Source organism: Stenella coeruleoalba (genome assembly GCF_951394435.1).
Source record: "Stenella coeruleoalba genome assembly, chromosome: 4".
NCBI lineage: Eukaryota > Metazoa > Chordata > Mammalia > Artiodactyla > Delphinidae > Stenella > Stenella coeruleoalba.
The window spans coordinates 112,004,164-112,066,997 of NC_137149.1; the positions used below are offsets into that span (position 1 = coordinate 112,004,164).

At 40.4% G+C, this 62,834-nt stretch overlaps 1 protein-coding gene and 1 pseudogene across 2 annotated transcripts; one reads left to right on the top strand and one right to left on the bottom strand.

Annotated features, from left to right (window-relative positions):
* The first annotated feature begins 1,069 nt into the window (after nt 1-1,069).
* On the top strand, nt 1,070-5,971 carry LOC307185523 (uncharacterized protein C2orf78-like; annotated as a pseudogene). The gene is made up of 3 exons: nt 1,070-1,169; nt 4,150-4,211; nt 4,301-5,971. The product of its transcript is annotated as an uncharacterized protein C2orf78-like (transcript).
* Nucleotides 5,972-6,705: 734 nt separating this feature from the next.
* LOC307185524 (RNA/RNP complex-1-interacting phosphatase-like) lies at nt 6,706-11,455 on the bottom strand (the record flags this gene model as incomplete). Its single annotated transcript, XM_079919830.1, has 3 exons — nt 6,706-9,100; nt 9,726-9,801; nt 11,214-11,455. The coding sequence occupies 3 exons, from the start codon at nt 11,453-11,455 to the stop codon at nt 9,044-9,046; spliced, it is 375 nt and encodes a 124-aa protein (XP_079775956.1). The 3' UTR covers nt 6,706-9,043.
* Nucleotides 11,456-62,834: the final 51,379 nt, after the last annotated feature.

A 62,834-nucleotide genomic window follows, 5' to 3' on the forward strand; every position in this document is an offset into this window, starting at 1 on the left:
GAATCCTAGAGGTCCAAGATTCTAGAGTGGCTGTTTGCAAGGGGCAGGAGATTAAAGTTAACTGCTACACTGTATATACTTCTGTGCAAAGAAAAAGGGACAGTATTCAGAATGTCTCTCACGTATAAAAGAGCTGGATGGCAGGATACCTGTGTGGCCCAAGGAACCAGAGGTAGCAAATTATGGGGAAAACGATTGCAACCAAAGGCTGGAAGAGGAAAGGTTTGCAACCAGCTCTGTCTCCTAGCTCTCTGGTATCTGCGTCCAACGGGCAGAGTCTATTTCGTGAAGCATCAAGCACTGAAAAGAAGACTCCTGCTGCTGCAAGTTGACAGGAAGTAACATCCATGAGGGTAAAAATGGCAAGATCAAGGCTTGTCCTAGAAACAATGCCCATAATGGAAAAAAAAAAAAAGTAAGCAGAAGAGAAATGTAAGTCGCAAGTCCAACCCCTGGCCCAGCCTGGCCCAGCCCAAGGAAGGTAGGAGTCAAGGAGACGAAACTAAGAGAAGAGCCTTGGACCACAACACTCTCCACAAGGTACACTCAACAAACTTCACCCTACGCTTTAACCAAGTTACAAAAAGAGCTTCTTAATTCCTCCTTTGGCTCCTTAAAAGCTGCTATAAGTTCACTAATTAGACAGATACGATTTCAGAACAACTGTAATAGTTCAAACTAGATGGCTCTTGCCTTCCTAAGGATATTAATTACATAAGATATATATAGCTCTAAGTATACGATACATAAAATATAATACTGTGTAGGATACAGGTAACTGTTAGTAAATTATATTAATGAACGTCTGTAAGAAATGTTGCAATGATTTCCCTAATGTAAGAGCCTGGGGGAGGTAAATCTGTCTTCTAGGATTTCCTCCCCAGAGCTCAGAAATTTAGGTGTTGTTTTAGCTCTCCTACACTCTCTCCACCCAACCCCGCCCTCCTGTTGGGGATCGGACCTCCCTATTGGCTATCTCATACCTTGAAATTGCCTGCTTTGTGACATCATTCTCCTATATCATATAAGTGATCAGTGAGCGGGAACCAGTGACCTTTGTACTGGACACATGTGCCGTTCAGCTGCAGCCACTCAGACATCCTCTGCTGTTGCCTCCTCATCCCTGGTATCTGCAGTTGATGTTTTCTCTTCTTCTCTGACCATGTCAGGTAAGAAAAGAACTTTTTAAAGTTTTTCGTTAGATTTATTTTGCCCCTAAATTTACTAGTAGATTCAAAATAGCATGGAATAATGAGGGAACGTATTGAACTAGAAGTCTGGAGACCTAATTTCAGTTTTGACTTTGGCATTTACTATCTGTGTGACTCTGGACAAATCATTGACTGTCTCACAAATCCTGATTTTTCCTTACCTGCTACGTTAGGATACTACATTGGTTGATCACTCTGATCCCTGTCTTTTCTAATATTGAGCCTTAAAGGGTACCCATGTAGAAAATGAAATCGGAGACTTCTCAAGAGTGTTTCAACAGAAACACAGAAAAGCCAGGTGACATAGAAAACTAGCAATATATAGCAAGATGTTTCATCTCTAATGGTCTCCCTCCGCTAGTATTTCGACTAGTTGAAAAGAGAAAATAGGGAGAGAGGATGGAGAGTACTGGGCTATATAGGGAGGCACAGAGTAAAACGTAAGGAAGTTTAGGATTGTTTTCATCAGCACAGGCCAACAGGAACCAAGACATAGGAAAAAATATAAGAACGAAGAGGGGAAGCATAGAGGAGCTCTCAAGAAAAACGTAGTTTGCAATGGAATGTTGATGGGAACCAAAGATTTTAAATTAAAGCACAAACAGCATAGAGTGAATTCTGCTCAGAGCAGGGCAAAACAAAGTTCATTGTAGCAAATCCTTATTTTAACAGACTAAGAGGAAAGTAAGGACAGAAGAGGGTATCACCAGGAAAGGCAGCTTACCAGAAAAGTCATACTCAGTGTTTTTTTTTGCTTTTATTGCCTCTGAATACAGTTGGCACTTGACAGTCTTGAATGTAAACATTTTAGAAGTATGTCCTAGAAATCATGCTTCCTATATACAAGAAACCAAAGTGCTTATCTAGGGGTCTGCTTTTCAATGTTTTATTCTTCCTAATTTTTAAACTATGTAGACGTTTTACCAATTAAACACTTTAAATGATATCTTCGAGATTGAATCAGAAGGACTATTTCCTTTGTGTGATATGTAGCTTCTAAGGCAAGGTTGCTTTTCATCTTTACAGTTCTTTCCTTCCTAAAGAAGGAAATGTGCTCTCTTCCTAGAGAGCACATTGATCAACAGCCATCGTTCGTTTTTAGATCCTAGCTACCTAAGAAGAAAAAGAAACAGTCAAGCCCCACATCTCTAATTCCACATTGAGGGAATTCGCTGGCGGTCCAGTGGTTAGGACTCGGTGCTTTCACTGCCAGGGCCACGCGGCGCGACAAAAAAAAAAAAAAAAAATCCACATTTATCTAGAACAATATTGCGGAGTCCTTTCGATATTCTTACATTTGAAAATCTTTTTTAACTGGATTCTAGTGATGATGGTTTTTTTAGGTTTGGGGATGTCATCTTCTTGGATGTTGAAGATGATTATAATCTAAGTTCTAGGATAAATACAAAAACCTTCTTGATACTTTTTAAGCTTCCTTTCTGCTTATTATATATTTCTATTCTTTGAAACATATATTTCTACCAGGCTGAATAGAAACATATATTTCTACCAGGCTGAATATTTCTACCAGGCTGAATATATATTTCTATTCTTTGAAACATATATTTCTACCAGGCTGAATACCTGTTACTTGCTGGGTAAAAATATGAATGAGCACAATAATGAAATTCTTTTACACTTATTATTTTGCTGTCTGCTTTGTACCAGTTTTCATTGAAATACTTGTCTGCATATATTGTGGCTACCTATACATTCACATTGATTGAATTTTGTTGCTCTTTAGGCATTTTTACTGATATATCTTCTCTGTGTGTATGTATTGGCTAGGAATTCATTCAAAATCACCTTCTATCGTGTTTTTGGGTTAACAGTATTCACTAAAATACAGTGGGCAAAATTCACTTTCGTAACATTGCATGTATGGTACAGAATGTCATTTGTTAGTAAACTCATTATGCTCTGATACTTGCCACATACCCCAGTTTTCATAACTATGTATTTCTTTTTCGTTATGTAATATGTTTTTCATGAATTTTCTTTGTCTTTCTAGAACTCATTGTATCTTCCTCCATATAAATCATATACAATATACCAGTTTATTCATGGATTAATTATTACTGCTATTATTATTGGTGGTGGTGTTATCACCACTTTACAGATGAGTAATCTGAAGTAATCAGATAACATTTTTCTTTCCAAAAGCACTTAAGAAATTCACTTTCGGGTAATCATTTTGAGGTAGGATGAGAAACCAGGCTTGAAGAGGGTAAAAATGACTCTTTAAATTTACCAGTTGGACTGAGCTATATGTGAACTCTAGGTAATAGCGTGGGAACTGCACAAGCAAAGTGAGACACTGAAGATCACGATGGTAATAGCCGTACTGTTTTCTAACGTACAAAAAAAAACTGCCTATAGTGTAAGTTCTATTTCTCCTGCTTTCTGGCAGTATCGTGCTCAGAGTAGCGTCCTGGCAAGGAAGTCAGGATACTTAGGTTCTGAAACCTGGTAAGGATACTAACATAATGAGAGAACTTGAACAAGTCAACCCGACCTCTCTGAGCCTCAGTTTCCTTCCTCATGAAATGAGACTGTGAAAATAGAAGTTCTCTAAGGACCTCCTAGTTCTAAAATGCTTCCAGTCTAGGAAACAGCATAGAAGTCAATACTAGTGCAGGCTGAAGGGAAAGATAGGGCAGGGAGAAGGTTGCTTCCAGCCTAGAGAACAATGTCTGAGCCATACCACTTGGGTCTTCTGCCCATCTGTGCCCAACATGGCAGCACAGGCAGTTAATACAGAAGAGTGTAAAACTGCTCAGTCCTTACAACCATCATAACGGTCTGATTTTTGGTTTCTCAGTAAGTATTGACATTAGAGGTGTCCTGATAGCAAGAACCTTAAGATAATGCTGTTCCTCAAACATAGTGAGAATTTATCAATCTCCCTGATGTTTTCATTACCCTCTTGTTCTTACAGAAAATTTCCAAAATCCATTTCTACTTGGAACTCTAAATTCTCTGCAGCACTCTCTTCCTGTGGTGAGCAATGCAACCTCCCTGACAGGAAGTGCCTGCAACTTCTCCAGAGTCTCTGCTCCTGCCGTCAGTTCGGCATCAGCTACCGGTAGGTACCTCCTTCCAGACACAGACACACGTGTAGTGCCTACCTTCACCAACAGTCTAGCATAACTACGTTATCTGGAGTTACTGACCAGAGCCAGATCTCCACTTCAGCTGCTTCCTATCCAGGTGTTCTTGACTGGGACATCACAGGAAGCACTGAAAAGAATTCTTCTTCACTTGGAGACTTTACTCTGGCCATCACTGACCAGCACACAGCTGCTTCCTCCATGTTTATGGCAGCCCAGTATGATAAAACTGCAGACCCCAATAACATGGTCCCTCTATATCCAAAGGTCCCAACGTGATCAAAGCCAAAGACAACAGAGCCATTAAGGTGAATCAGGTGCGGGAAAAGCCAAGTGTCATAAAGGCTCCCTCTGATCAACCCAGAAAGAACAAACATAAAGCTTCTGAGCCTATCAATGCTGCTCCCAAGGCCAAAATCCAGCCAAAGAATCCAGAGTGCCTGATAGCGGGAGAAGTGGCTCTATGCAATGCTGCAGTCAGTGACAGGGCTCCTGTGAACACGGCCAAGGGTTCTAGAGGCAAACCTCAGAAAGCTGCATCCAGGAAGATCAGCAAAACGAAGAGCCACGGGCAGGAAAAGACCAAAAGGACCAGAGGAAGAAAGAAGGCTGAAGAGAATAAGCAGTCAGGGAGCAAAGTCAAGGCAGGAGAGAAGCCAACAATTCCCCAGACGAAGCGAAAGGAACACCAAACTGAGCCTATCCAAGAGAGCTTTAAAAAGCCTCGAACCGCCCTACGCGTGCGCATGCTGGAGGCTGTGCGGGTTTTTCATGCACTGGGGGAGAAGAATGATAAGAGAACTGGGCTCTCCTCCTGTCGGGTCTTGGGAAATTCAAGCAACCCTAAAGACCCCCAGCCACCCCCAGCTATCCAGCCATGGCGGAATACCCCACGTGAGGGTAAGGGCCCTGAGAAAACTCAAGGCGAAGCCCAGAAACCAGACAGCAGTGCTGAAAAAGAGTGTCCCTCTCCATCCCAGTATGAGCTGCTGCCTCCTGGGAAGGTCAAGTTGATACCTCTGCCTTTTTCTGCCTGGGACAAGCCTCAAGCTCGACCTGCTCCTCGGAGGCCACAGTCTCCGGCCTCACATCGGCCTGCTGTTGCTGACTGTGCCCACGCTGCTTCTACTAACTCAGCTCAACCTGCTGCAGTCAGTTCTTCCCAGCCAGCTCCTGCCTCTTTGCCAGGTCCTGCCAAACCAGCTCAGCCAACTGTGACCAACCCAACCCAACCAGGTTGGACCGACCATACCCAGCCTAGTGTCCCTCCACCTGCTGCTCCTAGGCCTGCACCCTACAAAACTTCATCATGCACTTCTCTCCAGCGGGAGCCTGTTCCCCCTGCTGTGACTAAGCACCAGTCCCCAGCCAAGCTCCAAACCCCATTTCTACTCCAAGACTTCAGCAAGAAACCAGTTCCATGGAGGGAACCCAATGTTCCTGAGCCAGTAATGTCAAAGCCCATCGAACTACAGCAGAGGCCCGAGCGGGAGGCCATGAAGAGGCGGGCCCAACAACAACGTGAGAATGCTGCCAAATACACCTCTTTGGGGAAAGTGCAATTTTTCATTGAGAGGCAAAAAGAAATGGAAATTGCTGACTACTACGGATATGTAAAGTAACAGCTGCTAGGATTGTTGGTGCCACCTTGGGGACCAGCTCTTCTTCCATATGTAGATAAGACAGGCATAAATTTATTTATATTGGTATATTTTAAAACAATAAAACTGAATAAAAAAATGTAATAGAATTAATAGATGAGTAATAAACCTTTTGAATTCTGAGATGCTGCTAACTGCGGCGTGTTTTTTTGTTTTGTTTTGTTTTGTTTTTGATGGGGTTGGAATCAAAGCCTGCATGAGAAAGGAAGGACTGAAAGTTGGATGGGAGAATGAAGGAAAGGGGTAAAAACTGAGGAAAGAGGAAGGAACTTGGCCCAGGGCTAGGAAGGCCAAAAGAGATTTATGGATTTATGAAAGGAAGCAGGAGTGAGGATGAAATGGCAGAAGTAAAAAGCAGGGTCAGAGGTCAGGGTTGAAAGAACCAAATTTGAGTAGAGTTGAAGATGACAGAAGGTGACTCTAGGTTTACTAGGAGAAATAGAAAAAGTCTCTTGGGGAGGTTGGCCTTAAGTCTCACGACCACCAGATAGGTATTTAAGAAAACAAGAGGTTCAGGACACATCTCTGAAAGGTTTGAGTTGCCTTATCCAGGCGTGATTATAGTGGGGGGATAGGGAAATCTACCAGAGAGGTGGCTAGGGCTCAGAGTTATCCTAGGGGCAGCTGACGACAGGGGCAGAGCCAAGGGAGCTGCTGCATCAGGAGGCCCACGAATAGGGCCTGGTATGTAAATCACCGTGTACTCAACACCTGAGCACCAGGGCAGCTAAGGCACTATTCAGTTAATCCTGGCAATGACAGGCAAGGCCAGTATTCCTGTGCCACTTCACTTAGAGAGGTGAATATAATCATCAAAATCTAGACGGGACAAATTACCTGGTTTCTTTAAAAATAAAATTCAAGGAGGATAAAAAAAAGTGAGAGAGACATGGAGGGAGAACCTAGAGATTAAATAAGACTTCAGAGACCTAACCATCAACGGCAAAGTGTGGACCTTATTTGGATCTAACTCAAAATTCTTAAAAACAATTTTTTATGACATTTAGGAGATAACTGCAAATTTGAGCACTCACTGGGTATTTACTATTAAAAAATGATATTAAGGAATAAAAGTCCTATATTTTAAAGATACGTACCAAAAATATATAGCTGGGGCTTCCCTGGTGGCGCAGTGGTTGAGAATCTGCCTGCCAATGCAGGGGACACGGGTTGGAGATCTGGTCTGGGAAGGTCCCACATGCCGCGGAGCAACTAGGCCCGCGAGCCACAACTAGTGAGCCTGCGCGTCTAGAGCCTGTGCTCCACAACAAGAGAGGCCGCGATAGTGAGAGGCCCGCGCACCGCGATGAAGAGTGGCCCCAGCTTGCCGCCACTAGAGAAAGCCCTCGTACATAGACGATGATCCAACACAGAAAAAAAATTAATTAATTAAAAAAATATATATAGGTGTAATTACATGTTCTCTTGGAGCTGCTTCAAGATAATGTGGAATGGGGTGAAACAGGTGGGGGTATAGATAAAACATGACAGCCATCAGTTGGTAAATATTAAAGCTGGATGAGTTCATGGGTATACAAGGAACACTCACAGTATTTTTATACTTTTGTACATGTTTAAAATTTGTGATAATCGTTTAAAGACAAGACGACACTGCAGAAAACAGTTTGGCAGTTTCTCAAAGATTAAACGTAGAGCTACCGTATGATCCAACAACTCTGCTACTACCTACACTGCACATCTAAAAGAACTGAAAGCAGGGATTTGAGCAAATATTTGTACACCAACGATCACAGCAGCATGATTCACAATAGCTACAAGGTGGAAACAACCCAAGTGTCAATCACCCGATGAATAACAAAATATGGTATATACACACAGTGGGATTCATTAAGCCAAAAAAGGAATGGCATTTCATTACATGCTATAACACGGATGAACCTTGAAAACACTACGTTTAGTGAAATAAGCCAGCCATAGAAGGATAAATATAGTAGATTCCACTTACACGTGGTACCTAGGATAGGCAAATTCATAGAGACAGAAAATAGAATAGAGGTTTCTAAGGGCCGGTGGGAGGGATAATGGGGTTGTTACTCTTTGATGGTTACAGAGTTTTTGTTGAGGATGATGAAAAGGTTTTGGTTATAGACAGTGGTGATAGTTACACAACACTGTGACTGTAGTTAGTGCCACTGAACTGCATATTTATAAACGGTTAAAATAAATATGATTTATGTATATTTTACCACAATGAAAAAAAGAGGAACAACTGAGTTGAAATTTCAATTCTTCCTTGTCCGAGAGTCAGTTTCATCGTCCGTAAAATTAGTAATTGTAGTTGTCTACCCTCTGAGCTTAGTGCAGAGTAAGCACTCAGTAGGAGGTATCAGTACTACTTCCACTTCAACAGCAAAGGATTGTTGTGAAGATTCACAAAGTCAATGGATATGAAAGAACTTTCTAAAGGGCAAACCGCTGTACAAATATTAACAAACATTAGGTGTTACTGTCTCCCAAGGCCATGGAACAGGTCAGAAGAAGGGTAATTCTTTTGCACTGGTATGTCCTACATGGGCCAAGAGAATATATGGATTTCTGTACTATATCAGAAGGTATTAGGAAAAGAAAGCATAAAACCTAGAGAACAACTGTCTTTTACCCCGATGCTTAAACATGCTCAGGCAACTGCTTAACATAAATGCCAAAGACATAACGGACATACCTTGCTTTCCTTTTAGGCTACTACTATTCTTACTAAAAATTTACTGCATTTTCAACATACAGAACATGGAAGCTTATAGCACTTCTTAAGCATATCTAGAGCCTACTGCCAAATATTACAGTTCAATTCATATCTTTAATCTCATTTTGAAACAGCAATTACAAATGTGTATTTAAGGAAACCACTAGCTTCCCTTTTGGAACCCATGAAAGAAGGCCAGGATTCACCTTAGCATAAGATGATAACTACTGAACTACTATGAATTATCAGAGTATCAGAAAGAAGGTCATTTTCAATTACGGGTTCCATTTACCTCTGGCTTATAATAGCGGCGAGTCAATAATCAGCCCAAGTTCTTCGTTGTGTTCTTGGAGTTTGTTAAAAAAGATCCAAGGGGGAGAAACATTCTTCTGGAGCAAGATTCTTGTCAAATCTCTGTCAGAAAGAATAAAATAGAAAGAACATGCGTTTAAAATCCTTTATTATATTATCCATTTATTCAAACCCTGTGATGCTAACATATGAGACTCAAAGTAAAGTCTCTTTCTCTGGAGTTTACAAGCGGTATTACGATCCTTTCTTCCGGAGAGACAGATGGCAGAAAATAAGCTCACTTCTATATAGTTATTTCTATCTTTGTTTATTTCACGTTGGTCTCCTAACCTGACTGTAAACTCCCAGAAGGCAGGGACCACATCAATTTTGCCTACCGCTGTATTGCCAGCTCCAAGCAGTTTTTTGCATTCATGGTACAAGTAACTGACTATTTCTTTATTTCTAGTATAGTCATCCCCAAACATTTACATACTGAGATACATATTACTTTCTTATAAATTACGTTATTCTTTATTTAGAGTTAGGGCATTCCATTGGTTTTTTTTAATTAATTAAGTAGAAAAGTAGGTTGTATTTATCTATGAATTCCATTTCTGGATAGCAAAAGAGGTAGTAGAAATTATTTGCTATAAAAAGGGAAAATGGAGTACGACGGGGTTGAGAGCCAGGGCTCTATATGGTGAACTCAGATTTCTTGAAGAATATGGTATTAACTTTTGCTTACCTTTTTTAAAGGAACTTTGACAGCAATGAAACGCGTCCCAGGCATCCGCTGTTCAACTGGGAGACAGTCTTCCCACCTGTTAATATATTTTTTGTTAGGCAAATTTTATGTTAGGCTGTCTCCCTGCATAGGATGAATGCGCCTTGAAAATGGAAATCATATCCCTCTATGGTAGGTCCCTCTTCTTTCTGCTTTGCATTTTGCTGCTCCACTTATTCAACCCCACCTAGTAATAACCTATACTTCCCTTGTTCCTGTTCTCCCATCTTGAAAACAGATAAAAGGCAACAAAACAATGCAACGGTCTCAACAAATCAGGGATATCTAAAACCAGAGATGGCCAGAACTTCTGTATCCCTGATAGAACCTAGCCCACTGTTGACTACTAAGGTATCATATCATTAATACATGCGTGTTGACTGAAATAGTTTACACTCAATTCTTCCACTTCATAATTTACTTTTAGTCCTCATACAAAACCTGAAAATAAAATTCCTTAATGCTAGGAATCACAGTGAAAAATAATATCTGAACTGACTTCTGTAAGATGAGTTAGAACTAAGGTTAATTCAGTGTATCTGAAGCACAGAAAGTGAGGGCAATAGTGGCACAAGATGGGGCTAGAGAAGCAGAGAGGATTCTAGACCACGCAGAGTCTTAAAGGCCAACAGTTTGTTTTCTACTCTCAAAACAATGCTTTTGAGCGATGTCTATGAGCAATGTTCCAACCTGCTTTTAAGGTTTCTTGTGTGCAGAATGGATTGGAAGGAAACAAGAAATATGGACACTACTTAGGACCTAATTGCAGCACACAGGAAGTTCAGTATTAGGATGTTGAGGAAGAGGTGATAGATTCAGAAGAAATTCAGGAGATAAACTGAAGCGGGCTTAATGGGGTATGAGATGGAGGAAAGGAAGCTCTTAGGGAATTAAAGCGTTTACTGCACACATGAGCAAAGTCTCACAATTAATCATCTGAACGTACAGAGGTAGATCTCTCAAATGACACCGGTTAGGAAGCAACAGTACGCCCTTTATCATGGCAAGAGACAACGCAAATCAACTGTCTCGATGGAAAATTCGGCAGTACCCGTGCGTTTCTTCACTCAAACTTAGTTCCAGGTCCTCTTACTCACATTTTCTGTGCCAAAACAACACAGCTTGAGGAATTGAAGGGGATTCCACTTTGGTAATTAAGAAGTGTCCCCAACACTGACAGTCCCATCTTAAAAAGCAGTCCCTCTGCATTTTACCCGAGGAGCCATGGCCAGAGCCTCCCTTGTAAAACGATGGGGAGAAATCAGAACATCACACACTGTCCCTTTCAGCTACTGTGAACTGAACCGCGAGACGACCAATACCCCCTAGCACAGCGCGGACGGGGCAGCCCGCGGGGGCAACAGTCACAGGAGACAGCACAGGAGACGAAGCCCAGGCCCAGGGGCTCTGGGCTCCACCGGCAACGCCCAGGGGCCAAGGCGTTATTACCTTTCCGGGATGTGCTTTCCGCCCTTCCTCCTGGCCGATGAACGTCCGGAAAAACCGCGACGCTGACCCCGGCGCCCACGGGCATGATGCCACTGGCTCATGTGACCCCCAAGGTGCCGCCCACCCAACGCCAAGAGTGCCAAAGTCGCCAGCCCGGCTCCCCCGGTGCCACCACAAGGCCCCGAAACACAAGCACCTAGGCACAAGCCCACGCAGCTCGCGCACCTCCTTCTCCTGCGCATGCGCCACCGCCCGCCCAGATGACGTCCACACGCCCAAACGCTTCATTCATAGAGGAGTATGACGCCTGCAATTCCCTCCTTAGCCGGAAGATGGTAGCAGAGGTCCACTAGTTCGTGGTGTGTGCACCCTTCAGAACTCCAATCACATGGGACATGGAAAGCTGTCCCACTCTCCCAGTATCTTGTGTGGTTCTTTCAGATATTTCCCAAGTGCTTTACATTCACACTTGTTGTATCTTGTATGTAAGTATTTCTACGTAATGGAGATCCTGTATTTTATAGAAGAGCTGGATACTAGACATAGTCTACAATCTGTCTTGGATAGTGAGTTTCCCAGTCAATTTTTGCGTACATCCATCCCATTCTCTTTAATAGCTGCGTCACATTACATAATTTACACGGCCAGTCCGATACTGATGGACTTTTAGTTGTTTTCAGTTTGGGGGTATTTTGTTTGTTTGTTTGTTTGTTTTTGTCCTCTGTTATAGATAGGCTGCAATGTGAGCCTCTTTATACATGTGTATAGCTATATGTAAATTTCTAGACATAGAATTTCTGGAATGAAAGAGATGCAAACTTAAAATATTGAAAGGTTTTCAATCAATCTAATCTGCCTAATCAACCTTCAAAAATACTCTATCAACTTACACTCCACTCACAGTGAAACATTTATTGGGTTTCTATTATGTGCCTGGTATCATGCTGGAGGTTGACAGTATGTATTTATCTTTTACACAATTGCAAAAAATGCCTGAGAGAGGTAATAGTGGAGCTCAAGTAGAACATTTCCTCACAGTATCAGGCATAGGGATCTGTAACTGTTAGAAAAATTATGAATCCTGCCCCAAGTGGAACAGCAAAGAACAGCATGTACTACAGTAGGTCTGAGGGTATAATAGCATAGTAAATTCCATTGTTATTTATAATAACAAATGTTTTTTTTTAGTTTTACCTTTTAGTTTCTAATTTCTTTTGTTTTAACATCTTTATTGGAGCATAACTGCTGTACAATGGTGTGTTGGTTTCTGCTTTATAACAAAGTGAATCAGTTATACATATACATATGTTCCCATATCTCTTCCCTCTTGCGTCTCCCTCTCTCCCACCCTCCATATCACACCGTTCTAGGTAGTCACAAACCACTTAGCTGAACTGCCTGTGCTATGCGGCTACTTCCCAGTAGCTATCTGTTTTACGTTTGGTAGTTTATATATGTCCATGACACTCTCTCACTTTGTCACACCTTATCCTTCCCCCTCCCCATATTCTCAAGTCTATGCTCTAGTAGGTATGTGTCTTTATTCCTGTCTTACCCCTAGGTTCTTCATGACCTTTTCTTTTTTTCTCTTAGATTCCATATATATGTTTTAGCATATGGTATTTGTCTTTCTCTTTCTGACTTACTTCACTCTGTATGACAGACTCTTGGTCCATCCACCACACTACAAATAACTCACTTTCGTTTCTTTTTATGGCTGAGTAATATTCCATTGTATATATGTGCCACATCTTCCTTATCCATTCATCTGTTGATGGACACTTATGTTGCTTCCATGTCCTGGCTATTGTAAATAGAGCTTCAATGAACATTTTGGTACATGACTCTTTTTGAATTATGGGTTTCTCAGGGTATATGCCCAGTAGTGGGATTGCTGGGTCGTAAGGTCTTTCTATTTGTAGTTTTTTAAGGAACCTCCATACTGTTCTCCATAGTGGCTGTATCAATTTACATTCCCACCAACAGTGCAAGAGGGTTCCCTTTTCTCCACACCCTCTCCAGCATTTATTGTTTGTAGATATTTTGATGATGGCCATTCTGACTGGTGTGAGATGATATCTCATTGTAGTTTTGATTTGCATTTCTCTAATGATTAATGATGTTGAGCATTCTTTCATGTGTTTGTTGGCAATCTGTATATCTTCTTTGGAGAAATGTCTATTTAGCTCTTCTGCCCATTTTTGGATTGCGTTGTTTGTTGTTTTGCTATTGAGCTGCATGAGCTGCTTGTAAATTTTGCAGATGAATCCTTTGTCAGTTGCTTCATTTGCAAATATTTTCTCCCATTCTGAGGGTTGTCTTTTGGTCTTATTTATTGTTTCCTTTGCTCTGCAAAGCTTTGAAATTTCATTAGGTCCCATTTGTTTATTTTTGTTTTTATTTCCATTATTCTAGGAGGTGGGTCACAAAGGATCTTGCTGTGATTTATGTCATAGAGTGTTCTGCCTATGTTTTCCTCTGTGACTTTGATATTGTCTGGCCTTACATTTAGGTCTTTAATCCATTTTGAGTTTATTTTTGTGTATGGTGTTCGGGAGTGTTCTAATTTCATACTTTTACATGTACCTGTCCAGTTTTCCCAGCACCAATTATTGAAGAGGATGTCCTTTCTCCACTGTATATTCTTGCCTCCTTTATCAAAGGTAAGGTGACCGTATGTGTGTGGCTTTATCTCTGGACTTTCTATCCTGTTCCATTGATCTATATTTCTGTTTTTGTGCCAGTACCATAGTGTCTTGATTACTGTGGCTTTGTAATATAGTCTGAAGTCAGGAAGCCTGATTCCTCAAGCCTCATTTTTCATTCTCAAGATTGCTTTGGCTATTTTGGGTCTTTTGTATTTCCATACCAATTGTGAAATTTTTTGTTCTAGTTCTGTGAAAAATGCAGTGGTAGTTTGACAGGGATTGCATTGAATCTGTAGATTGCTTTGGGTAGTAGAGTCATTTTCACAATGTTGATTCTTCCAATCCACGAACATGGTATATCTCTCCATCTAACTGTATCATCTTTAATTTCTTTCATCAGTGTCTTATAATTTTCTGCATACAGGTCTTTTGTCTCCTTAGGTAGGTTTATTCCTAGATATTTTATTCTTTTTGTTGCAATGGTAAGTGAGAGTGTTTTCTTAATTTCACTTTCAGATTTCTCATCACTAGTGTATATGAATTCCAGAGATTTCTGTGCATTAATTTTGTATCCTACTACTTCACCAAATTCATTGATTAGCTTTAGTAGTTTTCTGGTAGCATCTTTAGGATTCTCTATGTATAGTATCATGTCATCTGCAAACAGTGACAGCTTTAATTCTTTTTTTCCGATTTGGATTCCTTTTATTTCTTTTCCTTCTCTGATTGCTGTGGCTAAAACTTCCAAAACTATGTTGAATAAGAGTGGTGAGAGTGAGCAACCTTGTCTTGTTCCTGATCTTAGTGGAAATGCTTTCACTTTTTCACCATTGAGGATGATGTTGCCTGTGGGTCTGTCATATATGGCCTTTATTATGTTGAGGAAAGTTCCTCTATGCCTACTTTCTGCAGGGTTTTTATCATAAATGGGTGTTGAACTTAGTCAAAAGCTTTCTCTGCATCTATTGAGATGATCATATGGTTTTTCTCCTTCAATTTGTTAATATGGTATATCATGTTGATTGATTTGCGTATATGGAAGAATCCTTGCATTCCTGGAATAAACCCCACTTGATCATGGTGTATGATCGTTTTAATGTGCTGTTGGATTCTGTTTGCTACTATTTTGTTGAGGATGTTTGCATCTATGTTCATCAGTGATATTGGCCTGTAGTTTTTTCTTTGTGACACCTTTGTCTGCTTTTGGTATCAGGGTGATGGTGGCCTCGTAGAATGGGTTTGGGAGTGTTCCTCCCTCTGCTATATTTTGGAAGAGTTTGAGAAGGATAGGTGTTAGCTCTTCTCTAAATGTTTGATAGAATTCGCCTGTGAAGCCATCTGGTCCTGGGCTTTTGTTTCTTGGAAGATTTTTTTTTTTGCAGTACGCAGGCCTCTCACTGCTGTGGCCTCTCTCATTGCACAGCATAGGCTCCAGTGGCCATGGCTCACGGACCCAGCCGCTCCACGGCATGCAGGATCCTCCCGGACAGGGACAAGAACCCTTGTCCCCTGCATCGGCAGGTGGACTCTCAACCACTGCGCCACCAGGGAAGCCCTGTTGGAAGATTTTTAATCACACTTTCAATTTCAGCGTTTGTGATTGGTCTGTTCATATTTTCTATTTCTTCCTGGTTCAGTCTCGGCAGGTTGTGCATTTCTAAGAATTTGTCCATTTCTTCCAGGTTGTCCATTTTATTGGCAAAGAGTTGCTTGTAGTAATCTCTCATGATCCTTTGTATTTCTGCAGTGTCAGTTGTTACTTCTCCTTTTTCATTTCTAATTCTATTGATTTGGGTCTTCTCCCTTTTTTTCTTGATGAGTCTGGCTAATGGTTTATCAATTTTGTTTATCTTCTCAAAGAACCAGCTTTTAGTTTTATTCATCTTTGCTATCATTTCCTTCATTTCTTTTCATTTATTTCTGATCTGATCTTTATGATTTCTTTCCTTCTGCTAACTTTGGGGTTTTTTGTTCTTCTTTCTCTAATTGCTTTAGGTGCAACGTTAGGTTGTTTATTTGAGATGCTGCCTGAACCTTCGGGTAGGATTGTACTGCTATAAACTTCCCTCTTAGAACTGCTTTTGCTGCATCCCATAGGTTTTGGGTCATTGTGTCTCCATTGTCATTTGTTTCTAGGTATTTTTTGATTTCCTCTTTGATTTCTTCAGTGATCACTTCGTTATTAAGTAGTGTATTTTTTAGCCTCCATGTGTTTGTATTTTTTACAGATCTTTTCCTGTAATTGATATCTAGTCTCATGGCATTGTGGTCGGAAAAGATACTTGATACAATTTCAATTTTCTTAAATTTACCAAGGCTAGATTTGTAACCCAAGATATGATCTATTCTGGAGAATGTTCCATCAGCACTTGAGAAAAATGTGTATTCTGTTGGTTTTGGATGGAATGTCCTATAAATTTCAATTAAGTCCATCTTGTTTAATGTATCATTTAACCCTTGTATTTCCTTATTTATTTCATTTTGGATGATCTGTCCATTGGTGAAAGTGGGGTGTTAAAGTCCCCTACTATGATTGTGTTACTGTTGATCTCCTCTTTTATGGCTGTTAGTATTTGCCTTATATATTGAGGTGCTCCTATGTTGGGTGCATAAATATTTACAACTGTTATATCTTCTTCTTGGATCGATCCCTTGATCATTATGTAGTGTCCTTCTTTTCTCTTGTAATAGTTTTTATTTTAAAGTCTATTCTGTCTGATATGAGAATTGCTACACTAACTTTCTTCTGATTTCAATTTGCATGGAATGTCTTTTTCTATCCCCTCACTTTCAGTCTGTATGTGTCGCTAGGTCTGAAATGGGTCTTTTGTAGGCAGGATATATACGGGTCTTGTTTTTGTATACATTCAGCCAGTCTGTGTCTTTTGGTGGGAGCATTTAATCCATTTAAGGTAATTATCGATATGTATGTTCCTATTCCCATTTTCTTAATTGTTTTGGGTTTGTTATTGTAGGTCTTTCCCTTCTCTTGTGTTTCTTGCCTAGAGAAGTTCCTTTAGCATTTGTTGTAAAGCAGGTTTAGTGGTGCTGAACTCTCTCAGCTTTTTTTTTTTTGTCGCTGCTTGCTTCTAGGGGCTCCGCTGAACCACCTCCCCCTGAGGTAGGTAACTGAGAATGAAAGGAAGAGCGCTCAACATGCCAAAGGGAAGTAGCAGAGAGCTTTCTGAAGCAGAGAGCCTACCTGCAGTGCCAGGGGAAGGGCCTTGTGCTCCAGGGGCGTGAAAAATGGTGATGTTGCAGAAGGAAAAACTTGCACTTTGCGTGGAAGCCTGGCAGTGCTCAGGGGAGTGTTTACGAGGGCAGCTCTCAGGGCGAACGTTGACCGTTTACTGGAAGCGTTTGGAAGGCGGAGGCTTTAGTGTTACCTGTTTAGACCGGTTCCTCTTCCATGAGGAGTAGCGCTTGCTTCCTGGGTACTGCAGGCAGAGTCTAGTGGCAGAGCCCTTTCCTTAAGGTGAAGGATCAAGTGGAAGTCAAGTGCGTGGTGAGCCCTGTTAAAGCGACCGCCGTGCAAATTAAGAAGGGGCATGCCCTTGAAACATGCCCTCGTGTCAGCGCACATGGTGGATTCATCTAGAGTGAAGGCTGTGTGAAACATGTGTCGCCCTAGCTTCTCTCTGTAGACCATGGGTGAGTCCCATGTGTGCCAGACCTCAGAAATGTCACCCATTGTATCGATTCGGCTTTTCAAACTCCTTGGTCTCTTTTGGAATAAGGCTACAGTCCCTCTGGAAGGCCTATGCCGCAACAGTTTCCGCACGTTAATTTACAGCTGCCTTCAGGTAAGGGAGCCAACGGTGAGTTGCCTAGAAAGCGTTGCCACTGCCTAAACTGATCCGTATTCCGGCCAGAAACACTTTCGTCTTGTCAAACTGAGGCAAAAGGAATTCCGCCTATGTTGTACTCTCTGGCCAAGAGTACACACCAGAGGGCGCAGTGTGTTAGAATGGTTGCAGAGCTCTGCCTTAATCCTCTTCCTCTTCAGCCGAATGATGAGAAGCGCTCAGCTTAGTATCCTAGTGTGACTAGAGTCGATTGCCTTTAAGTTTGTTTGAGAGGCTGGTGTCCTACTGCTACAACATACATGCGTTTTCCCAGGCACAAGGAGGCTGGTTTAGAGGACATCGACCTCCGTGGAGATGGACGTTCGCACTTGGATCCACGCGAGGAGTGTTTTCAGCATAGGGCTTTGGTCGCTGCTGCTTCTAGGGCCTGAAGTGAACACCCTCCGCCTCGTGGTATTGAACTGAGAAAAATGAGGAAATAGCCTTCAACCTGCCCAAAGGGAAGCAGCTTAGTTTTTGCAGCAGATAGCCTTTCTTCGATGACATGTGAAGGCCTTTCTGTACCTGCCAGCTGAGAAAAAGGTATTATTATTACAGAAGGAGAAATTCGCACTCTTCCTGGATCCCTGGGGTTGCTCAGAGTAGTTTTGCCAAGGGCAGCTTTAATTGCAAACGTGGACCGCTGAGTATAAGAGTATGGAAGCAAGAGACTTTAGTGTTACCTGCTGATACCCGTCTGTCCTACCCGACACTACGGCTTGCATACACTCTATTGCAGAGAAGGTCTAGGGAGCAGCACTCTATCCTTTGGGGGATGACCATGTGGAAGTCAAGTACCGGGGGCGCTCTGTTAACTCGACAGTCCAAGCAAGATGTGAAGAGCCACTTGAAAACTGCACTCATCTCCGTGTACCCGGTAGAAGCAACTGCTCTGTGAAATTTGTATCCTGCGAGCTGCTCTCCTTAGGTCATGGGTGATTCGGAGGTGTGCTCGCTTTTAGAAATTTCACACACTGTATTGATTCGGCATGTGAGACTCCTCAGTCACAACAACACAGGCTACTATTCGCCCGGCAAGCTGGCACTACGACGGTCTCCTCTCATTAGTTTATAGCTGCCTTCAGGTAGGAGGTGCAAGCCTGAGTTTGCTAGACAGTGTTTCCTCTATGTAAAAAGGCCCGTTTCTGGAGCAGTAAACATTGTTGTCCTGTCACATGGAGACGAACAGGATTTCGCTCACGGTGTACTGTCTCTGTCATGGAGTCCCCACCAGAGGAAGCTGGGTGGGTGGGTGAAAAGTTGCAGAGCTCTGAAATACACTTCGCCTTCAGCCGAAAGACGAGAAGCGCTCAGTTTACTTTCCTAGGGTGAGTAGAGGCGAATTCCTTTAGTTTGCATGAAAGGCTGGTATCCAACTGGTAAAATATATGTGAGATTTCCTAGCCAGAAGGAGGACGGTTGAGAAGACCACGGCCTCAGTGGAGAGGGACTTTGTGCTTGGCCTCAAGCAAGGAGAGCTTCAGGTATAGGGCTTTGGTCGCTGCTGGTTTTATAGCTTAAGCTGAACACCCTCCTCCCTGTGGAAGTTAACTGAGAAGGACAGGAAAAAGCATTCCAGCTGCCAAGGAGAAGGACTTTTCTTCCTGAGGCAGAAAGCCTGTTTGCAATGCCATGGGAGGGGCCTTGCTTCCTGGTGGGTGAGAAAAAGGTAATGTTACAGAAGGAGAAATTGCCACTCTCTGTGGAGCCCTGGCGTTGCTCAGAGTTTTGCTGAGGGCAGCTTTCATTGGGAACGGTGACCACTGGTGGAATCATTTGAAAGGCCGAGTCTTTAGTGTTACCTGGAGAGACCTGTCTCTCTTACACAGAGAGTAGGGCTTGCTTCCTGGGGACTGCAGGGAATTCTACGTGCCGAGCCCTCTCCTTAGGTGGATGATCTAATGGAAGTCAAGTGCGCCGGGCGCCCTTAAGGGCACAACCAAGCATATTAACAAGAGGCACTTGAAACCTGCACTCACCTCAGTGAGCACAGTTAGCATGGCCGACAGTGAAGGATGTGTAAAATGTGCATCCTACGAGCTGCTCTCCGAAGGCCATGGGGGAGTCTGACGCATGCTACGTCTCAGAATCTTCACACATTGGGTTGAATCGGCTTTGGAATCTCTTCATTCACTTTGAATAAGGCTAAAATTCCACTGGCAATGCTACATTACAACGGTTTCCTCACGTTACTTTATACCTGCCTTCAAGAAGGTGAGGCAAAGGTGAGTGGGCTAGTTTGGACCCATGAAATGGGTAGCACGCAGTATTGCTTTAAAGGGTCTGCATTTGCTCACCCATCCTCACCAATCCCCTCAGCCCCAAGTGTCCAGCTTTATGTCTCATCCAGCTGTGGGTGTAGATGTGGTCAATCCAGGGTGCATCACAGCCCCTGAATGAATGTTGTAAGAATTTCTCTCTCTTTCGCTCTGTTTGTGTTTTGTTTTTGAAATTTATTTTTATAATGGGGTTTAGCTGATTTTCACTTCTGCGTTTATGCTGCTCTACACACACTTGATTCACTTACAATGAGATATCAATCCATAACCTTCAAGATTCTTTGTAGTCAGTTATATTCTTCTGCGGTGAAGAGGGGGTGTTGAGTCCAGTTAATTGAGCAGGGCGTACGTCTTGTCTATCAAGTATTTGGTTTATGGAACGGTATTCGTGCTAATTTCAAACTCTGGTTTTATGCATCACCCCACCTCACCTTTCCCCTTAAGCAGGCATAAGTGTGTTTTCTAAATGTGTGACTCTCTTCTGCTTTGTAATTTAGTTCATGTGTAGCCATGTTTACATTCCCTCTATAAGTGATATGATATGTTTCCTTTTCTGTGTGACTTATTTCACTTAGAATCATCGTACCAAAATCCACTCATTATGCTGCTACTAGCCTTATGACTGATTTCATGTGTGAGTGATATTCCATTGTACATATGTACCATAACCTCTTTATTCATTTTTCTCTTTCCTGGGATATTTAAGGTGTACCGAAGTCGGGGTTCTTGTAAACAGAGCAGCCCTAAACTTTAGGGTGGCTTTGTCTTGTTGATTTTTACTTTTCCCAGGATATACACCCATGAGTGGAAGGGCCTTATGCTCTAGCTGTGTTATTTAGATATTTTAGGAAATACCATACACTTCTCCAGAGTGGCTGTTGGCAATTTACATCCCGTGCATCAGCGTAACAAGACTCCCTGTTCTCTGTGGCCTGTCCTGCCTTTCTGGTTTTTACACTTTTTTCGGACGGCCCTTTTCACCAAGGGAAGTGAGACTTCTTTGTAGTGCGGATTTGTGTTGCCAGCTTGCTTGGTTGGCCAAAAAGGGCCTATGCTTTAGGATAAAACGCATACGCCCTTTTTGGCCAACTGCATCATTGTCGAAGTTCTGCCGCTTTTCATGTGCTTTAAAGGCGACTCCAATCTACCTCTTGAAATCTGTTTTCTGCAATTCTGCCTTGCTTTCAAATCCTCTTTGTTGCCTTACCTCAATATATTTTTGGAAGATTGTTGTTCTTTATAACTCTGCAGGTTTGTGAATTGCAGTGCCCCTGAGCTCCATTTTTCATCTCTTTTTTGTGAGCTGGCCGCAAACCCGCAGGATTGATTCAGGCCCTATTGTGGTTCCGGGGCTGGGGGTAGGCTGAGATTTTGGTTAATTCTTCTTCTTGATGGGAAATTAGAGTGACATGTTCCTGTCCAAACACCTACAGATAGTCTCTCATTGGTTACCCCTCTTCCCTTTCATCCTCCGCACAAATTGCAAACTGTGCGAAACAAGAGGTTAAAGGCTCTGACTCTCTAAGTGGGGAGATTGTTAGTAAAGCAGCTGGAATTCCGAACCCGAGCACCAGGAGATGAAAAATGAGGTGTGCTTTAGAAACCTTTCCCGATCACACGATGTCCCATCCTTTGGGTTTCCCATGCATGTTTTAGCTGTAGGAAGAGTTCCTTAAACCTGGAGAGTTGGGACCCATGGAATGGGTAGCATGCAGTATTGCTTCAAAAGGTCTGCATTTGCTCACCCAACCTCACCAATCCTCTCAGCCCCAGTGTCCGACCGTATGTCTCATCCAGCTGTGGGTGTAGATGTGGTCAATCCAGGTTGCCTCACAGCCCCTGAATGAATTTTGTAAGAATTTCTCTCTCTTTCACTGTCTTTGTGTTTTGTTTTTGAAATTTATTTTTATAATGGGATTCAGCTGACTTTCACTGCTGTGTTTATGCTGCTTTACACACACTTGATTCACTTACAGAGACATATCAATACATGTTTTATGCATCACCCCACCTCACCTTTCCCCTTAAGCAGGCATAAGTATGTTTTCTATATGTGTGACTCTGTTCTATTTTGTAATTCAGTTCATGTGTAGCTATGTTTACATGCCACAACTACTGAAGCCACAATTACTGAGCCTGCGTGCGGTAACTGCTGAAGCCCACGTGCCTAGAGCCCGTGTTCCGCAACAAGAGAAGCCACCACAAGGAGAAGCCCGCGCACTGCAACGAAGTGCTCGCCTCAACTAGAGAAAGCCCACATGCAGCAGTGAAGAACCCCCTCAAAAAAATAAATAAATAAAAATAATAAAAAGAGTATATATATGTATATGTATAACTGATTCACTTTGCTGTACACCTGAAACTAATACAATATTGTAAATTAATTATACTCCAATAAAAATTAATTTAAAAAAAGACATTTCAATTTCAATCTGGTGTCGCATTACACAACCACAGTCTTTATAGGATCTACATTAATATTTTAAATACATCTCATAATTATCCTATGAATAGTAACAATGCATATGTTAAAAGTGCTTAATTGTTAAACAGACCAGAATTTTTGTTATCCTATCTATCCTATCCTAATTTATGTATCCTTTAATATACCAGGAACTTCAAAAAAATTGAAGTAGCTTGGGTCACTCTGCACATTTGAGAGGCTCTGATTCTTGGAAATGGCATGGGCAGTGGCAGCTGCTAAGAAGAGAAGCAAGTAAACTAATTTCTGGGGCCTGCCATAATGGAAAAAGGTAACAAAGGACTTCCATGGTCTGAGAAGGGACCCTGGGACTCGTCAGTAAAAAAGTCCTTATGAAGGTCCCTGGTATTATTTAAACACTACATGACAAATGTACTTCTGCTTGAATTATCATAATATTTAAAAAAATTTTTTTCCTTGATATGTCCAGATAATCAGAACATCAATTCTCCCTTGACATTAGGACATAGAATATAGTCTTGATCTCAGATCAGCTGGGTGCTGAGAGGTATAACAAAAAGTACTAAGTCCCTCTTATAGGAGCCTACCTATAACTTGGTTCTTACATGTAAAAATACTGGCAATACAAAGCAGAGACTAACTGATAAGTACCACATGTCACCTGGTCAGCAAGAACTGAGGGCTGGAGTTCATGGAGAAGAGAGCCTCTGGTCAGAAAGAAAGCTGCAGATGAGGCAGAATCTAATCTAAGCTGGACCTTTTCACTTTTGAGTGTGTGTTTGTTCTCCCCTGGACCAGATATGCTTGTGCATTTTTGGAAAAAGCCAAAAGGAAGAATTGCAATGGAAAAGACTGAAGAGTCTAAAGAAGGAGGGGATAATTGAATAAGAATTGTCCAAGAGGCTGAAAATAGGTAGAAATATAAGCCTTTCTTTGAGGTTGAAGGAGGCGAGACTAGATATAAAGAAACATAGATGTTTAGGGTGGGAGAGTAGAGTGGATAAGGAAACCTCTATCAGGTAAGCAGGAAATGTCCCCTTGATGGAAAGATTCAGGGAAGAGTAGGCAATGTGAGAAGAAAGAAAATTCATGCAAGTTTCCAAGATAAATGCGTGAATGGATCAAGAAGAGGTGAATAAAGGACTACTTAGTCATAGGGTGGAGCTACCCAATGAGCTGCGTGAACTTTTCAGTTTGGATGGCTCTGCTCCATCAGCTCCTCCAGCATCACTCATCCCCCACTAGAACCTGGGCAGTGAGTGATTTGTAGATGGTGAGCAATGCCACTGACGCTGTGAGAGAAAGAGGCTGGCCTTCAAATTATTTTCCTTTGCCTTCACTACTTGGTTCTTATATTTTTAGGGTGGAGACATGGGCTTGCGAGAGGGCTTGCCTTCTCTGTGCCAGCCTGGCCATATCTAGGCTTTGCAGAACCTAGAGAGGGCTCAGTAAGTGTGATCATTTTTATCTGCACTTTTTATAAGAGATATTTTGTAAGTAGCTTATGGCTATGATCATCTCTTCCACCAGGTAAAACACAATTCGTCTTTCTCACTTCCATTATGTCAGTATGGTTTAAAAAGTAAAACTGTGCCCTAAATTCAGAACTGCTACAAAGGAGTTACATTTAAATCTATTACTCAGGGAAAATACCTATTGGTTCCTCGTAGAGAGCGTATTATAGTGCTGAATTAAGATAGAAATCCCTAATATTCTCTCTGACTCTTAATCAAGATTCAATTAACAGGAAAAAATTTGAAACGTAAAGCAACAGCACTATAGCGGACACGCATTGCCTTCCCCTCCAGACTTAATTGACACGTCGCATAATTTACCCTTATTTACCCTTTAAGATGGCCCTTAATAATTCACCTGCAGGAGAGCGCCCCTGGTGCTATGTTTATGCACTGCATGATCTAGATGCACAGAATTTTTTAGCAGAAGAGAAACAGATTTATCCGTTCTCTGTGACTCAGGCAACCTACTCTGAGTTGTCCGTTTACATCTCAGACTTTTGCGTCCTGACCTTTGCATCTGAGGCCTGACTACCAAAGTAGCCCCCACCAATGGGCATTCCTTTCTGCAGTTAGAAGAATCTGCAATTATATAAAAAGACATATTTTCCTGTCAATTGACTCAAATGCATAAAAAATACAGTCACCCAGATGACTACAGATGCCAAGTCACAAATCTGATTACATTCTGAGTGAAGTGGAGCATTATTTAGGCATAAAATCCAAACAACCAAGACCAGTCCTATCTCTTCCGTCAATAAGTAGAGAACCGTAGCTGGAAATTTCACCTGGAGCACTTGCTAGCATCCTCGAGCAAAGAGTGATGTGATTTATATGTTCAGTCCTAACTAATGCCACAATTACTTGAAATATGGTATGCTTCCACACAGCTATATGTTTATAACTAGTATTTTCCCTTAACAAAGATATATAGTTCATCCTACGTAACTCAGTTGAAAGTTAGGCTTAGAATAAATTCGTTCTACAAATGGAATTTTAAGTAAGAGTAAAAACATTGTGAAACAAAAACGAAGCACAAGGAGATTCCTGTACCAATGGAATAAAATTTAATAAAGGCAAGTGTGCACAACACACAGGAAAAGAAAAGCAGACAGTACAAACACAGACCAGAATGGCTCGGCAAGGCCCACACAGAGCCTACACAGACCTGCAGACGTGAACTGCTCAGATAACTCTGGGACCCACCTTATGCACACAGAGCGATGGCCCTTGAGTAGCAGAGAGCAAGACAGAGTTGCTCAGATTCATTTCTCCCACTTCTGAGGAGGTAGGGGAAGGGAAACTGCTCTAAAATCCTCCTTTGAACTTTCCCTCAATCTAAAGTCCAAATTCTCAGCTTTAGAAACTTTAACTGTGACATTTTACATGACAACCCAGGACACATGCACATACACGTAGAGATGATGTCTTCTATTCTATTCTATGCTATTTCATTCTTTCTAAATTTTGATGAAGAGACCTGTTATGGGTTTAATTGTGTCCCCTTGACAACCCAATTTCATGTGTTGAAGTCCTAAACACTATACCTCAGAGGGTGACCATATTTGGAGATGGTGTCTTTACAGAGGTAACCAAGTTAAAATAAGGTCATTAGGGTGAGCTCTAACCCAATATGACTGGTGTCCTTATAAAAATGGGAAATTTGGACACAGAGACATGCACAGAGGGAAGATGATATGAAGAGACATAGGGAGAAGATGGGCCAAGGAGAAAGGCCTGGAACAGATTCTCCCCTCACAGCCCTCAGAAGGAACCAACCCTGCCAACACCTTGATTTGGGGCTTCTAGCCTGCAGAACTGTGAAACAATTTCTGCTGCTTAAGCAGCCCAGTCTATGGTGTTTTGTTATATGATAGCCAGCAAATTAATACAACACACTAAATTGATTTCATGACCCGTTAATGGGCCTTGAAGAGCAGTTTGGGAAAAATGAATTTGGTCCTACTGCCCTCTCCAGCATCTTCTGTCCATCTTGAACACTTGCAGTGACAGAGAACTCACTACCTCCCAAGGTGGGGCTTTTTATCTCTGATTGTCTCTGGCACAGCTAAAGTATAACTCCTGTAACTTTGCCCTACAGCTCAACTGCTGTCCTTTGGAATCATATAGAGAAGTCAAATTCCTCCTCAACGTGACAGTTTTTCAACCCAACACTTGTATTCTGGGGCTATTATATTTGTCCCAACTGTCTCCTATAAACTCTCTGTTTTCTTTCAAATTATTTTCTCTCAGTCCCTTGAATAGATATAGCCTTTTTGCTGACATGTCCTGCAAAGTGGGATTGTCTGCCTTTCCTCTGTAGATGACTAAACCCAGCTTGTGCTAAAGGCCCAGATCATCCTCACTTATACAAACCATTTTCTGATCCAAACAATGCAGAGCAATCTCTTCCTTCTCAAAACATGTAACACATTGTGCTAAATAGTAATTAAGACTGGCCCATAATTATTAGTGCTTAGGAAAACTTTTCATGTAATATAGAAAGCTTGATGAAGTGGCTGCTTCAAGTATCAGATCCTGGTTGACAAGCCTGAATCAGCATCTTGGCAACTACCTTCTAACCTCTTTCCTTTGTTCAAACCAGTTTTTCCAAGGGTCTCTTCTAGCCAGCCTCCTCTTGAGGTAAGCAGAAGTTCTGAATCAACAGGCTAGGAAAGAATCCAGAGATTCGGGGGAATTCCCTGGCGGTCCAGTGGTAAGGACTCGGAGCTTTCACTGTGGGCCTGGGTTCAATCCCTGGTCAGAGGAAATAAGATCCTGCAAGCCACGCAGCCACAACCAAACAAACAGGCAAAAATAACAAATAAATAAAGAATCCACAGATTCTTGTAAATCGGAAAGTAGGCTGCTGACAATTTTGTAGTTCCTCAAAAACTTCTCATCTCTTATCCCCTCTCTGTCTTTATTCCACATACTACCTCGTGTGATCTCTGCCACTTTTGTGGTTGTAAACACCCGGAGACTCTGGTGATTCTCTCATAGACTTCTCTAGCTCAGATCTCTTATTTGAGCTGTAATTCACCTGTCCAATAACTGATCTCACAGATTCCTCAAACCCCATGGTCCAAAGCAGAACCCATCATCTTCCTTCTCTTTCCAATATTTCCCACCTCAAGGAATGCTCTCATCCATTTGCCCACGCTAGAAACATGGATATCACTATAACTCCTCCCCCACAGCCCATCAGGCACAACTACTGGGGATTCCACCTTCTTAACATTTCTCAGATTAACCCTTTTTCATTTGAAACTCTGGCCACTGCCTACATTCAACCTCTCAGCCTGTCACCAAGGTTACTGTATCAACCTCAGTTGGTCTCCCTGCTTCCACCTCCCTCTGTGCAATTCATTCTTCCCCTGCAGTTTGAGTGATATTTTCCAAATGTCAGTTAATTACATCATTTTTCTACCAGTCAGGGACCAGCCAGGAAACCAGCTACCCTGAAAAGCAGATGTAATTTCATACAGAAAACTGATTACACAGGTGACGAAATAGCTTAGAAATCAAAGAAATGATGGAGAGGCAATCCAGAGTAGTAACAGCAGAAGAAAGAGCCACTGCCACCAAAAGTAGGGAGGGACAAAGGGAAATAGTGTTTTACTGGACCCCAGAGTCTGGGGTCACCCAGCGGAAGTGGGAACTACATCCACCCTGTGCAAAGAGAGAAGAGGCCACGGGGCAGATAGAGTTGCAGCCGGAAATGCTGCCTGAGGTGGAAAGAGTCGGGGAGAAACACCCTAATTTCTGCCTTCCCACCACCATCCAGTTTCCTAACAGTACCGCCCTTTCACTAAACCCAGCCAGAAGCCAGCAGATACTGGGGTCTGGGAAATGCAGCCTGCAGAGACCAGACAGGGCAGTGCGAGGGAAGGGCCATGTGAGGATCTGGGGCACTCAGGACCAGCCCTGGATGACCTCCCTTCTAGAAACGTAACAGTTCCTCCCTAAATCCTCAGCACAAAGTGCAACTCCTTGCTGTGGAAGGCAAGGTCGTGTACTCTTGCTCTGGCTCCAGCTTATCTCTCTAAGGCTGCCTTTTACCAGGTGCCTACATGCCTGCCTGTTTTACCAACCCTGCCTTACACTCACACTCAACTCAGTGCTCCCAGCTGTCTACCCGCAGCTTTCTGAATGTGCTAAACCCACTCACCACCAAGCCTTTACACATGCTACTCCCTAGAACAAGAACCCACTCCTTCCTTACTTTCTCAGGCCCAGCTCCTGTTCCAAAGGCTGGAAGCCTCCCAGAGCCTCCCATCTCACACTCTCTCTGTCTGGCTGGTGCCCTTTCTTTGTTTCTGTGGCACCCTGGACTCAGCTCGCACAGCATTGTCCTTTGGTTACTGAAAGTGTCAGCTTTCTGGGCTTCTTAATTAGAATGTAACTTCCTTAAAGGTAGAGAAAATACCTCCCTCTCTTCCTTCTCAATGCAAAGCATAGTGCCTAGTATATTTAGTAAATACTTGGTGAGTAAATAAATAAATTTGGTCTTAAGAGATGTTATACTTCACTTAGGATAGGAGGGCCAGTTCTACTCAAAAGTTGATTTCATTTTTCAACCACAAGGTTTATTTTTAAAATTCACTCCAGGTATTTTTGATGCTGGGAAAGATTTCCTTTCTGGGGACCAGGGACTCCCTCCAGAAATTTTTGAAATATGACTTTAAAACGGAAAAATCACCTGAAAATAGGAGAGACGAAAGCTAAAATGTAAGCAGCATTTCAATGTCTTCCAAACTATTTAAGGGTATCTTTTTTCAACAAATAATACTTTATGTAACAAATAATAGTTTTGTTACAAAGTGTAGTAGAGCAGTAGTTCTCAAAGAAAACAATTTTTACTTGAAAGAACAGTTGATAAACAAACAGACGGGTATTTGGCAGGCATTTCCTCAAATATAAATAAGGTAAGCTGCTCACTACAAGGAAAATGTTGGATAGTACTTGTCGCCAATGATAAAATGTAAGGTTTCAAGCAAAACTTTTGAAAACTAGTATTTGCCACTAGGAGCTTGACCACTTCCCATTTAAAAACTTTTCTGATGACATTCATGGTCAGCAAAATGATTTCAGAACAAATTACCACAAACTTAGTGGCTTAAAACAACACAATTTTTTTTATCTTACTATAGTCACGTTGGCTAGAAATTTGATACACTTCTCTCTAGGCTAAAGTCAATGTGTCAGCAGGGCTGTCTGAAGGCTCTAGGGGAAAATCAGTTTCCTTGCTTTTTCTAGCTTCTAGAGACTGCCCATTTTCCTTGGTTCTTGGCCTATTTCTCCATTTTCAACACCAGCAACATAGCATCTCTCTGACCTCTGCTTCTGTCATCACATCTTTTTCCTGTGACCCTCTCAGCTTCTCACTTTTAAAGACCCTTACGATTACATTGCATCCGCCTGGATTATCCCAGTTGATTCCCTATGTTAAGCTCCACCAATATGCAAACTTCATTTCTTCTGCCACCTTAATTCCCCTTTGCCATGTAACCTATCATATTCAGCCACTCTGGGGATTAGGATGTGGACATCTTTGTGGGACCATTAAACTGCCTGCAACAGGTGGTGATATTAACAAATGTGATTTTTAAAAATATCTTTTTAAGTGATTGTGTCAACATTTGGAAGATATGCATAATTTGGTGAACCTACATTTTCAAAATGACAAGTGTTTAATGTTCAAAATCATGCATGGGCAGAAGAGCCATTCAAAGTTTATGATGAATGGATTTAATGTTACATACTACAACAATTTCAGATTCCAGATTGCAACTAACCTTTTAGAAACTACTATTTGTTGAATTTTGAAGTACTATCAAGGAAGAATACACAATTATCTGAAAAAGCTATTAAAATACTCCTCCTTTCCAATCATGTATCCATGTAAACCCATACTTTCTTCATATAATTCAACCAAACAACAATGTATTGCAACAGATTGAATGCAGAAGCACATAAGAGAATCTAGCTGTCTTTTTTTTTTTTCAATTTTTGGCAGCGTTGGGTCTTCATTGCTGCGTGCAGGCTTTCTCTAGTTGCAGCAAGTGGAGTCTCCTTCTCACTGCAGTGGCTTCTCTTGTTGTGGAGCATGGGCTCTAGGTGCACAGGCTTCAGCAGTTGTGGCACATGGGCTCAGTAGTTGTGGCTCGCAGGCTCAGTAATTGTGGCACACAGGCTTAGTTGCTCCACAGCATGGGGGATATTCCTGAACCAAGAATCGAACCCATGTCCCCTGCACTGGCTGGCGGATTCTTAACCACTGTGCCACCAGGGAAGTCCCCAGAATCTAGCTGTTTACAAAGCCAAACTTCAAAGCAGTTTACAAGGCAGCCAAAAATAAAAATAAATCAATGAAAGCAGTTTACAAAAATGTAGAAGAGTGACATTCTTCTCACTAATTTTTTAGTTTTTTTCATGAAAATATGCTATCCATGTTAACAGGTAATAGGTGTATTACTGTTACTTTTGAATGGATTAATAAGTTTAAATGTTTTTCAGTTTAATATCTTAGATGATTTATTTTGATAGACATAACTCACATAAACAAAAGCTTTTTGAGGTTCTCAAAATTTTTAAGAATGGAGAGGAGTTCTGAGAGGAAAATGTCTGAGGACTGATGCACTAGAGTAACAATTCTTCCAATGAGACAGATGTGATTTTAAATGTGATCTTTAAATGTGTACTGTTTATTGGAGAGTTTGCCCACCCCTCAGCCTGGGCATATATCTGGAAAAAACTGTAATTTGAAAAGATACATACACTCCAATGTTCATAGCAGCACTATTTACAAGACATGGAAGTGACGAAAGACATGGAAGTGACCAAAATGTCCATCAAAAAATGAATGAATAAAGAAGATGTGGTATATATATACACAATACTCAGCCATAAAAAAAGAAAGAAATAATGCCATTTGCAGCAACTGGATGGACTTGGAAGACGTTATGTTAAGTGAAATAAGTCAGAAAAAGACAAGTACCATATTATATCACTTATATGTGGAATCTAAAATATGACACAAATGAACTTATCTATGGAACAGAAACAGACTCACAGACATAGAGAACAGATTTGTGGTTGCCAAGGTGGAAGAGAGATGGATTGGGAGTTTAGGGTTAGCAGATACAAACTATTATATATAAGATGGATAAACAACAAGGTCCTACTGTATTGCACAGGGAACTGTATTTAATATCCTGTGATAAACCGTAATGGAAAAAACATGAAAAAGAATATTTATATATATAACTGAATCACTTTGCTGTACAGCAGAAATTGACACAACATTGTAAATCAACTATACTTCGATAAAATAAAAATTTTTTAAAGAAGTCCCACTTTTAAATGGTGATCATGTATGCAAGTGACACACTCATCAACCACAGCTTCATATATACTTTTTATTGAGTGCCAATCTTGTGCCAGGGAATCTGATAGGTACTTTATATTTCTCATCTGTTAAGTAGAAGATCAACCACAGAGAGCATTATTAAACACCAAAACAGGTCACCAAGGAAGAATTTGTGGAATTTCTTCTCATTCTGGAGGCCTCCAAATATAGACTAGTTTCCCATTCTTCTCTGATGGCCCAGTGTGCTTTTACGATGAGGGTGCTTAGTAATCTTAGTTGTTACTGTGTTTTTTGCAGATCTGTCAGAAAAAAAATGTCCAGGGTAAACTAAACGATGACTCAAGTGCCCCTGCAACAATATGATTGAAAACTCTACGGCTGTCTCCACATCATAATAACATAATGGATCAGTACGGTGAAACTATCAAGATGTAGTACAGACAATATTTTAGCAGGATTTTTCATTTTCAATAGGTTTCTTAATATCAGATATGTAAACCCTAAGTGACTTTACCAAGACCCTATGGTATTTTAGTAATACATTTGCACAGATAAGGAGGTAGAACTCAATTCCTTGTCCTCCATAGCAAACACTGGGCTCCTTTCTTATTGTCTATGTCACCAAGTAGCTACACAGTCTTGGGACAGTTCCTTAACCTCTCACAGCCCCAGATTCCTCATCTACCTCTTGGGTATAGGGATGCCTATCCATGAAGGTTGTTTTTGAGGCTCAAGTCCAACAATAATGCATATGAAAGGACTCTTGACAAACTAAGTTGTCTTATGCAAATGACAGAGCCAAGAAGGAATGTGATACAGTCACTTTATTTCTCCCTTCCATCTTCATCATCCCTACCAGGTTTCAGGTGGGTGGGAAGATTAATGGTTGGACATGTTAACTGTGAGATGCCTTTTTATATCCAAAAGATCAAGGAGGTAGTCAAATGTGAGAGTCTGAAATTCATTGGGAGAAATTTGGGTGGATATAAATTCGGGATCATCTGTATTTATATGGCATTTAAATCTAAGTTGAGAGTGAATGATGTTATCAAGATAATGAGAATGGATAGAGAAGGATTTCAAGGAGTGAGACAGGAGACTTTAAAATCAAGAATCTGAGGAAGAACCAGCAAGAAAGACTGAGAAGTGGTGAACAGTGAAGAGTAAGGAAAACCTGCAGATTGTTGTGATCTGAAAGTGAAGTGAAAAGCTGTATCAGGGTGGTCAACCATGTCAAATGCTGCTGATAGGTAAAGTCAGATGTGGACTAAGAACTGACACTTGGATTTAACAAAAGGAAAGTCAATTAGTAACCTTGACAAGACCACGGAGGTGGTAGGGGCAAAAAAAGCCCAGATGAACTGAATTCAAGAAATCATACGAGGAAAGGAGCTGGAGACACAGCAACTATTGACTTCTGAGGAGCTCTGCTGGAAAGGGAAACAGAAACACAGAGGAAGAAGGAGAATATGGGGTTGGGAAGTTTTGCTTTCTGAGGCTGTTTTGCTTTTCTTATGGAGATGTTTATAAGATGTTTATAGACACTCACTGTGATGCTATCTATTTACAGGCAAATATACAAAGAGCCAAGGCAGGACATGGGTGTGTTTTACTCTTGATTTCTCTTTTTGAGAGCATGATGAGCTACTGTACAATAAAAGGAAAAAGACCAAGTCTTACAAAGAAACTGATGCCCTGTCCCCAGTACACAGCCAAGAAGCAGATCTTAATTGGCGTCAGACTTTGCGCACAAATGAACCCAAATGGATTCAACTTTACTGAACTATGTATCGTTTATTTTGTTACTGAAATAAGTGTATCAGGCAACTGGAAATCCATGAATTGATTTAAATATTATGCAAAAGATGGAGCTATTACTATGGGCACATTTTTATGATTTGAAAATCACATTTCAGCATTTTCCTTATGTCAGGGGCTATGACAGGGCAGTGTTGATGAACACATTCAGACCCAATCATCGAGAAAAAGACTTGGAACTGCAAATTTCTCTTGTAAAAGATGTCTTCTTAGGTCCACACTAAGTTCAAAGTTATTAAATAATGGCAGTTGGGTTTGGGAGTTTTTTGGCCTACGATTTGTTTTTAACATTTTACTATGAAAAATTTCATAATATGCAAAAGTAGAATAGATAATGACCCTCCCCACCATATACTCAGGACCCAGCTTCAAAATTACTAATGGCTAAGCTTATTTCATCTATATCCTAACTCACCTTTCTCTCCTCAAGCACTGGACTGTTTTGAAGCAAATCCCAGACATCATATTACATCTATAATTACTTCAGTGTGAGTGTCTAAAAGAGGAGAAGGACTCTTTAAAAAAAAACCCATATAACTATATTATCATTTTCACACCTAAAACTTAGCTTCTTAACTCCCAGCAAATATTATTCAGCGTTCATATTTCCTTAAATGTACCATAAATGTCTTTTTACATGTAGATTGTTTGAATCAAGATCCCAACAAGGTCTACAAATGGACACATCATTTTTGAAAGGGACCAATAGACAGTTTTGCAAATTACCAGAAGCTCTTTAGTATTATGGTATACAAATCAGTATTGAATGAAATGGGAACAGTGTATTTTTAAATATAATTCTATAAGGTGTAAGGAATCTTTCCAAATACTGAAAGGCATTTTCTCAAGCAAAATTAAAACTAGAACTATGATTTGGGTCTGCCAATTACAAATACATTCACAATTGATATGAAGTTTTCCATTGAAAATACAAAATCTTATTTAAATAAATATATACTTCTGTTGGTTGATTTGGCTTTGTGCAGTGAACTATAGCCCATCTATTCTTCCAACCGTACTAACATAGCCAGTTTAAACATTCTTCAGCTCAGTCCAGTCCTCAGAAACTAGTATTCTCTTACCCTCCAAAAAGAACCAAAACAAAGCAAAAACAATAGTAGTAATTACATGTTAGACATTTTTACATATATAAATTATGACTGATTCTGGTGTTGGGGGAATTTGGCTGGAGTAAAATATGGACCATGTGACTACAACACATAAAATATTAAAAGTTAAGCAAATAACTACCTTGAACAAAATTATACTAACTTTCTGCTTTTAATGTCACCATCATAGAGTGTGAGAACCAAAAGAAACCTTGGAGCTCCAGCCCTCTTCCGTTAGAGGTGAGGCAACTGAGGCTGAATGACTCGCCTGGGGTCCAACAGCAGGAAAGTTAGGTCACTCGACTACCAGACCCATCCTTTGCCCTGCTGCTGTGTCACACTACGTCCCAAATTGCCAGATTATTTCTGATTCAGAGCTACTTCTTTTCTGTTAAAAGTCTGCCCTCACTCCTTGTTGGAGCAAGACTCAGGAGAACTGCTTTGAAATTGTCATTTGTGTTTATTTTCCTTTCCACAGTCATTTCAGAGAATGTTGGCAACTGTTTTAATGGTTTGATTTTGTTTCACTATTTAATGTGAACTTTATTTAACTATATAATCCCATTCATTATTTAGCTCTTACAATTTTTATGAGATCCTTCTGTCCAAGATGGAATAGGATCCTAGTGTAGTTTTCAAAGCTTGGTAAATATTTATTCTCTAAAAATTACATTAATGTTTATCTTTTAAAACAGTCAGCTGTCATATTTATAGTCTGCACAAAGGTACAGCATAATACTTATAATTTTCACTTCACAGCAAAGATTCATTACCAACAAAGTACAAAAAATATTTTGAAAAGGAACACCACATAACCTGTTATAATAGCTTCCCCTAGCGAACGTTCCCACGATTATTTTCTGAACACCCTTGAGGGCTATTTTAACACTTGTTGCATAGTTTCTTAGAAATTTTCTTTCTATCATACGTAAAACAAAAGTTTTTTCAAATGATTTTTTCATTTCCACATACACTCAAAAGAATTAACCCTATTAGCAGATGGCTTTCAACTAGAAAAGAGTAGTGTTATTTTTTCATTCAACTTGAAACAGGAAAAATGAAAAAGAAGAATGCACAGAATATAATTGATGATAACAACTGTGATTTACTGATGATTCACTATGTGCTATGGATTTTGCTCATCACTTACATGAGTTATTTAATGCAGTCTTTGTATTACTTTATGCTGTGAATAGTATTACTACTCTCATTTTACAGATGAAGAAACTTAAGTCTTTGGCCAAAGAACATAGAGCCAGCACATGAGAGCTGAAATTGGAATTCAGGTAGACTAACATCATGGTCCATGGGCCAAGCAACTACTCTATTCTGCTGACACAGTCACAGAGTAATTTATGTGTCAAATGTGGTCTTTCTCACAATAGCAAACGTGTTCACCAGATTACTTCATTATTTATCCATTCTACTTTGCTTATATCACAGAAGGCTCAAAGTCTTCCTGCCCCAGGGTTGTAATTCCCCTCTAGATGTTATGCATTGGAGTCTACAACTGCCACCTAGATAAGAAGTAGTATTAATTAATTCCAGGGCTGGGGCAGAAAAGATACAAGATGATCCCAAAACAGCTTGTTATGTCAGAAAGTAAGGAAGTCCTCCAAATAAAAACAAAAAGGATAGGATAGGACAGGAGCATGTCACAAGGACCCAGGTGCTACCTTGAGACTTCTTGCCAAACCTGGGACAATTTGAGCACCAAAATGATTCATTTTAAACCATTGAAAAATTAAGAATTCATGAGTTCATACTAAGAGACAGGTAAATAGATAGGCAGGCAGATAGAAAAAGGAAGGGCTCTGGTTGACAGGGGAATGTGAGGGCAGACTGGTACATGTGGAGGGAGTGCAGGAGTTTAAAATGATCATTTTGCCATCATGGTAGTAAGATTAAATAAGGCAAGAAACATCAATAGATTCCAAATCTAAGGAGAAATTTTGATGAGGAACATGATACTTGCATGATTTTAAAGTATCTTCTCACTTATCTTTATTAGTTGCAAGGAAGGAAAATTAAAATAGTAATTATACAATGGAAAAATAAGATAACGCCATGATCTGGTGATCAAATGTACAGCACTAATGGACGAAAGTTTCACATATTGAGGTACGGGGAAGTCATTCTGGCTTATACATGATTTAACTTGAATTTTATCCTAACTAAAACCTCCTGTTTGTAGCCTATCAAACATATATTGTACATCTGCTTTAATCATTAAAGAAAAGTGTGCACTGACCAGAAGTAAAGGATGCCCATGCTAAAAATAAAGATTAAATGCCTCCCTTCGCAGGATGCCAATGCTAGTACTCCTTCAACGATGACACTCCCTTCCCAGGTACCAAAGCCACACTAACTTGCTGTGTACATGCTGATCTGTTTTTATTTGTTTGTTTGTTTTTTGTTGTTTGAAACTTGAAGGAATGTATCCCTGAGCTGTTTAATGTTCTTTGTTCTGACAAGATGTAAAACAGAGCAGAAAACCATATTTCTCTGGAGCAGTTCCTCAGAGAGGCTGTTTCCCAGGCTATAGTCCTCAGTTTGGCTCAAATAATACTCTTTTCTATTCCTATTATAGATTGTTTATTGATTATTTTCATTGACATCGCAGTGGGGAACAGCTGGGCATCATGTGCCTCCAGATAGGAGACCCTCAGAAGAACATATCAAGTGTGTAGGATTCCAGTCAGGAATGCATAACCTGAGTTCAACCACAGGGAAGAAAAAGACAAAATGATGAATGTTCTGCTCTTGTAAATGGGGAGAGTATATTCTTTCAAACAGTCAAAATCACAAAAGACAAAGAAAGGCTGTGGAAACAACTGGATTAAAGAGGCTTGAGAGACATGACAACTAAATGCAATACCTGTTTCTAGACTTCATTCTGGGGGGGGGCAGGGCACGAATGCTGTACAGCAGTGGTCCCCAACTTTTTGGGCACCAGGGACCCATTTCATGGAAGACAATTTTTCCACTGACCAGGGGATGGACTGCACTAATGCAACCAATAGGGAGCAGCAGATGAAGCTTTGCTCGCTGGGCTACTGCTGGTCTCCTGCTGTGCAGCCTGGTTTCTAACAGGCCCCAGGCCACTACCGGTCTGCAGCCAGGGGGATGGGGACCCCTGCTCTAAAGGGCATGAAAGGGTGGGTCAATAACAAAAATGGAAAATGGAGTTATGCCCAGAGGAAGAGGAATGGGCAAAAAGTTAGAAGAAAATATTATAAATACTTTGACCATCCAGGAGAGGGCAGACAGCAGAAGCAAGAAGAACTACAATCCTGCAGCTTGTGGAACAAAAACCACATTCACAGAAAGATAGACAAGATGAAAAGGCAGAGGACTATGTGCCAGATGAAGGAACAAGATAAAGCTCCAGAAAAACAACTAAATGAAGTGGAGATAGGCAACCTTCCAGAAAAAGAATTCGGAATAATGATAGTGAAGATGATCCAGGACCTTGGAAAAAGGATGGAGGCAAAGATCGAGAAGATGCAGGAAATATTTAACAGACCTAGAAGAATTAAAGAACAAACAGAGATGAACAATACAATAACTGAAATGAAAACTACACTAGAAGGAATGAATAGCAGACTAACTGAGGCAGAAGAACGGATAAGTGACCTGGAAGACAGAATGGTGGAATTCACTGCTGCAGAAAAGAAGAAAAAAGAATGAAAAGAAATGAAGACAACCTAAGATACCTCTGGTACAACATTAAATGCAACAACATTTGCATTATAGGGGTCCCAGAAGGAGAAGAGAGAGAGAAAGGGCCAGAGAAAATATTTGCAGAGATTACAGTCAAAAACTTCCATAACATGGGAAAGGAAATAGCCACCCAAGTCCAGGAAGCTCAGTGAGTCCCACACAGGAAAAGCCCAAGGAGAAACACACCAAGGCACATAGTAATCAAATTGGCAAAAATTAAAGACAGAGAAAAATTATTGAAAGCAGTAAGGGAAAAATGAAAAATAACACACAAGGGAACTCCCATAAGGTTAACAGCTGATTTCTCAGCAGAAACTCTAGAAGCCAGAAGCGGGGTGGAATGATATACTTAAAGTGATGAAAGGGAAGAGCCTACAACCAAGATTAGCTGGCAAGGATCTCATTCAGATTCGATGGAGAAATCAAAAGCTTTACAGACAAGCAAAAGCTAAGAGAATTCAGCACCGCCAAACCAGGTCTACAACAAATGCTAAAGGAACTTCTCTAAGTGGGAAACACAAGAGAAGAAAAGGACCTACAAAAACAAACCCAAAACACTTAAGAAAATGGTCATAGGAACATACATATCGATAATTACCTTAAACATGAATGGATTAAATGCTCCAACCAAAAGACACAGGCTTGTTGAATGGATAAAAAAAACAAGACCCATCTATATGGTGTCTACAAGAGACCCACTTCAGACCTAGGGACACATACAGACTGAAAGTGAGGGGATGGAAAAAGATATTCCATGCAAATGGAAAACAAAAGAAAGCTGGAGTAGCTAAAATCATATCAGATAAAATAGACTTTAAAATAAGGAATGTTACAAGAGACGAGGAAGGACACTACATAATGATCAAAGGATCAATCCAAGAAGAAGATATAACAATTATCAATATATATGCACCCAACATAGGAGCACCGCAATATATAAGGCAACTGCTAACAGCTGTAAAAGAATAAATCGACAGTAACACAATAATAGTGGAGGACTTTAACACCCCACTTACACCAATGGACAGATCATCCAAAATTAAAATAAATAAGGAAAAAGAAGCTTTAAATGACACAATAGACCAGATAGATTTAATTGATATTTATAGGACATTCCATCCAAAAACAGCAGTTTACACTTTCTTCTCAAGTGCGCACGGAACATTCTCCAGGATAGATCAAATCTTGGGTCACAAATCACGCCTCAGTAAATTTAAGAAAATTGAAAACATATCAAGCATCTTTTCTGACCACAACTCTATGAGATTAGAAATGACTTCCCAGGAAAAAACGTAAAAAACACAAACACATGGAGGCTAAACACTACATTACTAAATAACCAAGAGATCAATTAAGAAATCAAAGGGAAATGAAAAATACCTAGAGACAAATGACAATGAAAACACAACAATCCAAAACCTATGGGATGCAGCAAAAGCAGTTCTAAGAGGGAAGTTTATAGCAATACAATCCTACCTCAAGAAACAATAAAAATCTCAAATAAACAATCTAAACTTACACCTAAAGGAACAAGAGAAAGAAGAACAACAAAACCTAAAGTTAGCAGAAGGAAAGAAATCATAAAGATCAGACCAGAAATAAATGAAATAGAAACAAAGAAAACAATAACAAAAATCAATAAAGCTAAAAGCTGGTTTTTTGAGAAGATAAAGAAAATTGATAAACCATTAGCAAGACTCATCAAGAAAAAGAGGGAGAGGACTCAAATCAATAAAATTAGAAATGAAAAAGGAGAAGTTACAACGGACACTGCAGAAATACAAAGCATCTTAAGAGACTACTACCAGCAACCCTACGCCAATAAAATGGACAACCTGGAAGAAATGGACTAATTCTTAGAAAGGTATAATGTTCCAAGACTGAACCAGGAGGAAATAGAAAATATGAACAGATCAATCACAGGTAATGAAATTGAAACTGTGATTTAAAATCTTCCAACAAACAAAAGTCCAGGACCAGATGGCTTCACAGGTGAATTCTATCAAACATTTAGAGAAGAGCTAACATCCATCCTTCTCAAACTCTTCCAAAAAATTGCAGAGAAAGAAACACTCCCAAACTCATTCTATGAGGCCACCATCACCCTGATACCAAAACCAGACAAAGATACTACAAAAAAAGAAAATTACAGACTAATATCACTGATGAATATAGATGCAAAAATCCTCAACAAAATACTAGCAAACAGAATCCGACAACACATTAAAAGGATCATACACCATGATCAATTGGGATTTATCCCAGGGATGCAAGGATTCTTCAGTATACACAAATCAATCAATGTGATACACCATATTAACAAATTGAAGAATAAAAACCATATGATCATCTCAATAGATGCAGAAAAAGCTTTTGACAAAATTTAACACCCATTTATGATAAAACCTCTCCAGAAAGTGGGCATAGAGGGAACCTACCTCAATATAACAAAGGCCATATACGACAAACCCACAGCAAACATCATTCTCAATGGTGAAAAACTGAAAGCATTTCCTCTAAGATCAGGAACAAGACAAGGATGTCCACTCTCACCACTATTATTCAACATAGTTTTGGAAGTCCTAGCCATGGCAATCAGAGAAGAAAAAGAAAAGGAATATAAATTGGAAAAGAAGAAGTAAAGCTGTCACTTTTTGCAGATGACATGATACTATACATAAAGAATCCTAAAGATGCCACAAGAAAGCTACTAGAGGTAATCAATGAATTTGGTAAAGTTGCAGGATACAAAATTAATGCACAGAAATCTCTCATTCCTATACACTAATGATGAAAAATCTGAAAGAGAAATTAAGAAACACTCCCATTTACCATTGCAACAAAAAGAATAAAATACCTAGGAATGGGGCTTCCCTGGTGGCACAGTGGTTGAGAGTCTGCCTGCTGATGCAGGGGAAACAGATTTGTGTCCCGGTCCGGGAAGATCCCACATGCCGCGGAGCGGCTGGGCCCATGAGCCATGGCCGCTGAGCCTGCACGTCCAGAGCCTGTGCTCCACAATGGGAGAGGCCACAACAGTGAGAGGCCCACGTACTGCAAAAAAAATAAAAAATAAAAATAACCTAGGAATAAACCTTCCTAGGGAGACAAAAGACCTGTATGCAGAAAACTATAAGACACTGATGAAAGAAATTGAAGATGATACCAACAGATGGAGAGATATACCATGTTCTTGGATTGGAAGAGTCAATATTGTGAAGATGACTGTACTACCCAAAGCAATCTACAGATTCAATGCAATCCCTATCAAATTACCAATGGCACTTTTTATGGAACTAGAACAAAAAAATCTTAATATCTGTATGGAGACACAAAAGACCCCGAATAGCCAAAGCAGTCTTTATGGCAAGAAACAGAGCTGGAGGAATCCAACTCCCTGACTTCAGACTATACTACAAAGCTACAGTAATCAAGACAATATGGTACTGGCACAAAAACAGAAACATAGATCAATGGAACAAGATAGAAAGCCCAGAGGTAAACCCACGCACCTATGGTCAACTAATCTATGACAAAGGAGGCAAGGATATACAATGAAGAAAAGACAGTCTCTTCAACAAGTGGTGCTGGGAAAACTGGACAGCTACATGTAAAAGAATGAAATTAGAACACTCCCTAACACCATACACAAAAATAAAAAAATGGATTAGAGACCTAAATGTAAGACCGGACACTATAAAACTCTTAGAGGAAAACATAGGAAGAACTCTTAGACATAAATCACAGAAAGATCTTTTTTGATCCACCTCCTAGAGTAATGGAAATAAAAACAAAATAAACAAATGGGACCTAATGAAACTTCAAAGCTTTTGCACAGCAAAGGAAACCATAAACAAGACAAAAAGACAATCCTCAGAATGGGAGAAAATATTTGCAAACGAATTAACAGACAAAGGATTAATCTCCAAAATATATAAACAACTCATGCAGCTCAATATTTAAAAAGACAAACAACCCAATTCAAAAATGGGCAGAAGACCTAAATAGACATTTCTCCAAAGAAGACATACAGATGGCCAAGAAGCACATGAAAAGCTGCTCAACATCACTAATTATTAGAGAAATGCAAATCAAAACTACAATGAGGTATCACCTCACACCAGTTACAATGGACTTCATCAGAAAAATCTACAAAAAATAGATGCCAGAGAGGGTGTGGAGAAAAGGGAACCCTCTTGCACTGTTGGTGGGAATGTAAACTGATACAGCCACTATGGAGAACAGTATGGAGGTTCCTTAAGAAACTAAAAATAGAAGTACAATAGGATCCAGCAATCCCACTACTGGGTATATACCCAGAGAAAACCACGATTCAAAAAGACACATGCACCCCAATGTTCATTGAAGCACTATTTACAATAGCCAGGTCATGGAAGCAACCTAAATGCCCATCAACAGACGAATGGATAAAGAAAATGTGGTACATATATACAATGGAATATTACTCAGCCATAAAAAGGAATGAAATTGGGTCATTTGTTGAGATGTGGATAGATCTAGAGACTGTCATATAGAGTGAAGTAAGTCAGAAAGAGAAAAACAAATATCGTATATTAACGCATATATGTGGAACCTAGAAAAATGGTACAGATGAACTGGTTTGCAGGGCAGAAATTGAGACACAGATGTAAAGAATAAACATATGGACACCAAGTGGGGAAAGCCGTGGGGGTGGGGGGGGATGGTGTGATGAATTGGGCTATTGGGATTGACATGTATACACTGATGTGTATAAAATTGATGACTAATAAGAACCTGCTGTATAAAAAAATTAGTAAAATATAAAAAAAAAAGAACTTTTCCCACTACTGGGCATATATCCTGAGAAAACCATAATTCAAAAAGAGTCATGTACCAAAATGTTCATTGCAGCTCTATTTACAATAGCCCAGAGATGGAAACAACCTAAGTGCCCATCATCAGATGAATGGATAAAGAAGATGTGGCACATATATACAATGGAATATTACTCAGCCATAAAAAGAAACGAAATTGAGCTATTTGTAATGAGGTGGATGGACCTAGAGTCTGTCATACAGAGTGAAGTAAGTCAGAAAGAGAAAGACAAATACCATATGCTAACACATATATATGGAATTTAAGAAAAAAAATGTCATGAAGAACCTAGGGGTAAGACAGGAATAAAGACACAGACCTACTAGAGAATGGACTTTAGGATATGGGGAGGGGGAAGGGTAAGCTGTGACAAAGTGAGAGAGTGGCATGGACATATATACACTACCAAACGTAAAATAGATAGCTAGTGGGAAGCAGCTGCATAGCACAGGGAGATCAGCTCGGTGCTTTGTGACCACCTAGAGGGGTGGGATAGGGAGGGTGGGAGGGAGGGAGACGCAAGAGGGAAGAGATATGGGAACATATGTATATGTATAACTGATTCACTTTGTTATAAAGCAGAAACTAACACACCATTGTAAAGCAATTATACTCCAATAAAGATGTGAAAATAATAATAATAATAAAATAAAAAAAACCTTTGACCAGAAAATGGTGTATGTTCACAGACGTATGTCAGATTGGAAGGAAATATCCTATACATGTACAGGACCAACTGTGATCTCTTGTGCCTAGTACTTACCAGTGAGCTCAAAGATAGGTGCCCTGATTTGAAGTAATGCTTGGAGAAGGCCTATTTTGGCAGGTGCTATTTTACATGAGAAAGTGAAACATGAATAATGAGTCAAATCCATTTCACCTTCCTTCACAAATCAAGGTTTTTTTAAACTTGTATGTTGTCCAAGCATCATGTAGCCTAAACAATAAGATGTTTTCCTGAGTTGTTGTCCAGGAAATTGAAGTCAGCTAAGTCTAGTTCAAGCTGACCTGGCTAAGACTGAGTAGGACCACTGATCTTACACTGGGCATGCACCAGTGTCCACTTGGTGACTTTTTGACGTCAGAGGGTTGAAAACTCCACCCTTAGATTGTGCTAAGCACCTCCAGTTTGAACATGCTGAGGCCTGTAGCTTATCTACAGCTGTGCAAAACTACGATTACCACACCTTTTTCCAATCACCTTACCCCATGCTTCCCATGCTCTCCACACCTCAGACCACCCTGCTTCTTTATTATTCATACTATAAATACCCCGAGCCCCTTGCCTAAGGGAGATAGATCTCACACTAGTTCTATCATCTCCTCTCATGGCTGCCTTGTAAATAAACCCTCTCTTTGCTACAAATCTCAGTGTCTCAGAGTTTTGGTTTGTTGCATGCCAGGTAAAATGAACCCGGTAACAAGGATTTACTCAACGGTCACGGCTGTGTTAGACATTGTCAGTTTCCAGATAGCATCTACTCTCCAGGAGCTGATTGTCTAGGCGGGAGAGAAAGACACAAAGATATACCCTAAAGTAATTTTTGACAGTGGTGTGTCCCAAGACAGAAATGGGATGAGGCCCTCTACTCTGCAGAGTTGTACAGTTAGGCCACATGGAGGTGAAGCCTCTGTATTGAGATGAGTATTGAAGGATGAATGAAGACTTCACCGCCCAGGAACAGAGGAGTATGATCAACTCAGCCTTCTGCACCCGAGATTCATAAAGGTAAGAATATATATATATTCTTGGGGTTGTCATGTGGGAAGCTGGTGGCAGATGTGAAGGGTATGACAAGCAGAGGGAAAAGTTCATTCTATGTAGCAGTTTGAAGCAGCAGGGCACCATACTTCTCAAAGGAGTGTCTGGGAGTATACCAAGAGGTCTGAGAAGCCCCTGATAAAATGGCATATCTTCAAGGACACTTTAATACATTTTTATATTCAAACAAATATATGTAATAGGTTAGCAAGTACATAAGGAGTTTTTAAGATAAACCACAGAAATATTTAAAAATCTCACTACTTTAGGTACTTCAAAGTTGGTCTGCCACCATCCCTGGTAGATGGCATTTCTTTCCTTTGCCCTTACAGGCAAGTCCCTGATCATTAGCAAAGCCAGGGGAGATATGTCATTAGGTGGGCGTGGTTGGTACTTGGGTAATTTGTGCCCGTCTTTTTTTTAAATATCAACACAGCATTTTAATATTATGTTGCATATATTTCTATTGCATTTCTTCCATTTCTTTTATGCTTATAAGGCCTTTCATGCAGCTATCAGAGATGTAGCTGCTACCAACCCTCCCAAATCAGTCCCCAGCAAGATTTTTCCTGCCCAGTGTCATTCAAACCAATAGAACGAGACTGAGTTTGCTTCAGAAGCAAAGGAAAGCTTTACGCTTTGATCAGAGAATGGAGAGGTACGAGCTCTGGCTCTAGAGCACTGGCTCTCCCAGACAGGCTGTGGGCGGGGTTGCTTTATAGGATCTCATCTGCAGGGAGACGGCAGAGTTCTCATGGGGCTGGCCCAGCTGCACAGCTCACACTCCAGATCATGCAGTGCTGGGGACAGCATCTCTGCACACAACCTACTGCCACCATCTTGAACTGAGGGTAGCGCACAGTGAGCTTCTGCTTGGGACCCACCAAGAGCACCTGTTTCACACGAGGAACTCTCGTCTGAAGTGCTGGGTGCAAGCCTTCTGCATGTGGCCCCCTGTGAGCCAGGGAAACTAGACTAAGCACACACACAAAAAGGTCCGACTTTATTACCCAGATTCTATTCTTATTTCTTGGGAATTGTCAGTGGGCTTTGCCGATGACAAACTCCTCCTCTGTCCTTTGTCCTGCTCCTCATTCTTGAGAGGCGCCGAGGGGTACAGATTCTGTAACTGCTTCCTGCTGACTTGGGGCGTTGTCATAACCCTGGGCGAAGAAGCAGAGCAGCTCCCAAGTTGCCTGTAGATGTGCCTCAGCCCTGACTCTTTGCATCCCCGAGCAACCACTGTTTGGCGTTTTATAAACTCTAATCTTTTCGAGACAAAGGACATCAGACAATTTAGCATGCATGGCCCAAATATTAGCAAGAGAGCAATGGTCACATGTCAAATTTTTCCTAAAAATGAAGATATCTAGGTCTTTTGCCTGTAAGCACAAGTGTGCCCTGATGTTGAGGTTCATTGCCGGGCCCTGAGTATCCCTGGTCACACTTCTGTTGTTTTTCAGTAGAGAAGCTTCAGGTTAGAGAGAGGTTCATGCAAGTAGTCAGGGGTGTCCATTGACCCAGGTTGTCTCTCCGGAGGTTGAGGCTCAGGAGCCCTCTTCATTCGAGTGTGTTGTCCCCACAGAGTGATCCCTGCAACTTCAGGGAGGAATGGGTGGTTAAGCTCACTGAGTTGCATTCCCCACCTGGTCTCTTGGCCAGAAGAGGTGAAGGGCCAGGTGCGAGAAGCTCCTGGTCACCGTATTTCCTGAGAGCTTTTATGGTTTCTCCAACTGGAGAGCACACTTGAGTTGTTCCATTTCAAGGGGATATGAGATCCTTCTTTCAGGCCTGGGGAATGGGTTTACATACAAAAGGTCAAATGCACCTAACTTTAACTTATCCCTTGGGGCTAATTGCATGCGGGAGCAAGGGAATCAGAAGCAGCTTAATCCAATTTTCTTGTGAGTTTCCTGACAAACTTTAAAGGCCTGGTTGGATTTCTCTACTTTTCCTGATGATTGGGGTCTCCAGGCTGAGTGCAAGATCCGTTTTAATTCTCAACAGTAAGCTACCTCTTTCCTTCCAAATAGCCCCTGTGCCTGTAGGCTGGCATATGCCTACCGGGATTAGTCTTCGTGCCTCTATGACTTGGGTCTGGGAGGTCACTGCATATCTCACTAGCCTTTTTCCTTCTCTCATTAAACTGTTCCCGTCCTTGAACCCTTCCTCGTCTGCATTTGAGACTTCCTAGGTACGGGTGATTTTGGTCTAGATCGTGTCTATGGTTTCTATACAATCACACTCTGGGGCCCCCATTTCAGCAGGTAGCAGGGTGGACAGATTTAGCGTGTGACAGTTTTTTATTGTAGCCAGTGGGTTGTCTAAAAGCATAGCCTGAACTTTAATCAACCTTCTGGGGGATAGCCACTCTGTTTCCTTAGAACTTACTAAAGCCTGAACCTGGTGTGGAGTCCATATAGTGATTGGCTGACCAAACGTTAACTTTACAGCCTCCTTTAGCAGGGTTGTAGTAGATATTTCTGCCATAGGCAAGGAGGCCATCCCTTAGTAGTTTGATCTAATTGTTTAGAGAAACAAGCAACCACCTGAGTAAAGGGTCCCAGTTTTTGAGTTAATACCCCAAGGATGAGTCCCCTTCCTTCGTGAATATAAAAGTTAAAGGGTTTAGCTAAATCTAGGAGGTCCAGAGCAGGGGACTGAAATAATTGCTCTTTCAATTCTTGAAAGGCCCCTCCGCATTCTGAATTCCATTCAAAACAATCATCATCCTTTCCTTTCAACTTTTCATATAGAGGCCTTGTTATTAAACCATAGTTCAGGATCTAGACATAGCGAAACCCAGCCATCCCCAGGAAACTCCTAAGCTGGCTTCTAGTTTTAGGAGGGACAAGCCCCAAAATGACTTCTTTCCTTTCCTGGGGTAGGTTTCTCTGACCTTCTGTGAGAATGAAAACTAGGTAGGTCACCCTAGTTTGTGATATTTGAGACTTTTTCTTGGACACCGTATATTCTTTATCAGCTAGGTGGTTCAGAGTGGTTACAGTGTTTTTTCAGAGGACTCCTTAGTAGGGCTGGTGATCAGAATGTTGTCTACATACTGGAGGAGGGTTTTCTCCTCCAGATGTAGATCTTTTAGATCCTTAGCTAAAGTTTCCCTGAAGATGGTGGGGGAATTTTTGAACTCTTAGGGCAGGACTGTCCAGCAGTATTGTTTTTTTTTGTTTGTTTGGGTCCTGCCACTCAAAAGCAAAATTTTTTGTGACTCTGGGGCTAATAGAATACAGAAGAAGACAGCTTTTAAATCTGATACAGAATACCAAGTCCTGGTAGATGGTAGAGTGGCCAGAACAGTATAGGGATTAGGGACCGCTGGATGAATATCCTCAATGGCTTCATTGACTGCCCTCAGGTCCTGTACCATCCAGTATTCCCCATTGGGTTTCTTTACAGGAAGAATGGGGGGATACAGTAAGTCCCCTATATACGAACCTTCAAGTTGTGAACTTTCAAAGATGCGAACTTGCCCCTGTATGCCAGCTGCTGTACTGTACTACTGTACTTTTCAAGGTACTTTACTGTAAGATTAAAAATATTTCTTTACTTTTTTGTGTTTGTTTTTATGTATTATTTGTGTGAAAAGTATTATAAACCTATTACTGTACAGTACTATATAGCCAATTATTTTAGTTGTGTACGTAGGCTAAACTTCGTTGGACTTACGAACAAATTGGACTTACGAATGCACTCTCATATGGAACTCGTTCGTTCATAGAGGACTTACTGTATTCCAGGCTAACTGGCATAGTCTAACAAGGCCCTGGTCAGTTAGGTCCTGTGTAATAGGGGCAATGCCCAACAGGGCCTCCTGATGAAGAGGGTAATGTTTTCTACTGGCCAAGTATGTCTGGGTTTTAGATGGACTATCACAGGACTGGTTCCTACAGCTCGTCCCACCCGTCCCTGGGCCCAGCCTTCAGGATTTACTCCAGGGAGATCAACTTGCTCTGTCCTGGGAGGTGTGTCCTCAGACATTAACATTATCATCTTTGGTCTTTGTCTAAGGGGACTCCAATCTCCAGTTTGTCTCCCATTAAGTAGATAGTAGCCCCCAATTTATGTAAGATATCTCTTCCTAGGGGTACAGGGCATTCAGGGACATGCAAGAAGGGGTGGGTGAGTGTGTGCTTGTCAAATTTACATTCTAGTGGCTCTGTAAGTGCCCAATCTTGGGCCTTCTCTGATACCCCCATAACTTTACAACTCTTATGACCAAGGTTTGCCTGATCTGGTGTTCAGAACCAAGTAAATGACACTGGTGTTGACTAAAAATTCAATAGGCTTTCCCCCTATGTCCAATGTCATCTGAGACTCGGAGTTCAATTGAAGTGGCAGCTTAGGAGCTCCCTGGCCCCATTATTCTTCATCTATTTGGACCATCTGCCTTCAAGGATAGTGGCCAGGATCTGCCATTTCCACCCCTCTTGGGGGACAGCAAGGGCATTCTCTCTTCTAGTGTCCCTCGTGTTTATATATGGCGCACTGATTGGGTCCTAGTTTCCTTGGCTTACTATCCTATACTGTGTCACTTGACAAGTGCCCCACATAAACTGCCTGCACTCAAGCTCTGGTCTCAGGCTCTGCATCTGGCAGGAGCCAGTCTGAGACTCCTTTCAACACTCGATGTTACAGAGAAGAAGACTGAGACCTGCCTGATGTTTTCATTTATTTGTGAAGAGCTACTCTTTCTGAGTACTCATAGAATTTCTTCCTCATTGTTTAAAAATTCTATCAGAATACATTCAGGTATTCTTTTTTCTAATAATTTGCCCAGGGCTTCCCTGGTGGTGCAGTGGTTGAGAGTCTGCCTGCCGATGCAGGGGCCGCGGGTTCTTGCCCTGGTCCGGGAAAATCCCACGTGCCGCGGAGCGGCTGGGCGCGTGAGCAGTGGCCGCTGAGCCTGTGCGTCCAGAGCCTGTGCTCCGCCGCAGGAGAGGCCACAGCAGTGAGAGGCCCGCGTACCGCAAAAAAAAAAATAATAATAATAATAATTTGCCCAGTACATGGTACTTGCCCTTAATTTTCAGATTGAAATCTTTCTTTGGATCAAGAAACTCATCTTCTATAATAACTATAAATGCAGTATAGCCTTTTTTCATCTTCTTTGATTACTGTTCTGCCATGATTCTGTCACCCCTTTCCGAAATTCTTCTTACGAACAAATTGGATCTCTTCCACTTGTGCCACATGTAGCTTTCATAATTTTCATCATTTTGCCCTTTTCTTCTGAGTTCTGGACAACCTCTCAAGTTTGCCTTCTGCTTAACTAACTAGATTTTCAGAAGTTGTTAGCCCCACAACTAACTAGCCCTTTGGGGTGACTATACTGCTCAGGTACTCTGCTCACTCCCATAAGTGGATATAGATAACATGCCATACACTTTTGTACTTAGTGACTTGCTTTGCCCAAGTGGAATTCTCTTCAGTGCCCAGGTCTTTGCTTGGTGTAGTCAAGCACCCTGTGAGCCTCTGGTCCTACCGGAAGGGTTCAAATACTACTGTTAGAAAAGAGTGAGTGGCAGGGAGATCAGCTCAGTGCTTTGTGACCACCTGGAGGGGTGAGATAGGGAGGGTGGGAGGGAGGGAGATGCAAGAGGGAAGAGATATGGGAAAATATGTATATGTATAACTGATTCACTTTGTTATAAAGCAGAAACTAACACACCATTGTAAAGCAATTATACTCCAATAAAGATGTAAAAAAAAAAAAAAGAAAGAAAAGAGTGAGTGGTAAGTCCAAGCTGAGCGCCTACCCCTCAAGTTCCCACGGGTGGCTCTCATTTCCAGGCCTTGGGGCTAACGGTACTTAACTCACAATATTGTGAACGTTATAAAAATAATGTACATAAAAATGCTTTCGGGGCTTCCCTGGTGGCGCAGTGGTTGGGAGTCCGCCTGCCGATGCAGGGGACGCGGGTTCGTGCCCCGGTCCGGGAGGATCCCACGTGCCGCGGAGCGGCTGGGCCCCGTGAGCCATGGCCGCTGGGCCTGCGCGTCTGGAGCCTGTGCTCCGCGGCGGGAGAGGCCACAGCAGTGAGAGGCCCGCGTACCGCAAAAAAAAAAAAAAAAAAAAAAGCGTTGTAAACATGAAAATGCCCTTCAATCTAGAACCGTCCAGTGGTGAAACCATGAAGGCATTCCAGTTATGGAGCTTTATGTAAAAACATCGTCATCTCCCCTTATTGATTTGGGGAGTGGGCAGATTGATTAGCTGAGAGAACTGGGAGCATCAGCCCCTTTTCCACATATTTTTCTGAATGTCTTGCTCCTTTGTAAGGACTTGTCCTGAGGATACCTGCTGCTTTTAATCTACCCAGCACCCTTTTTCCCTTTTTACTAGTACTGGCACTCAAATGTCCCTTTCTAGATGCAGGTTCTCCTCATTATTAGTGGGCATGGTACATTACTAGTGGGGCTAATACCATAGCCATTCCAAGAGTAGGCATTTGACTCAACTGAAGCCAATAAATGTGAATCTCTTTTTGCTGGGGTTGGTGACCGGTAGAATGTTAGCCTGGAGCTATTCATGGCCAACTTTGCCACCAATGGAAGGAACCTATCAGAGAATGGGATCAAAGCAAAAAAGAGCAGAATTAAGACATATCAAGAGACAGATTTCTGTCTGAGCACCTGGATCCTGCAGCATCTGAGCATGGCCTACCCTGCACCTTTAATTCCTAAACCTCCCCTTTTTGGCTAAGCTTATTTGAGTTGATATTCTCTCATTTACAACAAAAGACCACTAAAAATAAAAGCTACATATAAATTTGGTCCTTCATTGAGATTACATTTGCAGTGTGCCATGTAAAAAAAGAGGGACTGAAAGTTTAAGTTTCAAGCTCTTCCACTTATCAGTTGAGTTGACATTGTGCTACGGTCTGAAATCCTTATTTCCCCCAAATACATATGTTGAAACCTAACCCCCAAGGAGAGATATATTGCCTGTTCTTTTGTCATGAAAATTGATGTCAGTTGACTATTCTCTTATTTTTTAATTTTTATTTTATATTGGAGTATAGTTGATTAACAATGTTGTGTTTTAGGTGTACACCAGTTATACATATACATATTCTTTTTCAAATTCTTTTCCATTTAGGTTTTTACAGAATATTGAGCAGAGTTCCCTGTGCTACACAGTAAATCCTTGTTGGTTATCTATTTTAAACATAGCAGTATGTACACATCAATCCCAACTTCCCAATCTATCCCTTCCCCCACCCTTCCCCCCTGGTAACCATAAGTTCATTCTCTAAGTCTGTGAGTCTGTTTCTGTTTTGTAAGTAAGTTCGTCTGTATCAATTTTTTTAGATTCCACATATAAGTGATATCATGTGATATTTGTCTTTCTCTGACTGGCTTACTTCACTTAGTATGATAATTTCCAGGTCCATCCATGTTGCTGCAAATCGCATTATTTCATTCGTTTTATAGCTAATATTCCATTGTATATATGTACCACATCTTCTTTATCCATTCATCTGTTGATGGACATTTAGGTTGCTTACATGTTCTGGCTACTGTAAATAGTGCTGCAATGAACATTGGGTTGCATATGTCTTTTCAAATGATGGTTTTCTCTGGATATATTACCAGGAGTGGGATTGCTGGATCATATGGCAGCTCTATTTTTAGTTTTTTAAGGAACCTCCATACTGTACTCCATCATGGCTGTGCCAATTTACATTCCCACCAACAGTGCAAGAGGGTTCCCTTCCTCCACACCCTCTTCAGCATTTATTGTTTGTAAACTTTTTTTGATGGCCACTCTGACTGCTGTGAGGTGGTATCTCATTGTAGTTTTGGTTTGCATTTCTCTAATAATTAGTGATATTGAGCATCTTTTCATGTGTTTGTTGGCCATCTGTATGTCTTCTTTGGAGAAATGTCTGTTTAGGTCTTCTGCCCATTTTTTGGTTGGGTTGTTTGTTTTTTTGATATTGAGCCTCATGAACTGTTTGTAAATTTTGGAGATTAATCCCTTGTCGGTCACATCATTTGCACATATTTTCTCCCATTTTGTGGGTTGTCTTTTTGTATGGTTTATTGTTTTGTTAGTTTTTTTCTGTGAAAAAAATTTTTGAGTTTAATTAGGTCCCATTTGTTTATTTTTGTTTTTATTTCCATTACTGTAGGAGACAGATCGAAAAAGATATTGCAGGATTTCCTTGGTGGTGAAATGGTTAAGAATCTGTTTATCAATGCAGAGGACATGGGTTCGATCCCTGGTCCAGGAAGATCCCACATGCCATGGAGCAACTAAGCCCAGGCAAAACTACTGAGCCTGTGCTCTAGAGTCTGTGTGCTGCAACTACTGAAGCTTGTGTGTCACAACTACTGAAGCCCGTGCACCTACAGCCCATGCTCCACAACAAGAGAAGCCATCACAATGAGAAGCTCGCGCACTGCAATGAAAAGTAGCCCCCGTTTGCTCGCCGCAGCTAGAGGAAGCCATTGTGCAGCAATGAAGACCCAATGCAGCCAAAAAATTAATTAATTAATTAACAAATAAATAAATTAATAAATAAAAAGTATTTTAAAAAATAAAATAAAATAAATTTTAAACAAAAGAAAAAGATATTGCTTCAATTTATGTCAAAGAGTGCTCTTCCTACATTTTCCTCTAAGAGTTTTACAGTATCCAGTTTTACATTAAGGTCTTAAATCAATTTTGAGTTTATTTTTGTGTATGGTGTTAAAGAATGTTCTAATTTCTTTTTTTTTTTTTACATGTAGCTGTCCAGTTTTCCCAGCACCATTTATTGAGGAGACTGTCTTTTCTCCATTGTACTTGCCTCCTTTTTTGTAGATTAATTGACCATACGTGTATGGGTTTATTTCTGAGCTTTCTATCCTGTTCTATTGATCTATATTCGTTTTTGTGCCAGTACCATACTGTTTTGTGCCAGTACCATACTGTTTTGTGCCAGTACCATACTGCTTTGTAGTATAGTCTGAAGCCAGGGAGCCTGATTCCTCCAGCTCTGTTTTTCTTTCTCAAGATTGCTTTGGCTATTTGGGGTCTTTTTTGTCTCCATACAAATTTTAAGATTTTTTGTTCTAGTTCTGTGAAAAATGCCATTGGTAATTTGATAGTGATTGCATTGAATCTGTAGATTGCCTTGGGTGGTATAGACATTTTGACCATATTAATTCTTCCAATCCAAGAACATGGTATATCTTTCCATCTGTTTGTGTCATCTTCAATTTCATTCATCAGCATCTTATAGTTTTTGGAGTATAGGTCTTTTGCCTCCTTAGGTAGGTTTATTACTAGATATTTTATTCTTTTTAATGTGATGGTAAATGAGATTGTTTCTTTAATTTCTCTTTCTGATCTTTCATCATTAGTGTATAGAAATGCAACAGATCTCTGTATTTATTTGCATCCTGCAACTTTACCATATTCATTGATGAGCTCTAGTATTTTTCTGGTAGCATCATTATGATTTTCTATGTATAGTATCATGTCATCTGCAAACAGTGACAGCTTTACTTCTTCTTTTCCAGTTTATATTCCTTTTACTTCTCTGATTGCCATGGCTAGGACTTCCAAAACTATGTTGAATAATAGTGGTGAGAGTGGACATCCTTGTCTTGTTCCTGATCTTAGAGGAAATGCTTTCAGCTTTTCACCATTGAGTATGATGTTAGCTGTAGGTTTGTCATATATGGCCTTTATTATGTTGAGGTATGTTCCCTCTATGCCCACTTTCTGGAGAGTTCTTGTTATAAATGGGTTTTGAATTTTGTCAAAAGATTTTTCTGCATCTATTGAGAGGATGATATGGTTTTTATTCTTCAATTTGTTGATGTGGCATATCACACTTATTTGTGGAAATTGAAAACTCCTTGCATCCCTGGGATAAATCCCAATTGATCATGGTGTATGAGCCTTTTAATGTATTGTTGGGTTCAGTTTGCTAGTATTTTGTTGAGGAATTTTGCATCTATGTTCATCAGTGGTATTGGCCTGTAATTTTTGTTTTTGTGGTATTTTTGTCTGGTTTCGATATCAGGGTGATGTTGGTCTCACAAAATGAGTTTGGGAGTGTTCCTTCCTCTGCAATTTTTTGGAATAGTTTCAGAAGGACAGGTGTTAACTCTTCTCTAAGTGTCTGATAGAATTCACCTGTGAAGCCAACTGGTCCTAGACTTTTGTTTGTTGGGAGTTTTTTTTTTTTTTTTTTTTTTGCAGTACGCGGGTCTCTCACTGTTGTGGCCTCTCCCATTGCGGAGCACAGGCTCCGCACGCGCAGGCTTGGCAGCCATAGTACACGGGCCCAGCCACTCCGCGGCATGTGGGATCTTCCCGGACCGGGGCATGAACCCGTGTCCCCTGCATTGGCAGGCGGCCTCTCAACCACTGCGCCACCAGGGAAGCCCTGTTGGGAGTTTCTTAATCACAGTTTCAATTTCGGTACTTGTGATTGGTCTGTTCATATTTTCTATTTCTTCCTGGTTCTGTGTTGGGAGGTTGTACCTTTCTAAGAATTTATCCATTTCTTCTAGGTTGTCCATTTTATTGGCATATAGTAATTCATAGTAGTCTCTTATGATCTTTTGTATTTCTGTTGTACTGGTTGTTACTTCTCCTTTTTCATTTCTAATTTTATTGATTTGCCTTCTCGCTTTTTTTCTTGACAAGTATGGCTAAAAGTTTATCAATTTTGTTTATATTTTTGAAGAAACAGCTTTTAGTTTCATTGATCTTTTCTGTTGCTTTTTAAATCTCTATTTCATTTATTTCTGCTCTGATCATTATAATTTCTTTCCTTCTACTAACTTTGGATTTTGTTTGTTCTTCTTTATCTAGTTGCTGTAGGTGTAAAGTTAGGTTGTTTATTTGAGATTTTTCTTGTTTCCTGAGGTAATATTGTATTGCTATAAACTTCCCTCTTAGAACCACTTTTGCTGTGTCCCGTAGGTTTTGGATCATTGTGCTTTTGCTTTCATTTGTCTCTAGGTATCTTTTCTAAAATAAATTTATTTATTTATGGCAGTGTTGGGTCTTCACTGCTGCGCGTGGACTTTCTCTAGTTGCGGCGAGCGGGGACTACTCTTCATTGAGGTGCACGGGCTTCTCACTCCAGTGGTTTCTCTTGTTGAGGAGCACAGGCTCTAGGTGTGTGGGCTTCAGTAGTTGTGGCATGTGGGCTCAGTAGTTGTGGCTTTTAGGGCTCTAGAGCACAGGCTTAGTTGTTGTGGTGCACAGGCTTAGTTGCTCCATGGCATGTGAGATCTTCCCAGACCAGGGATCGAACCCGTGTCCCCTGCTTTGGCAGGCAGATTCTTAACCACTGTGCCACCTGGGAAGTCTCTCTAGGTTTTTTTTAATTTCCTCTTTGACTTCTTCAGTGATCAATTGTTTGTTTAGCAGCATATTGTTTGTATGTTTTTTTTCTTGTATTTGATTTCTAATCTCATAGCATTGTGGTCAGAAAAGATGCTTGATATGATTTCAATTTTCTTAAATTTACTGAAGCTCGCTTTGTGGTCCAGCATGTGATCCTGGAGAATGTTCCTTGTGTACTTTAGAAAAATGTGTATTCTGCTGCTTTTGGATGGAATACTCTATAAATATCAATTAAGTCCTTATGATCTAATGTGTCACTTAAAGCCTGTGTTTCCTTATTGATTGGATGATCTGTCCACTGATGAAATGGGGTGTTAAAGTCCCCCACTATTATTGTATTGCTGTTGATTTCCCTTTTTATGGCTGTTAGCATTTGCCTTATATATTGAGGTGCCCCTATGTTGGGTGTATATATATTTACAATTGTTATATATTCTTCTTGGGTCAGTACTTTATGTAGTGTCCTTTGTTTCTTGTAACAGTCTTTATTTTAAAGTTTATTTTATCTGATATGAGTATTGCTACTCCAGCTTTCTTTTGATTTCCATTTGCATGGAATACATTTTTCTATCCCCTTACTTTCTTTTTTTTTTTTTGTGGTACACAGGTCTCTCACTATTGTGGCCTCTCCCGTTATGGAGCAACAGGCTCCGGACGGGCAGGCTCAGTGGCTATGGCTCACGGGTGCAGCTGCACCACCGCATGTGGGATCTTTCTGGACCGGGGCACAAACCCATGTCCCCTGCATCGGCAGGCAGACTCTCAACTACTGCGTCACCAGGAAAGCCCTATCCCCTCACTTTCAGTCTTGTGTGTGTCCCTAGGTCTGAAGTGGGTTTCTTGTAGACAACATATATATGTTTTTGTATCCATTCAGCCAGTCTATGTCTTTTGGTTGGAGCAGTTAATCCATTTATGTTTAAGTTAATTATCAATATGTATGTTCTTATTGCCATTTTGTTAATTATTTTGGATTTGTTTTTGTAGGTGTTTTTCTTCCCTTCCTCTTTTGTTCTCTTCTCTTGTGATTTGGTAACTAACTTTAGTGTTCTGTTTGGATTTCTTTTTTTGTGTGTGTATCTATTGTAGGTTTTCGGTTTGCGGTTACCATGAAGTTTTGATATAGCAGTCTATATATAAACAAGATTGTTTTAAGATGCTGGTCTTTTAATTTCAAATGCATTTCCCATATCCTACAATTGTGCTCTCCTCTTCTCACAATTTGCTGGTTTTGATATCATATTGATGATCAGATGATTTCCTACCTTTACTTTATGTTTGCTTTTACTGGTGAGCTCTTCCATTTGTAATTTTCTTGTTTATAGTTGTGACCTTTTCTTTTCCCCCTAGAGAAGCTTCTCTAGCATTTGTTGCAAAGCTGGTCTGGTGGTCTTGAATTCCCTTAGCTTTTTCTTGTTTGTAAAACTTTTGATTTCTCCGAATTTGAATGAGAGCCTTGCTTATGGGAGTTCCCTGTATGTTATTTGTTGCTTTTCCCTTGTTGCTTTTAATATTTTTTCTTTGTCTTTAATTTTTGTCAATTTGATTACTACATGTCTTGGCATGTTCCTCCTTGGGTTTATTCTTCCTGGGACTATCTGCTTCCTGGACTTGGGTGGCTGTTTCCTTTCCCATGTTAGGGAAGTTTTCAGCTATTATCTCTTCAAATATTTTCTCAGGTTCTTTCTCTCTTCTTCTGGGACCCCTATAATGCAAATGTTGGTGCATTTAATCTTGTCCCCAGAGATCTCTTAAACTGTCCTAATTTCTTTTCATTCTTTTTTCTTCTGTTCTGTGCAGTGATTTCCACAATTCTGTCTTCCAGGTCACTTATCCATTCGTCTGCCTCATTTATTCTGCTATTGATTCCTCCTAGTATATTTTTCATTTCAGTTATTGTATTGTTCATCTCTGTTTCTTTGTTCTTTACTTCTTCTAGGTCTTTGTTAAAACATTTCTTGTATCTTCTCCACCTGTGCCTCTATTCTTTTTCTGAGATCTTCTTTACTATCATTACTCTGATTCTTTTTCAGGTAGATTGCCTATCTCCACTTCACTTAGTTGTTCTTCTGGGGTTTTATCTTGTTTCTTCATCTGGGACATATTCCTCTGCCTCATTTTTTCTAAATTCCTGTGATTGTGGTTTCCATTCCACAGGCTGCAGGATTGTAGTTCTTCTTGCTTCTGCAGTCTGCCCCCTGGTGGATTGGGCTATCTGAGAGGTTTGTGCAGGCTTCCTGGTGGGAGGGACTAGTACCTGCTCACTGGTGGGTGGAGCTGGGTCTTGTCCCTCTGGTGGACAAGGCCATGTCAGGAGGTGTTTATTGGGCAGCTGTTGACCCGGGGAGACTTTAAGCAGCCTGTCTGCTGGTGGGTGGGGCTGTTTCTTTGTTTTATACCAGCCTGAATGAACAAAGACACTCTGCATAAGTCACGTCTGAGCCTTATTCATTATCTTTAAAATAGAATAAGATCCTACTTACTTCACAGGTCTGTTTTATATATCAAATGTGAAATCTATATGCAAGTCCTCTGGGAGTTACAAAGCATTCTGGAAAAGTAAGTTATAATGTCCAATTGTGTTATTTTGGCTTATTCCAAGGAGAGATATATTGGCTATTCTTTTGTCATGATAATTGGTGTCCATTTACTGTTCTTCAAAATAATTTTATTTTACCCTTTTAGCTAAAAAAATTTAGGTAATCTTTAATTCTTCTTCATTCCCCCCCTGATGTTTCTAACTAAAATATCAGGAAAGCTTTATCAAAAAGTGTCCTGAAAAAATGGTACAATATCTGGGGAGTGGCAGGGTAGTGGGTAGGGGTATAGATGCAAGAAAATTGGCTGTGACTTGATAATTATTAAAGCTGGATAACTACATGGATGTTCATTTATTCTATTTTCTCCACCTTCATATATGCTGGAAATTTTCCATATAAAAATGGGAAAGTTCCCTGTAACTCTAAGGTAACAAACACCTGTCTGAGAAGACTTGTTAATTGCAGCTCTTTAATTCTATAATATATATTCAAATGTCAGGTCTAGTTTTAATAGATAAAATCACATGACTCAACTTACAGAAATATAATGGTGATAGATAATCCAGAAAAATACCCTAGCTAGAGCTAACAAAGAGAAAAGCAGGGCTTAACAATGGTGATGATGATGATAAGAATTTATCACAAATATAAACAGCATCATCACCATTATCACTACAGCTAAAATCCCAACAACTTAGTAGACACTGCTCTTTGAATTGCTTTATGCTCTTTACAGTGTTTAATGTACCTATGTCCTTACTGGGAAAAAAAAAAAAAGAAACCTGTGGAAAATAAAAGGTGAAAAAAAGTGAAAGAACATTCTTAAAAACTATCAGGACTTCCCTGAAACCAAAAGATCATACCCCACATTCCAAAAGGTCTACATTCGAACTCTGCCACGTGGATGACCAGCTAGCCTGATTAGTAGGATGCAAGTCACTATGTAAACTAAAGGTCATGTGAGGAAATGTGAAAGCTCTGGGATTTGGAGCTAAAAGTAATGGATTGAAATAGCTCAACTATTTACTGGCTCTTGTTTTTGGGCAATTCATCTAACCTCACTGAAACTTATTCATCTTTAAAATGGAAATGATAGTAATCTCCACCTATGGGGATGCCAAATATGGCATGTGGAGGTGAAAGAGCTTTGTAAACTGTAGCAGTCTGACTTTTTATTGACAGTTGTTGTTGCTATTATTATAAGAATATTTTCATGGTAAAATGTTTCAAAGTCATGTAATACTTATATTCAGAACGTTTTTCTTAAAACTTACACAAATTTCTCCTGTTAATATTAAAGTCCACTCTTCTTAGTGACAATAAATGTGTCCATTCAACATCACTCATAGAGCATCGTATCCAAAACCATAGATCCAGTCATGCTTATGCTGGAAGGGAACCTGCCAATCAGTCCAGCCTTCTCATTTCACACATGAGGAAACTAATGTCCATAGTGATGAATCATTGGTCGAGATGATACAGCTGGTAGGGTGAGAGCCTGAACTGAAATCTAAGTCTCTGGACTCAAGATCAAGGTCCACAGCATTCTACCATCTTAAAAAGAAGAAAAAAATACTGGAATCAAGAGTAATCAAGACACCTTATCTCTGTTATTGTTTATCAGAGTGCAATAATCTTGTGCATTCCTTGGAATACAAGTTCTTCAAGATGTTAATATATGTTATAAATAAAAGGGTTCCAGAGTTAAATTTATAAAATATTAGACAATTTGATATTAAGCAGGATTGTTTACAGAGACTTCTCAAAGATTTGTACCAATATACTATTAGATTATAATCTGAGAGACAGCAGAATTTCCCCAAAATATCTGATCATAGAACCCTTATTTTAGTACACAGACTCCAGAGCCAGATAGCCTTTGTTCAAACTATGTCTCTGGTAACTGTGCCACCTTCGACAAATTACTTAATCATTTTGTGCCTTAGTTTCTGAATGTGAAAATTTGAAATAATAAAGGCAGCTATTTCATGGGTTTTTTGGAAGATTCAAAGAGTTAACAAATGTGAAATATTTGGAACAGTACTTGGCTCCTAGTAAACACTAGAAAAGTGTTTGCTATTGTTATATTATTGCTGTTGTTGTATTGCTAGTGGTATTCCAATGATTATTTTAGACAACTACACATTAACATCTGATCTAGGTCAGATGCAGCAACTTGAGAAACTGCTTTAGGTCAGTGGTTACCAAACATGATGGGTCTTCAGAGGACAGATTCCCAGCCTTCCCACCTGAGATTCCAATGCAATTGATTGTGATGGGGTCAAAGAATTTGCACTAAGTTTATAAGCACCTCAGATGATTCTGATGCTCAATCAGGTTTGGGGTCCACTAATCATAACAATGCTTTCTTTACACTCCTCTCTTAAGGCCTGTATTTCAAAACTCTAGGAAATGTTTTCCCCTCAGCTTGTGTGAACTTTGGAGATTTAAGGGGAGACAAAAGAGACAGACTATAAACCCAGCATGTCTAGTGGATTTGTCTGTCATGCCACTGAGCCAACCTCTCTCTTAACAAGCCACTTAGGTGTTGTAGTGGTTTAAAGCAGCTAATGCAGAAATGTGGGTGAGGCCTTCCAAAAGGGTTAGCCTCTCATGGTACAGAGCAGCAAAGAGAAGGGGAAAAAATAGATAGATGCCTTTCACTGTTTGAGGATATGAGCAATTTCCCTGCAGTGCCTGTTATGACATTTTGCAATTCCAACAGCAACAAGTGATAGTGACTGTTTCCCCAGACCTTCACCCACAGAATGAACTGTCAAACCTTTGTATTTTTGCCTATCAATGTGAAATGTGGTATGTCAGTATAGTTTTAATTTGCATGTTCTCTTCATAGGTTTAGGGACCTTTGTATTTATTTTTCTGTAAAATATACAGCTTTTCATTACAGGTATGCCCCGCTTTCCAAAAGTTGGCTTTAGGCCTCTTCAGTTTATGGAAAGGCCTACATTAATACCTGTTTTCACTAACCGAAAGAAATCTGAAGAGGATTTTCCCTTTCACACACACACACAAAGGCAGAAAGCAAAACTAATGTTCAGCATTTGATTTGCAGCCAGTGATTATAGAGGCAGAGCACACCCCTAGCAGCGAGAGCAGCACCACCATGCTCTTTCCCTGGTAACGACACTCAGCATCAGCCGCCATAGCTTTGAACTGTGTCCGAGAGTATCTGTGCTTTATCTCAATTTATTTTATGCATCTGTTAGCAAGATGTGTCCTAAGGTAATTGCTTCTTTGCTTTACATTATTTTGGTTTACTTATAAAAGATTTCATTGAAAAAAAGTTTCATAGGAATGCTCTACTTTTGGATATCGGGGTGTATTTCCTTTGTCAAGAGTGTAAGCTGTTCCACTTAAGTTCATAAACCACTGAAAGAGTTACAGAAATAAAACAAAGGGCACCCATTTCCAGGATCAGGTGTCCTTATTGTTGCTAAAGAAGCCACAAGGCACCAAGGAGACCATGTAGCCATTCCTAACTGAAGTAGACCAGGCTGTTACCTGATTCACTCTGAGAACAACAACAAGCTTCTCCTCATCAGTTACACCAAAACATCGTGTTAAATCCCCTTGTGTGGAGAACTAGGAGATTTGGTCTCCACTTTTAGGGAGTCTATGTTATCTTTCTCCATGTGTCCACAAAGCAAAATGTCTAGATGCTTCAAGAAAATTGCTTTCACACCTTTATGCTATTCTAATATAAACCAAATATGGCTATTTAACATGTTGTAAAAATTAAATTGATTGTGGTCTTTAGATACTGAATTGATTAAAATTACTCTAATTCAAAAATATTATGTATCTGCTAACCATAATATAGTTATATAAGGTTTGAAAAGAATTACCCTTTTTTAAATTCTATTTTGTCATTATTTTGCTAATTACATTGCCCCCCAAAATTAGTACTTAGTGGTTAAATGTTATGGAGGAGTATATGTCACTTAAAGCGTAACTGGAATTGAACCCGCTATGGGAGAAGACACTGGCTTCAGGTAATATGAAATTACTCTATTGTCTTTGGAGCTTACTAACTAGAAGGTACTTGAAAGTTATTATACTGATTATAATACCATAAATAACTGTAAAATAATGGAGTTTTTCCCTGAGTAAAAGCATATTTTTTCTCTTTTATTCCTAATGCACGGGTAAGCAGAAAGGACACTTTCATCCAGCTACTCCATGTGGGCTCTCATCCAATAAAAGGGACACAGACACTAAATAATAATCATACAAAACACTAAATATATCATTTCCCATTAGCACAGCACACATCCTATTCCTGGTAGTGGAAATTAGGCCATGCTTATGTGAGAGCT